Source organism: Rhinoraja longicauda, chromosome 15, assembly GCF_053455715.1.
Source record: "Rhinoraja longicauda isolate Sanriku21f chromosome 15, sRhiLon1.1, whole genome shotgun sequence".
In the NCBI taxonomy this organism is placed as follows: Eukaryota; Metazoa; Chordata; class Chondrichthyes; order Rajiformes; family Arhynchobatidae; genus Rhinoraja; species Rhinoraja longicauda.
The window spans coordinates 38,672,321-38,733,268 of NC_135967.1; the positions used below are offsets into that span (position 1 = coordinate 38,672,321).

At 43.1% G+C, this 60,948-nt stretch overlaps 1 protein-coding gene and 1 long non-coding RNA gene across 2 annotated transcripts in view; one reads left to right on the forward strand and one right to left on the reverse strand.

Annotated features, from left to right (window-relative positions):
* Positions 1 to 7,219, forward strand: part of LOC144600424 (uncharacterized) — a 7,307-nt gene extending 88 nt beyond the window's left edge. The window contains exons 2-4 of the long non-coding RNA XR_013548136.1: positions 897 to 1,017; positions 3,582 to 3,771; positions 6,879 to 7,219. This is a non-coding gene — a long non-coding RNA (uncharacterized LOC144600424). The remainder of the gene's footprint in view (positions 1 to 896; positions 1,018 to 3,581; positions 3,772 to 6,878) is intronic.
* Positions 7,220 to 21,915: 14,696 nt separating this feature from the next.
* On the reverse strand, positions 21,916 to 60,528 carry LOC144600425 (uncharacterized protein C8orf48 homolog). Its single transcript, XM_078412016.1, has 6 exons — positions 60,487 to 60,528; positions 57,558 to 57,846; positions 50,396 to 50,545; positions 34,173 to 34,405; positions 23,296 to 23,448; positions 21,916 to 22,184 (listed from the first exon to the last, which is right to left on the reverse strand). Exons 2-6 carry the CDS (start codon positions 57,808 to 57,810, stop codon positions 22,080 to 22,082), a joined length of 894 nt encoding a protein of 297 aa, XP_078268142.1. The 5' UTR covers positions 57,811 to 57,846; positions 60,487 to 60,528; the 3' UTR covers positions 21,916 to 22,079.
* Between the last annotated feature and the right edge of the window lie 420 nt (positions 60,529 to 60,948).

The window sequence follows — 60,948 nt, forward strand, 5'->3', positions numbered from 1 at the left end:
GCAGTTCCTTCCTGCACATAAAAAACATCATTCTCCTTCCCTGTAGACTTGTGTGCACCTTTGGGGGCTGGGGACTGATAATGTGGAGAGGCGTCCTTTGCATTTCTAGCACCCAGTGTCAACATTAAAGCACTCTGGGCCTGTTGTAATATAGCTTTGAGGTAAATAACTACCGTTTGCATTATGTCCAGCTCTTTATCTCAAAGAGAAGTACCTCTCTTACACTTAATGACGCAACCTCAGAGTAAATTTACTCTCATTGATAAGTCTTATCCCCGACAGCGTGACCACGGCAGCATGGTGGCGCAGCGGTAGAGTTGCTGTCCCGCCTGCAATTGGTCCAAAACGCCGCAGCGAGACTCCTGACGGGTACCCGTAAAAGGGACCACATCACCCCGATTCTGGCCTCTCTCCACTGGCTCCCAGTATGGTACAGAATCAACTTCAAGCTCCTCCTATTCACATACAAAGCCCTAAATGGGCTTGCCCCCCCCCCCCCCCCATATCAAAAATCTTCTAACCCACCACTCTATCTCCAGGTCCCTCAGGTTGGCCGACTTGGGGCTACTCACTATCCCGCGGTCTAGGCTTAAGCTCAGGGGTGACCGCGCTTTTGCGGTTGCAGCTCCTAGACTGTGGAACAGCATCCCTCTCCCCATCAGAACTGCCCCCTCCATCGACTCTAAGTCCAGGCTCAAAACCTATTTCTACTCCCTAGCGTTTGAGGCCCTCTGAGGGGGTGCTGTGAACTGTTTATGTATGTGCTGTTATGTTTGTGTGCCATTGTATGTTCGTTCTTAGTACCTGAACTGATGTACAGCACTTTGGTCAACGTGGGTTGTTTTTAAATGTGCTATACAAATAAAATTGACTTGACTTGACTTGCTGCCTCACAGCGAATGCAGCGCCAGAGACCCCCAGAGTCCCGGGTTCGATCCTGACTGCGGGTGCTGTCTGTACGGAGTTTGTACGATCTCCTCATGACCTGCGTTCCTCCGACACTCCAAAGCCGTACAGGTATGTAGGTTAATTGGCTTGGTAAATGTAAGAATTGTCCCCAGTGGGTGTAGGATAGTGTTAATGTGTGGGGATCGCCGTCGGCGAGAACCCGATGGGCCGTTTCTCGGCTGTATCTCTAAACTAAACTCGACACAACTGTCTGAAGTTAGACAATGTGTAGGGAGGAACTGGAAAATGCTGGTTTACACCAAAATGTTGGAGTAACTCAGCAGAAAGGCAGCATCTCTAGAGAGAAGGAATAGGTGACGTTTCAGGTCCAGACCCTTCTTCAGACTGAGAGTCTGGGGGGGGGGGGGGGAAGAGATACAGAGGTAAGGAAGTGTCAGGTGTGAGAACTAGACATCAAAGGGGGTGGAGATCAAGGAAAATGTAGAATGGATCATTGTTAGCTAGGAGAAGGTCGCAACAAAGCAAACAGATGAAATGTAATCAGCGACAGTCAAGACTGGGAAGGGGAACTGGGAAGGGGGAGGGATGGAGAGAGAGAGGGAAAGCAAGGGTTAGATGCGGTTAGAAAAGTCAATGTTCATACCGCTGGGGTGGGTGTCTGAAGTGTTGCCGTGTGTTAATTAGGATTCTGCCCACATCATCAGCGTGAGAGAAAACGCTCGGCCGTTCCTGCTCTTGGAATGCCACTGGAGGCGGCCACGACCAGTCATCAGGGGTCATGAATCTTTTGCTGATCAATTTAACCGGCCGCTTGTTCAAATTGATCTGGCGAGGCTTTGTTGGCTTTATGCAGGTTCTATTATTAACCCCTGGTTGTTTACAGCGCGGCGCGTTAACGCACACACTGGGCCATTAAAGAACATTTTGTAAAATCAAATCACAGCCAACAGCCACCGATGTGTGGAGAACGGGTACTTTGGGGGGGGGGGGGCAAAACAGCGTTGCACAGAGACTCAGGCAATGCCTCTGGAACTGGGTGCAAACAGAAGGGAGGACGTTAAAAATGTCCTAGAAAGACTCGTGTCCGGACCTGGCATTGTTGGACGGTTTTGTTACAATATTGATTTCTCTAATTTCAAGTATTGAAATTCCCCTTCTCTCTCCGTCCTTCCCAACCACCCAGGTCGCCCTGCTAGTTTCATTGTGTGTGTGTGTGTGTGTGTATGTGTGTGTGTGTGTGTGTGTGTGTGTGTATGTGTGTGTGTGTGTGTGTGTGTGTGTGTGTGTATGTGTGTGTGTGTGTGTGTGTGTGTGTATGTGTGTGTGTGTGTGTGTGTGTGTGTATGTGTGTGTGTGTGTGTGTATGTGTGTGTGTGTGTGTGTGTGTGTAGGAAGAGACTGCAGATGTTGGTTCAAACCGAACATAGACACAACACGCTGGGACAGGCAGCATCTGTGGAGACAAGGAATGAATGGGTCACGTTTCGGGTGGAGACCCTTCTTCAGACTGCTTTTATCCCTTCGTTTTCACCTCCTCCGCAGCCAACAATGGACCATTGTGGGCTCCACCTTTCCTGGGTCATTAGTGCCATTTGTTCGTCACGTCCTCTGGTTTCCCTCTCCCCTCACTCTCAGTCTGAAGAAGGGTCTCGACCCGAAACATCACCTATTCCTTCCCTCCAGAGATGCTGCCTGACCCGCTGAGTTACTCCAGCATCTGGTTTCTATATTTTGTTAGACGGATTCACTTATTCAAAAAGGGTTTCTTATCTTTAAACTGCCATGTCGGGGCTTATATTTTAAAGCTATAAATCAGCGGATGGAGATGGTTCAGATGGAGAACGGTTCTCTGGCACCGCCTCATGTTATCCATATTTGCGATCACATTGAAATACTGGAGATAATCTGTGCATTTCACCAGGGCTTGTCCCAACGCCCTCTGTACCCAACCAGGTCAATCCTCAGTAATCACTTACATCTTTGTAAAAGTATCTTCGTTGCATCTCTCCCGGTCAATGTATCGTTTTAAAATATACGTTGCCCTGAAGTGGGGCTTAATTAAACTGAAACTCCATACTTGTAGGAAGGAAATGCAGATGCTGGTTTAAAGGGAAGATAGGCACAAAAAGCTGGAGTCACTCAGCGGGTCAGACAGCATCTCTGGAGGAAAAGGGTCCAGACCCTTCTTCAGACCCAATATAATTCATGCGTTCTATATCTCTCTACGTGACCGTCTATATCTCCCTGACTTTCAGTCTGAAGAAAGGTCTCGACCCGAAACGTCACATATCCCTTTTCTCCGGAGATGCTGCCTGTCCCGCTGAGTTACTCCAGTTTTTTTGTGTGTGTCTATATTCGGTTTAAAACAGCATTCAAATATAGAGTTTTAAGTTTAATCAAGCCCCACTTCATGGGGGTTGGCTCTTTAATTAAAACCTAACCTCCCCTTTGTCTCATTGTCAGCACCATTTGGTGTGGAGCTTGTGGTGAACAACCTTCTCTGCTTGGTGGAGTCCTCCTCCTCCTGTCTGCCTGTGTGTCCCTTGTCTCCACAACCCCTCCCTCCCCTTCCCCACCCCACCCCCCTCGCTTTCTGAATTGGATCATTTCTTCCCAACATCTGGGTGTTGGACCGTACCATTTCTGTCCACGTGACGTGATTCGGAATAAAGTAAAAGTTAAGTTGGAGAGAGAAGGGAGATACTGGCAGGCTTCGCCGCTGAGCGTTGATGGAACGGAAATAACACAGTGTAATCCCAGCGCCGGCGCCAATACAGTGATACTGCAGCGGGCAAGAGCGCTTACTCCACAGTGGCAATCTATTCAACATTCCTCTATCTGCGGCAGATCTTTCAAACACAGGTAACGGTTTAACCACTACGAGACTATCATATATATATATATGGTTTTTTTTAATGAAATTTGGCATCGATGCTGATTTTACACAGGATTAAGTCGTTTTTTTATTTTTATATGAAATGCAAAACTATGTTTTAAGGCAAGGGAATGTACATTGTGTGTAGATACACACAATACTGTATCGCGATTTACCACAAGCGAACCCCGTGTGGGATTGTAAATTGATAGCTTCCATCTCGTACATGCCGAGCAAATCCTCAAAAATCGCTTACATCTTTTGAAAGCACCTTCGTCGCTACGGGGATTAATCCTCTCTCCCGATCAATATATAGTTTTAAATCATCTTCCTAATATCTAAAATCCAGTCGACCTTCCTTCCGCCAGATTATTTCCTATCATGTATTCATCTCCCGTGCATGTATATTTCCCCATAGCTTTTTGGACGCGATACAGAGCTGTCGTATGTACAAAACGTGTATCGATAAGTTTGTTTCTGTATATACATTTGTGTTAATGTGCTATTTTGCTCTTCATCAATCGTGAATTGGACGTTTTACACGGTTTTACCACGGCCACGTTTTTACATTGGCAATTAAATTCGGTAATTATTGGGTTAATGTGTGACGGACCGAATTAATTCTGTGTGGGGAAAATAGTTTGCAATTTGGCTCACTGGACACTTTTTTTGTTGTTGCAAATCTGCTGAAATGATTGGAGTGTCTTCACAGTTGTTCCCTCTGCTCATCTGTCCCCTTGGCGATGCCAGTGAAACAAGACTGTGACTCTGCAAAACTGCTTTAGATTTTAATCCGTGCAACCCTCTGAGCAAATAAGGTCACCGAGGAATTAGCAGCACAACTATTATGTGAATTTCCATTGTTTTTAAAAAATTTACAATCGAAGAACAAACCTTATGAATTTAAGATGATCAGAGCACCATTTCCCCATTCAATAAATGTTTTAAGGGAAATAGTTGCTTTCCCAGCCTTGTAAAGATGCTTCCTTCCGAAAACGTTACTTGGTCCCTTGACTTCAAATTCTACTTAACTGGGTTTCAAACTTTTCAGTCAGTGCTTTTTTGATACTATTTTTAAAATAATTTAATGCTAGTATTTGTGGTGAAATGATAGTCTGACTTTTGATATTTGTCAACAATGAAACAAAATAAAGTAATACCAACATTCAGAAAATGCAGCATTGGTTGAGACCCCACAATAGCTCAACGTGCCTGTTTTGCTGTTAGTATACCAATAAATGTCATGAATAGTCTTTTAAAAATAGTATTGCTATCTTTTCCTAATTAAGGCACAAGTTCTCTAATTTCTGAGTTCACATTTTCACTAATGCATGAAGTCTATTGGTAAAATTCATCTGTGTATCTGTACAAATGGTTTTGAATGCAATAATCTTGAAAATCTGTGCTCAGTCGTTATAGTGAAGTAAATTTGACTAAATTATTGAAATTTAAGTAAAATATTGAATACATTTCTGGACGTAACTCAGAGTAAGAGATTACTTTTGGAAAAAGGTAACAAAAGAAAATATATTACGTGGAACTCTTTGTTCATGTGCTTTGTCAAAATGTTGTTATTAGAAGAATATTGGCCAACAAAAAATATCTTCTTGTATCGCACTGTGTAGACCCTCTTCCAACCAACCACAGGCCCAAGTGATAACTTACATGCACTGTATTGATTGATTTAAAAATACAGCATGGAAACAGGCCATTCGAGCCACCGAGTCCAAGCTGATGAATGATTTTGGATAGCCTCAATGCATTTTCCAGTATCGTGTTCGCACACTAGTTCTATGTTATCCCATTTTCACATGCACTCACTGCATACCAGGTACAATTCACAGAGGCCAATTAGCCTCCAAATCCGCAAGTCTCTAGGATATGGGAGGACACCAGAATACCCTGAGGAAACCCATGCAGTCATGGCGAGAGCATACAAACCTCACACCGACAGCACCGGAGGTCAGGATCGAACCTGGGTCTCTGGTGCTGTGAGGCAGCAGCTCTACCAGCTGTGCTACTCTGCCACCTTGTTACATTTCTTCCATTTTACATGATGTTTTTCTGCCGTGCAGTAGCTTGTAAATTGTCCTAAAGATGTTAGCACATCAGAACCTACATTTAAATATAAGGATCAGTAACTACATCGAAACCATGAATGTTTTTTTAAAAAGTACATTATGAGAAAGATAAATGTTTACTTTTAAAACAAAAAAATCAATTTTCCAAAAAAACAAATGCCCTAAAATCCTCATAGAGTAAACTAATCATGGCTTTCATGAATACCACAAGAATATTCATTTAGGTTGATCAGCATATAATATTAATAAAAACTATTGTTATTAATGAGTTTAATATATATTATTACATTTTCTTGGAGATGATTAAGCCTATTAGGCCTCTGATACATTGCCATTGCTTGTACACAAGTATTTTTTTCACATCACCACTGTGCCAGTGCCATTTTTCACATTTTCTACCCTCAGGGCTGTACTGATTGTAATGCCAAGACTGACTTCTAGATTGTATTTGTGACTATTGGAAAATACACTGAGGTTATCCAAAATCATTTCCCATGAAGTCAGAACCAAATGCTAGACAACTTGACAATGGTAGAACTCGTTCAGATCTGGACTTTATTAATAGGATGTGTAGGAAAATAACTGCAGATGCTGGTTCAAATTGAAGGTAGACACAAAATGCTGGAGTAACTCAACGGGACAGGCAGCGTCTCTGGAGAGAAGGAATGGGTGACGTTTCGGGTCGAGACCCTTCTTCAGTCTGAAGAAGGGTCTCGACCTGAAACGTCACCCATTCCTTCTTTCCTGAGATGCTGCCTGACCCCGAGTTACTCCAGCATTTTGTGTCTACCTGGACTATATTAATGGTCTTTTTATTTGTATGCAATATGGAGCAATATTCTTGATTTAAATGCCAATAGAATTGTGTAAATAAATTACTCAATTAGCAGCGTTTTTAATGTACTCCACTTGTCAGCTGCACATTGCGTTAAAGAACAAACATTATCGATTTTGTTTGTGTTTGTAAACCAGAAATAAGCCGATGCTTTAAATGGAATTGTTTATTTTCCCAGACTGTCTCCTGCCGCTTCATATTTGAAACTCAGCACTCTTCCCAACAAGGGCATTGAAACTGCGTGTGAACCCAACTCCAAGATCACTTAAAACCAGCTGGAAGATAACTGAAGTCACCAGCACTTTGGCAAAGTTGGTTTTTTGTGACAATAAAAGCCCATGTATGCTGACCATATCATCTCTCACAAACACTTCTTAATTGCTTAATTGTGTCTATGTTCACTCATTTAAACCTCGCACTTTGTTAATGGAGACCCATTTCTGAAATTAACAATCTGCAGTAAATCCCAAACTCATGTTCACGCTTTGCAAACAATTAGTGAATGAGGGATTTTGATCTTTTGGTTACAAAATGAATTTGAAGTTCCATAGAGTTCCAATGCCAACATTACTGTCAAGCAATCAAAATGATGACATTTCAAAATTTAACTCAACAAGCGAAGGGGATCCAAAACGTCTGGAGGAAAGTATCTCTTCATTTGTGGCACTGCTCATCCTGCTGGCTTTAATAATTGCTTTATTATCCACGTCTCTTGCAACCTTTCACTTCCATAAATGGAAACTGAAAAGCAAAAAATTGCAACGAGCCCAGGAGGAATATGAAAGAGACCAAGGGAATTCTAAGCTACACCATTCCACCTGAATGATTCTCCAGCTCGGTCGATGGAAGTCCTGGAAACAATGTCTATTGGCACCAGGAAGAGTTGAAGACAGACTGCCCTGTTTACAATAAAGATATTTAAGATTATAAACTCTTTTGAAAGTAAACCATTTAGTCTTAAGCTTGTCTGCACAGACATAGTATGGGGTAACCTATTTTTACAAATGGAGTACATAAGTACTGATGACTGGTAAGATGAGAAAATATTTATTGCGTCATATTGTTTTGCTGTGCATAATCTGTAACTTTTTGCATGAATGTAAATTTATATTCCTTATTTCTTGATTCTATAATGGACGAGTCATTTGAAAAATCCACAACGGTTGATTGACACTGACATCAATCTACCTTACTGAGTATATCAGTCTATTTTCATGATGCAAACATTTTTCAAGATGGAACTGCATTATACCTGCCATCGCCTACTGAAAATTGTATTTTATATTGTAGGCAATTTTCGGTCCAATATTTTTTGCACCATTAATGACAATTTTCAATAAGAGAAGCTGCAATACAAACATACTTTGTCTCTAACTTTCTATTTCTTTGCTTTAGTGGGTTATTTTACTTATGGTCATGGTAGAAATAGGAAAATTATCGTATATAAATATATATCTATATATATATATAAAAACAACAGTACTTTTGCACACATGGTTTATAAAGAGATACTATTGCTTTTTCGTCAATTACTTTAATAGTACCTAATAACTAATATAGTTTTAAAGAATATATGCCTCTTGCAAATGCAGACTAACAGATATTATCTAATTTGCTACAAGACATAATGTTCTTTCGTTGAAATGTGAATATTTCTCTTATTGGAAGTTTAAGCAATAAGGTGAAATGATAATTTAAGTGAAAATGGATCGTGGTTTCTTATGCCTAGATTTCACAGGAATCTGATTATACAAGGAAATAAAAGGTGTATGGAAAATATGAATGTACTTATCCCTAAAGAAAATTAAATTGATCTTACAATGTCCTCTGTGAGTTCTTGTGAGGTGATGGTAAGTGTTTTAATTCCAGTATTTTTTTCAAAAGTTATATTCAGTATATATCTTTCTGGAGCAACTACATAGCAAACAGTGCAAAGGTGTAGTATTCAATTTAGCTTAAGTGTATTATATTTAAATAAAATGATACCGTTTTTAGCCTTTAGTTTCTTCTCATTACTATTTGTATGCTACATCTATGTTGTACAATGGTTTCCAATGGAAACCAGAACGAATCAAAAATCAAAGACTTGCACAGCAGTTTCTGAAATGGTTACAAAAGAACAAAATGCCAGATTTAGATAGACACAAAATGCTGGAGTAACACAGCGGGCCAGGCAGATGCGAGATGCTACCTGACCCGCTCAGTCACTCCAGCTTTATGTGTCTATCTTCGGTGTAAACCAGCATCTGCAGTTCCTTCCTACATAAAATGCCAGCTTCATGTGTCTTTCCTTCATTACAGATGATAAAATAAGTTCAGACGTTTACTTGACTTAAACATAGCCAAAGAAATTTCATTTTATGTGGCATGTGAAAATTGTTGAGATTTAAGTGCTCCAGAATAAACATTAAAAAGATTCCCAATTGGCTTCATTCTGATTCTGCACAACCCAATCTTCTCCAAGTTACTTTCATCCCACCTTGAAGCAACACTACCCCAGTCTTTTCTCCCTGCTGCCCACAACTTCCTCCACACCCCTCTCCCACTTTGCCTCCCAAGCCACTTTTCCAGGAACATCCATGAGAAACTGCTGCTGATGAGGCAATAGGCTCAAATCCCAGTTCAGTTTATTGTCAAGTGTACTGAGGTACAGTGAAAAAGCTTTTGTTGCATGCTAACCAGCCAGCAGGAAGACAATACATGATTACAATCGAGCCATACACAGTGTACAGATACATGATAATGGAACAATGTTTAGTGCAAGGAAAAGCCAGTAAAGTCCGTCTCAACCAAACTGATCACCCGGTAGCTCAGCACTTCAACTCCCCATCCTATTCCCAATCTGATCTTTCTGTCCTGAGTCTCCTCCATTGTCAGAGTGAGGCCCAGCGCAAATTGGAGGGACAGCAACTCATATTTCGACTGGGCAGTTTACACCCCAGCGGTATGAACATTGACTTCTCCCACTTCAGGTAGTCCCTGCTTCCCCTCTCAATCCCCTCCCCCTTCCCAGTTCTCCCACTCGTCTTCCTGTCTCCGACTGCATCTTATCTTTGTCCCACCCTCTCCCCTGACATCAGTCTGAAGAAGGGTATCGACCCGAAACATCACCCATTCCTTCTCTCCTGAGATGCTGCCTGACCCGCTGAGTTACTCCAGCATTTTGTGTCTACCTTCGATTTAAACCAGCATCTGCAGTTTTTTTTTCCTACTCAAAGCCCGATCAGAGATCGCCCGAGGGCCCCCAATGAGGTAGATAGTAGTTCGGTACTGCTCTCTGGTTGCGGTAGGATGGTTCAGTTGCCTGATAACAGCCGGAAAGAAACTGTCCCTGAAATTTACAGCTGTTTGAGTGGTGAACTATCTGGCATATGTAGCAGCCAACCAGGTTTTGTCAGCCTGGTTTAAAAGTAATATTAAACGTGGCTTTGATCCGCCACCTTCAATACCGAGAGTGCTCCTGTCAGGATAATACCGTCCATTTAAACTTCATAGTTATTGCAAAGATATAAACTATCGTGCCACATGAATATAAGAATATGAAGTAATAGAAGCAGGAGTAGATAATTTCGTTCCTTGTGACTACTCCATCGTTCAATGAGATCATAGCTGATCTTTTATCTTTTTGCCATTTTTGCTCTTTCTTTTACTGCCCTTTTTCTCTAGAACATTATCAATCTCCACCTTGAAAATATACTCAGCCTTCGAGCCTCTGCAGTCCTTCAGGGCATCAGTTGCCAAGCTTCACCACCTGCTGGGTGAAGAAATATTTTCTCAACTCTGTCCTGAATAGTTGATCAATTATTCTGAGACATTGCATCCAGTTTCTAGACACCTGGCCAGAGGAAACAGTAGCTGCACATCTATATTGCGAAATCCCTTAAGAATCTTTGATATTTCAAAGTGATAATACTCTCATGCTTTTGAACTGAAGAAAATACAGTCCCACCTTTCCTTATTTAGTGAAGTCAGAAATCAGATTGGTGAATTTCCGTTGCAATTCTTCAGATTGGTGCAATTTCATTGCAAGTGTATCCTACCTTATGATGGAAGACTAGAACCCTACATACTCTTCTTGGTGCAGTCTTCCCAGGGCTCTGTATAACTACTTTCTCTACTTTGTACTCTCTACTTTGTACTCAGTTACTCTCCAAATTGTTTACAGAACCTGCATGTTAACGTTAGCAAACCATATACAAGGTGTGAAGAAAGGTCTCGACCTGAAACGTCGCCCATTCTTTCTCTCCAGAGATGCTGCCTGCCCCGCTGAGTCACTCCAGCTTTTTGTGTCTATCTTCGGTTTAAACCAGCACCTGCAATTCCTTCCTACACAAGGGCGCCCAGCCCTTTGAACGTCAATACCTTTCAATCTTTCACGATAAAAACATAGTGCTCCTCTTTACCATTTTCTACTAAAGTGGACAACCTCGCATTCTTCCACATTATATTCCATCTGCCAAACCTTTGGCCATTTACCAGGCCCATCACCATACTCCTGAAACTTCTGCATGTTTCTCACAACCCACACTGCCACCTAGCATGTCCCCTGCATCAAGTGGATCGAAAACTGACCCTCGAGGCCTGCTGCTCACGGATGCCGATTACTCCATCCACGCCGGCATTTTGGAAAATCGGACCCCCTAGCCGTGCTCCTTCATTCTGCGTACAGGCAGCGACTGAACAGCTCAGCTCCAGTGGTGAGAATTGTGCAGAGCTGGTCAGAGGAGGCAGAGGAGCGACTTCATGACTGACTGACATCGGTACATTGGATGATGTTTAAGGACTTGGCAACGGGCCCGAACAAATATGCCATGGTTGTTACTGACTTCATTAAGAAACGTGCGTTCCTATCAAGACCATCCAAGTATTCACTAACCAAAAGCTTTGGAGGAACCAGGAGGTCCGCACTGAGGACCAGATCTCAGGCATTCAAGTCTGGCAGTGCAAGGTCACGTAACAAGTCCAGCTGCAATGTGTAGGAATGAACTCCAGATGCTGGTTTACAACGAAGATAGACATAAAATGCTGGATTAACTCGGCGGGACAGGCGGCATTTCTGGATAGAAGGCATGGGTGACGTTTTGGATCGAGACCTTTCTTCAGAATGGTCTGAAGAAGGGTCTCGACCCAAAACATCACCCATTCCTTCTATCCAGAGATGCTGCCTGTCCTGCTGAGTTACTCCAGCATTTTGTGTCTATCTTAAGTCCAGCTACAACCTCAATAAGGTCATCCAAATCCTAGAATCATCCTAGGATTATTTCTATTAATTTCACCAACACAAGTTTGTTACTCCAGAGCTGTAGTCGTGCCACTCCCAGGTTTTCCGAGCACCTTTCCTGTGAAGATACACAAGATATCCAAGTTTATCTTCAAACTCTAGAAATGCAGAGGCACTTTCACTTGTTATTTTCAAACGATTTGTTTTTTAATTACCCATGGGAAAGTCTTTTACTTCTGTTGAAACCCTGGTTTGGGGGACCAGGTAGGAAAAGGAGCTGAGACAAGATCAATGCATGATCCTATCGATGTCCGTAGCAGACTCAGAGTACCATGTGGCCTACTCCTGTTCCCTTAACCTATGTTCTTATGTGGCACACATCATCTTGAGTTGGAAATATATTACTGTGCAGTCATTGTTGCTGGGTCTAAGTTCCAGAATAACCTTCCCAATAGTGTTAGGAGTGAGAGATAGATCAGCCATGATTGAATGGCGAAGTAGAATTGATGGGCCGAATGGGAACTCCCATTCCTTATGCCAATAAGGAACTCCCATTCCTTATGACAATAGATGATGTTTTGGGTCGAGACCATTCTTCACACAAAGAACAAAAATAGACACAAAAATTATGTTGAGTCATGGAGGCAAGTATGTACAATTGCAGTATTTTTAAGGGAACAGGACCAGGACATGAAAGGAAATAAGCTACAAGGCTGTAGATACAAAGCAGCGTGTGGGATTAGCTTGGTTGCTCTTACATAGAGCTAATATGGACTCTCTGGTATGTTTATAGAGTCATAGAGTCAAAGAGACTTACAGCATGGAAACAGGCCCTCCAGCCCAACATGTTCATGCTGACCAAGGTGCCCTATTTAAGGTAGTGCCGTGTGCAAAGATTAGATGTAACCATTCTACATAATTCATCTCTTTATGGAGCCATGGCAAAAAAAATCCGTTCATTTTTCTGCCAAATTGTTGCTACCGTGCCAAAAGTGCTCAAGGCTGGGTTTCTTTCACTCTGCATATCAAGGGCCAATATCCTATTCTAATTAGAGGAGTTGTTGTTGACAAAAAGCATAGCACGATAAGGGCGGCACGGTGGCACAGCGGCAGAGTTGCTGCCTTACAGCACTCACAGCGCCGGAGATCCGGGTTCGATCCCGACTACGGGTGCTGTCTGCATGGAGTTTGTACGTTCTCCCTGTGACCGCGTGGGTTTTCCCTGAGATCTTCGGTTTCCTCCCACACTCCAAAGATGTACAGGATTGTAGGTCAATAGGCTTGTAATAAAGGTAGATTTTCCCCAGTGCGTGTAGGATGGTGTTGATGTGCGGGGATCGCTGCTCCGGTGCGGACTCGGAGGGCCGAAGGGCCTGTTTCCGTGCCGTGTCTCTAAACTAAACTAAGCACAATAAACACTCTGACCTCGTCTGTCTGCACCATAGACCGACCAGCAAGTTTGTCCTTCTTGCATAATTAGGAAGGCAGCATTTGGTAGAGTTTTATGAATAACAATTTAGAACTTGCAACATAATTAAGTTTGACTCGATCATCCTTCAGGAGCTGGCTAAAATGGTGTTTTCAATACACAAGCTTGACAGATTCACTTCGATGTCAAAATTTATGAACCAGCAATTGCCTTGATGAGTGGGATGCAATTTTCTGCATGGCAGTGAGCCAGCATTAAAAGGAGTGACCTGCAAAATATCGGCCCAGAGATTGATTTTTCACTTGCAGCAGGGCTTCTTCCTAAATCTGGCAACAATTCATATTCCAAGATTTCAGTCAATAATCTTAATGCAAAGAGTGATCTTTTGCTTCCATCCTACTGAGAAAGCAATTTTAGGCCGCAGAGGAGATTCTGTTTTGATAAAGATAGTCCTTTGTAAATAAGCCATTCAACATATTCTGCATGTTTCTCCACCGTCCAGCAGAACTGGTCCTCACCCTTAACAACTTCTCTTTCGACTTCCCCCACTTCCTCTGAGTCAGAAGGTGTAGCCATGGGCACTTGCATGGGCCCCAGCTATGCCTGCCTTTTTGTTGGGTACGTTGAACAATCCCTGTTCCAGGCGTACACTGTCCCTAACCCTCAACTCTACCTCCGCTACATTGATGACTACATAGGGGCTACCTCTTGCACTCACGCAGAATTCATGTAAAGACACATTTTTCTTCTGCATATTTGTACTTTTGTGAGTATTCAGGCAGTCAATAAGCAACTCGTCTTGAAAACCTGATTGAACACATATTCCACTTGGGTAGTTTACAATCCAACAGCATGAACCTTGAATTCACCAATTTTAGGTATCTACAAAACCTTCCCCCTCTCCCTACCTCCACTCCAACCCCCCTCTCCCCTATGCCCCAGCCGGAGTCACACCTATTTCTCCCATCCTCATCCCCCTCCACCTGCACTAATTTCTCTAGCTTCACAAGTCTTTCATCCCTCTCAGATGAGGGAGTGACCCTGAGACTGGCCCTTGATTATTCTGGTGGCCTTGCCGAGACAGCATGAAGTGTAGACGGGGTCAGTAGAAAGGAGGCGGGTTTGCGTGAAGGTCTGGGCAACTCTCTGCAATTTCTTGCGGTCGTGGATGGAGCTGTTCCCAAACTAGGATGTGGTGCATCCTGATAAGGTGCTTTCCACGGCTCATCTGTAGAAGTTGGTGAGGGTTTCTAGGTACATGCCGAACTTCCTAAGCCCTCTAAGGAAGTAGAGCTTGTGCCTCTGTCTGACAAATAAACTTGTTCTTCTGTAGGTTATTAAGAATCTTCTGAAATGCAAGGTAAACGTCAAACCCTTTTTATAGAGCAGAAATAATGTGAAGGCATGAGTTGCTATAATTAATAAAAACTTCAATGTATATTCATTCGCAGCAAAAGACACAAGTGTGATCACAGCTCTTGTTTCATTTGGGGAATGGAGCTACCAAAAGGTGATAAATCAATCCACAACTCATCAAGCTTCCAAAAGCTTGCAACATATAAAGTTCCAGAAGATTGCTGAGGCAATGCTCCTTAAGCAAAGCTCATTTCAATGACATTAAAACAAAGTCTCACCAGTTCCAGAGGTGGCTCTGGAGAGAGTGCAGAGGAGGTTTACAAGAATGATCCCAGGAATGAGTAGGTTAACCTAAGATGAGCGTTTGTTGATACTGGGCCTGTACTCGCTGGAGTTGAAGAATGAGGGGAGACCTCATTGAAACGTACAGAATAGCGAAAAGCTTGGATAGAGTGGATATGGAGAGGATGTTTGCACTAGTCGGAGAGTCTAAGACCAGAGGTCATAGCCTCAGAATTAAAGAACGTTCTTTTAGAAAGGAGATGAGGAGACATTTCTTTAGTCGGAGGGTGGTGATCTGTGGAATTCTTTGCCAGAAAAGGCTGTGGAGGCCGTCAGTGGATATTTTTAAGGCAGAGATAGATAGATTCTTGATTAGTACAGGTGTTAGAGGTTATGGGGAGAAAGCAGGAGAATTGGGTTAGGAGGGAAAGATAAATCAGCCATGACTAACTGGCGGAGTAGACTTGATGGGCCGAATGGCCTAATTCTACTCCTATTCCTTATGACCTCATGTATGTATGCAGCGCATCCCAAATCCGAGAACGTCAAGTGATATCCCTTTTATGGGTAATGATTACTAAAACGTGTCCAAGAGCCTTAGCCTGTAATTAGATACTTTACCAATCAGGCTTGTCCACCCTGATCAAACAGATTTGGCACACAATCAGCATTGAGCTTGTATTGGTCCTCTGTAGGCTCAAGCTTGTATTATAGCTGTTCAAGAGAAATGTAATTGGGAAAAAACCCAAAATGTCTCTATATTCCCTAAGTGGATGTAAATACACTAACGTCTGCCAAATCCATTAGCTGGATACAGGTTCTTAATTATTATAAGCTGTCCTTACTCTGCACTATCTAGAAGATATTAAATTAACTTTGACTATTACCAAAGAAGGCAAAACGATGAGCTTCATATTAGGCCTTGGACTCGGAAGATTCTTGGTAGTGGTTCTTCATCATGACTAACTGTGTTAACCTGCCTGACCGAATGTGAAAATTATGATGGTTCATGGTAAAGCCCATCGTGCGGCTTTACCATACAAGATCAAACTTAGCTGGTCTAATTGAACATCAGTGTTTGCAGTTAATTTGCACTTTTCTTGTTTTGTTTTATGATATACATTAGTGTCCTCGAGTCAGAGTCATACCGCGTGGAAACAAGCCCTTCAGCCCAACCTGCCCACGCTGACCAACATGTCCCATCTACACTAGTCCCACCTGCCTGCATTTGGCCCATATCCCTCTAAACCTGTATTATCCATTATCCATGGATATTATCCATCTAAATGTTTCTTAAACGCTGCGATAGTCCCTGCCTCAACTACCCCCTCTGGCAGCTTGTTCCATACACCCACCACCCTTTGTGGAAAAAAGTTACCCCTCAGGTTCCTATTAAATCTTTTCCACCTCACCTTAAACCCATGTCCCCCAATTCTTGATTCCCCTATTCTGGGCAAAAGACTGTGCGATTACCCAATCTATTCTTCTCATGATTTTGTACATCTCTATAAGATCAACCCTTATTCTCCTGCACTCCAAGGAATAAAGCCCTAGCTTGCTCAACCTCTCTCGATAGCTCAGTTCCTCCAGTCCTGGCAACATCCTAGCAAATCTTCTCTGAACTCTTTCAAGCTGGTTCATATTTTGCATACCATTTCAGTTTGTGTTTGTCTTGTTGTAGTTGAATATAACAACTTGCAGAATACGTTTGATTTATTCACAAAATGCTGGAGTAATTCAGCAGGTCAGGCAGCATCTCGGGAGAGAAGGAATGGGTGACGTTTCGGGTCGAGAATACAACTTGCAGAATACATTTGGTTCAGGTTATTACAAAATAGGCGCACATACTCTATACAGCCAAGGTGGAAGAGATACTCTACGCCCCCATGTTGATCATTTGAAAAACAGTGCAGAGGTGTAATTCTGTGTTAAAAATGTCAAACACTCCCACTTTTATAGGGTGTAACAAATTCTTATAATTGTAGGGATTTACGTTTTAATCTCCTCTTGGCTAATATTCCTTCACAGTGTTTCAGCCAAATGTCATCATGTAAGCTGTACACATTAGCTGTAACGGACCGCAGGTAGACCCAAATGCAGCACACGGAACCAAGGAAGTAGTTTTAGAATTAGCTTTATTTCTACCTGCTCGTGGAACAGAAGACTGAGGTGTTCACCAGGGCTACGACGAGGCATGAAGGTCGGGAGCAGGCAGGGTCGGCAACAGGAAATCAATCCAAGAGAGGATGCTGGAGAGTCTTGCATGAGGGCTAAGAACAATCTGGCAAAGAATGTGTGTGCAGGAAGGGTTTATATGCTGGCTTGATTGGTGATCTGGAGCAGGTGAGTGAACAGGTGAGGGGAGTTGGCTTAACGTGGTGGGCGTGGCTGGCAGGTGAGTGAACAAGACAGACTGTGACATTAGCCAATTATTACCATTATTCACGTATAAATATTTTCAGTGGATAATTGGCAATTTTTGTTTTAGCTATAGGGGTTTGGTCTAGTCCAACAATGATATCGAATATCAAAAAAAAACCTGTAGGTGCTGTAAATTCAAAATAAAAACAGAAAATGGGAGAAATACTCAGCAGGTCAGGCCGCATCTGTGAGGAGAGAAAGAGAGTTAACATTTCGGGTTGAAGACGTTTTATCATTGTGCCACTCGTAAAGGTGAAGAACATTTATTCTCCTTCTTAGGCAGTCCCTCGGGTTCTAGGATGTCTTGTTTTTACTGGTGTAGGAAAGAGCTGCAGATGCTGCTTTAAACCGAAGATAGACACAAAAAGCTGGAGTAACACAATGGGTCTGCCAGCATCTCTGGAGAAAAGGAATGTGACGTTTTGGGTCGCGACTCTTCTTATATCTCTCGTTTCCCTTTCCCCTGACTACATGTCTCGTTTCCCTGTAATATCTCTTGTTTCCATTTCCCCTGACTTTATCTCTCATTTCCATTTCCGCTGACTCTCAGTCCGAAGAAGGGTTTCGACCCGAAATGTTACCCATTCCTTATCTCCGGAGATGCAGGTTGACCCGCTGTGTTACTCCAGCCTTTTGTGTCTATCTTTTGTTTTTACTTGGTTTGGTTTGGTTCCGAGGTGCCCTAAATGTTATTCTCTTTCTCGTGTACTTGTACACAGGGGACGGATTAATTGTAATCACGTATAGTCTAGTCCACTGACTGGATAGTACGCAACAAAAAAGCTTTTCACTGTACCTGACAATACGTGACAATACACGAAACGAAACTTAACTAAGTGTCAGAAGAGAAAACATTAGACAATGTGAGTGGGTGGGTCTGTAAGCAGGCCCTGGTGTTGGATACACTAAAAGTGACAACCCACTGACCTTGGTACTTAACCTGAGGATGCCAGGCTGTGTCCGTGCAGATCCCTAGAGAAGCAGGTTAGCGATTTTGATGCAGTAATTGTTCTTTGAGAACAATATTGGGAGTTTAATTCAGTGCACTCAGGCTTCACCACCTTCCTGGATCTCACCTGTTAAACCAAAGTGATAGGAATGGATGAGGGTTGAAGAGTTCAATCCAGCAGAGAATATCACCGCCAATTTCTTGAGTGCCTCTGTGAAAGAATCTGAGTCACAAACTTTGGAGAAAGCCATGTTTTGTGAACTTAGCTCCAACTTTAAAACTGCCCACTTATTAATTAAACTAGTGTAGGAAGGAGCTACAGATGCTGGTTTATACCAAAGATAGACACAAAGTGCTGGAGTAACTCAGCAGATCAGGCAGCATCTCTGGAGACAGGGGATGGGTGATGTTTCGGGTCAGAACCCTCCTTGAGACCCCACGAGGAACCCACACCAGCTGAGGAACTCTAAACCTCTGAAGTTCTTTTGGCTGAGGGTCTGAAGAAGGGTTTTTGACCCGAAACGTCACCCATCCTTTTTCTGATCTGCACTTTGTGTCTATCTATTAATTAAATTTTCTAGGTCTCCACAACCAAACCACATGGATGCCCCTCGTGTTGTGATGATCGATTAGGAGGGCCACATTCAGTAACAGTAAGAAATTTATTAATAGCAGAGGGATAGACATCACAAGCAAGCAGCAACTACTATAGGAGACAATCAGTTGAGAGGTCCTGCCTGGCACAGAGAAATTTCCTTAGCGTTATAATCTTCAGTATCTGTGCAGACTTCATATCCTGTCCATTAGAGTCATAGAGTCATACAGCATAGAAAAAGGCCCTTCGGCCCATCTTGCCCACAGTGACCAACATGTCCCTTCTACACAGGTCCCACCTGCTTACATTTCCATCATATTTTTCTAAACCACACCTACCTGTTTTTGGCATCTGATCTCTCTAAACCTATCCTATCCATGTACCTATCTAAATGTTTTTTAAATATTGCAATAGCACTGCCTCAACTACTGCCTCCATCAGCTCATTCCATACACCTGCCACCCTTTGTATAAAAAAAACTACCCCTCAGGTTCCTATTAAATCTATGCTAATAAAAATACTTGCGTTTGAACCTTGGAGAGCAAGGTGGGCCATCAAGAGCATAAGGGGGCCCGACCCGTGCCACCAAGAGCAAGGAGGGGGACCCAAGCTGCCGAGAGTGAGCAGGGCCGCCGAGAGCTACTCAATGGGGGGGGGGCACCAAGAACGAAGGGGGGAACCTGGTTGGGGGCTGCCCTAGAATGAAGAGGGGACCCAGCGGGGGGGGAGGGGATGGGGGGGGAGGGGAGGGGGCGCCTGGTGCTACATGCGGCGGCAGGCAGAAGATGGGACTGTTCGGTGACTTTGGTAACTTTGGCAGCGACGGGAATATGGCAACTCTTGTGTACTGCCTAGGTGAGGTCTGCTGCATGATTTTACCGGCGTGAATGCAAAACAAAGCATTTCACTGTACCTACGGTACATGTGACAATAAAGTATCACATGAATCATTGAATTTAATAATTGATCTCCCAATTGTGTCACATGTCAAGGGCAACCACTCATCTGGGGCAAGTGTCTTTGGGTGGTAGAGTTGCTGCCTTGCAGCGCCGGAGACCCCTGTTTGATCTCGACTGCGGGTGCCGTCTGTACGGAGTTTGTACGTTCTCCCCGTGACCTGCGTGGGTTTTCTCCGAGATCTCCGGTTTCCTCCCACACTCCAAAGACGTACAGGCATGTAGGTATGTGTAAATTGTCCCTAATGTGTGTAGGACAGTGTTAATGTGCGGGGTTCGCGGGTCGGTGCGGACTCGGTGGGCCGAAGGGCCTGTTTCCACCCTGTATCTCTAAACTAAACTAAACTAAATTTAAAACATTAACCATCACCTTATTATTTCAATACCACTTTTGGCCAACTGAGTAAAAGAATGTTTTAAGATCAACGTCTTAAACCCAACTCAAATCTCCTAGTTACTGGGCCACAGTGATCCTTGCCCTCCTATGTGTTTCTGAGAAGTGGATTACCTACAGAAGGCACCTCAAGATGTCCACCAGATGTCTTTGCAAAATCCTTCAAATAGACTGGAAGGTTAAGCAAAAACCATCATCAGTGTCCTCATTCAGGCCAACAAATCCAACATCGAGTTCCTAAGATAGACATAAAGTGCTTTAGAAATTCAGCAGGTCAACCAGCATCTCTGGAGAAACAGGACAGGTAACATTTCAGGCTGGAACCCATCTTCAGACCCTAATTCTGAGTCCCTAATTATACTTGGCCATCTCCATAGGGCAGATCAATTTTGTTTGAATTCCCAACAGCATATTCCCAAAATAAACATTCCATTCAGGATTACCAAGTGGACAAAATAAATAATTGAAGGATATTTTGAAAACGTCCTGACAAACAGAAACATCATCACTGACTCCTGAGAATCCCTGGTCCATGACTACCCAAAGTGGAGGAGGAGTATAGAAACATAGAAAACAGGTGCAGGAGTAGGCCATTCGGCCCTTCGAGCCGGCACCGCCATTCAATATGATCATGGCTGATCATCCAAAATCAGTACTCTGTTCCTGCTTTTTCCCCATAATCCCTTGATTCTGTTAGCACTAAGAGCAACGGAAGCTAGCTAACCTTCCTTCCACCCTATCAGACATAAGCTCATATGTTCTAGGGGCAGAATTAGGCCATTCAGCCCATCAAGACTAGTTCTCCATTCGATCATGGCTGATCTACGTTTCCCTCTCAATCCCATTCTCCTGCCTTCGCCCCATAACCCCTGACACCATTACTAATCACGAATGTGTCAATCTCCGCCTTAAAAATATATCCATTGACTTGGCCTCAACAGCCATCTGTGACAATGAATGCCACAGTTTCACCACCCCCATCCCTATCTCTGATTCCCACAATGGATTCATCAGCCAAACTGGAAGCAAGTCATCTTCCACCCCATGTGTGTGCCAAAGAAGGAGAAGATGAAGTAAGCATTGAAAAACATTGGTACCTCAAGAGACAGATGGAGGAAAAGCACAGGGTGGAAGGAAAAAGAAATATTGGCAATGTGAACCTGAAGCAATGAGAACTCACACAATAATTACTTCTTGTCAAATGTTTTGAAGTATAAATAGTGTGAAATAGGAGATAAAAGATTCTAATGAAATACCATTTCTCGTGAAGAACCTGGAATTCACTGGTTTATAAATGTGATTTTTCGGCTGTTTCCCACTCAAGAATTTTGGACCCTACCAAAGGAATGTCATTGCTAAACCTGTTTTCATCCAAAACCCATACAGTTATCATGACCAGACTTCAAACATGGGCATAAAGCTCATTATTTGTGTTTACTTTACATCCCATCGAAAGCATTTTAATCGGAAAAGTTGTTATGGCAGCAAAAATGAACAAACACATCATGAACCAGGCATTGAAACGTGGTCCTTCTAATCTTTGTACTCTGTTCTACTTTTAACATCGATCTCATGTGGAAAGTGAAGTTGGCTGATCCAGTACATGTTCAACAACCTTTATTTAATGAAGTATTTTGAAAAGACAACTTTGGTTAGGGGGTTATTAGAGTCTTTGAAGCCAGGGAAGCTGCAAACATGCCGTAACCACTTATTATTATATCCCGTGGCCCAGTTTCTGAAGATCTTCTTGCTTTCAAAGGCCTTTTCATTACATCATTATCTTGGACTTAGTTTAGCAAATAATCTCCTCCACACCAGAGAAGCAGCGTCGGAATACTTTGGAAGGCTATTGTGTATTTCTCCAATCAATGTAAGTGCATCCTGCAAAAGAAAACAAACCAAAGAGCAAATTTGAGGAAAACTTACAAAGGATGAAAGTGTAAACAAGTCCTGTCAGATCAATTTTCAAGGAAGGAGATGATATGACATTTCAGATACACACCTTTCATTTGAACTTAAGGCCAAGACAAAAACAGATATTCATATGAGGATGTAAAAGTAGTTTGTCCGAATAATAATAATTCAAATCTCTCATGATACCGAGGCATATCCAAAGAATGAGGGATGATCTTACGCAAGCATACAACATCGCAAGGGAGATGTTGAAATATTTTCTATAGTGGTAAAGTCATGAACAAGGGGACAACAAAATGTGGTTGTGAGGTGACGCAGCGGTAGAGTTGCAGCCTTACAGCGCCATGACCCGGGTTTGATCCTGACTGACTACAGGTGCTGTCTGTACGGAGTTTGTACGTTCTCCCCGTGACCGTGTGGGTTTTCACCAGGATCTCCGGTTTCCTCCCACCCTCCAAAGAGGTGCAGGTTTGTAGGTTAATCGGCTTGGTATAATTATAAATTGTTCCCAGTATGTGTAGGATAATATTAGCATGCGGGGATCGCTGGTCGGCACGGACTTTTTCAGTTTAGTTTAGTTTAGAGATACAGCGCGGAAACAGGCCCTTCGGCCCACCGAGTCCGCACCGACCAGCGATCCCCGCACATTAACACCAACCTACACAACCTAGGGACAATTTACACATACACCAAGCCAATTAACCTACATACCTGCACCTCTTTAGAGTGTGGGAGGAAACCAAAGATCTCGGAGGAAAAACCACGCGGTCATGGGGAGAAAGTACAAACTCCATACAGAGAGCACCCTTAGTCGGGATCGAACCCGGGTCTCCGGCATTGCAAGCGCTGTAAGGCAGCAACTCTACCGCTGCTGAGTTACTCCAGCACTTTGTGTCTTATTTTTGTAAAACAGCATCAGCAGTTTCTTGTTTCTACTTACCACCTGAGGTATGGGAGGAGGAAAATTGTTCTTAGACGGAAATTAATGTTAATATTGAAAGGAAAACCAGCCAGCAGACTGGACACTGTACACTGCTGTTTTGTGCACAAGAGACATTGCAAAAATAAAGTTGGGTACCTTGGTATAAATGTGTTCCTCTATTTTTTCCTGCATAGAAGCTTCTTCCAATTGTATCTTCTTGATGCGGAGGAAATTGTGTTCCGCAAGTTCACTGATCTTTTTGAAGCAGTCAGCACATCGGGTGGGCTGATGCATGTTTGTCTCAACAACCTAAGATCAAAATAATAGAAAAATGTGGCAGCCAAGCACAAATGCCAAGATCCCCTGTCACTTCTCTCTTTTGGATGTTGTTCTTTGCAGAGTCACTGGCCAAACGTACCGCTGAACTTCCAATTGTACAGACAAGTGCAGCTTAGCATGCAAGGAGTGTCAGTGAACTATTCATCCATCAGAGGCATTACTCACCACTTGTCCACAGACATATCCCATCCAGCAGGTCCCAATGGATAGCTATCAGTAATGAAAATCTTGCTTGATTACCTTTCATCTCACTGCTGCTCCATTGCAGGTTCATTTTTCAATTGGTAAGTCATTTGTGTTATGAGCGTTGACCAAAGAGAAAAAAATGCTTGTAAAGAGGGAGAAATTGTATAGATACACATCCAATATTGTAATCTATATATTATTTGTTCTTGCTATTGAGGGCGTGCAGCGTAGGTTTACTAGGTTAATTCACGGAATGGCAGGACTATCATATGTTGAAAGACTGGAGCGACTAGGCTGGTATACATTGGAATTTAGAAGGATGAGAGGAGATCTTATCGAAACGTATAAGATTATTAAGGGGTTGGACACGTTAGAGGCAGGAAACATGTTCCCAATGTTGGGGGAGTCCAGAACAAGGGGCCACAGATTAAGAATAAGGGGTAGGCCATTTAGAACTGAGATGAGGAAAAACTTTTTCAGTCAGAGAGTTGTGAATCTGTGGAATTCTATGCCTCAGAAGGCAGTGGAGGCCAATTCTCTAAATGCATTCAAGAGAGAGCTGGATAGAGCTCTTAAGGATAGCGGAGTCAGGGGGTATGGGGAGAAGGCAGGAACGGGGTACTGATTGAGAATGATCAGCCATGATCACATTGAATGGCGGTGCTGGCTCGAAGGGCCAAATGGCCTCCTCCTGCACCTATTGTCTATTGTCTATTATGCTGTGTGATAGTGATGCAAAAATTAACTTATTGGTGGGAAATTAATTCTTGGGCATACAGATAAATCATGGTGCATCAGGTCACCTTATATCAGATGGAAGATAATAGATGTTCCATAAAGCCTACAGCACAGAAACAAATCAGCTGGCCCAACAAACTAGCATCTCTGTTCCATATCAGCCCACACGCATTTGTGGGATGATATGTAGAAGGCTATAATATGCTTTGTTGCTATTACACTGACAGTAAAGTGGCTCTGTTGGCATCTTAAATCTGTAGGTTCTTTCCTCTGGGTTCAGATATCTGAGGGAGCACATTGTAATTCAAGAACAAACCCTTTTATCCCTGGTCAGAACTAGATTTACAATCAGATACCAAAGCAGAATATTCAAGATGTTAACCCACTAACCCACCTCTCTGCCATTTTCCATTTAAATAATTTCTCCATTTAGAACTTGCTTTATTTCCCTCCTATTTCTGCCCCCTGTCTCATGCAATCCACATTTTCACTATAAATCTAGCTGATTTGTTAAACACTTTATCATCTACAGAACTGTGGTGTAAATGTAATTGCTTTCACATCAGGAGCTGATACCAAAGTACCGATGATTCATATTGATGACCTTCACATATTCAAATAGAAACTCTGCATTGATATTTTGTGTGTTATGAGTAACAAAATTTACAGAACTGATAAAGACTCAATTTTGAGATGTGGTGGAAGATTGAAGAATCGTGGCAGATTTAAGCAGACAATAATGATGCTGGTTTTCAAGTAGTCTGGGAATCCTATTACACAAAGGATTTTAAAGTTGCAGAGGGCAAACGGAATGAAGCAGGGTCTGTGAAATAATTGATCGTTAAAAGGATGTTGGGATTATTTCCATGAGCACAGAGAAAACTGAACGATGTATTAATATGACATTTTAAATAATAAATTTTCACAAATTGGTAAAATAATATCATAGACCAGAATATATCATAGCTGGGAATAAACAGTGCTTGTCATTCTTTGATGTAGTTCTGCACTGTAGAATGCATTTTATTGGAATGCGTCACAGTTTGGTTTACGAACAGCTCCATCCAAGACTGCAAGAATTTGCAGGAAATATGGATGCAGCCCAGATCATCACACAAACCAACTTCTCTTCCATTGATTCCGTCTACACTTCTCAATGCCTCAGCAAGGCCATCAGCATTATCAAGGACCAGTCACACCCACTCCCTCTTCTCCCCTCTCCCATCAGGCAAGAGGTGCAGAAGTGTGAAAACACATACCTTCAGATTCAGGGACAGTTCTTCCCAGCTGTTATTAGGCAACTGAACCATCCTATCAACAACCAGAGAGTAATCCTGAGCTACGATCTACCTCATTGGAGACCCTCGGAATATCTTTAATCGGACTTTACTGGAATTTATCATGCACTAAACATTATTTCCTTCATCAAGTGTCTGCACACCATGGATGGCTCGATTACAATTATGTATTGTCTTTCCGCTGGCTGGTTAGCACGCAACAAAAGCTTTTCACTGTATCTCGGTACACATGAAAATAAACTTAGCTAAACGAAACTAAATTAATCTAAACTAAACGAAACTAGATATTCCCCAATCAGTTATATTTCCATGAGACTTGATACTGTAAGTTTTATGTAAATTGTAAATGGAAGCAAAGTAGTGACTTTAGCCCTGACCCAAACAATTGTCTGTGCATTCCCTCCCCACTGCTGCCTGACCTGCTGAGTTCCTCCAGAAATTTATGTTTTGCTCAAGATTCCAGTATCTGCAGGTTCTTGTGTCCCGAGGATAATTATGTTGGGGGAACTCGAGATGGAAATACCAGTACCAAGGGTAGAAAATGTAATTTGGAATACTGAAATGAACATTTTTTAAAAAGCAAAATAAGAAAGCAGAGAAATAAGAAAGAGATGATTAAGAGTAGAAATCAAGACAAAGAAATAAAGATAAATAAATAGGATGCTTTGCCACAGAAATCTTAAGAGACTGAAGCAAATTGATAATCCTTTGTCCTTGAGCAGCAAATGTTAAAAAAAAAAAGTCTGCACCATCAATTAAACGTTGAAAGATTGAGTGTGAATCAACACTTTTTTTTAAACATAGTGATTCATTGTTGGTGCCCAAGGGGTTGATTATTAGCAATGAACACATCACAGCATTGAATAAAGTACTTACAGTAATATAGACAAGGCTTGAATCTCAGTGGTGCCTTCAGCCGGCACCTATAATGCAGGAACGTCTATTCTTATTGAGTCGGGAGCCACATATCAATTTGTCATTTTGTGCAGCTTAGTTACAGAGCACTCACCCATCCCACACAACAACATCCACATTTTCCATATTTAACTGCATGTCTGCATCTACCTGAGGCTTTTGTCAAAATGCTGCATAAATAACAGCGAGCATTACTATTCTCTTTATTATTTTGCAGCAAACTCTGAGCAATATTTTTTCCCTGTTGTGGAAGTGCTGCATTTGAAGTAGTGTGCATCAGCTTTGCTCACCCTGCAAAGTAAAGACGGCATTAAGCTGGAACGAGAGCAGAGAAGATTTACGAAATCAACTGAAAATTGGTGTTAACAAGAAACGAGATTTAAAAATAATTATAGAACATTGAAAATATAGAAACAGTACAGCACAGGAACAGGCCCTTTAGTCCACAAAGTTTGTGCTGAACAGCATGCTGAATTGCACTGATCTCATCTGCCTGCGCATGATCCATATCTCAATTTAAAAGCCTCTTAAACACCACTATTGTATCTGCCTCCACCACTACCCCAGGCAATGCATTCCTGGCCCCTACCACCCTCTGTGCAAAAAAAAACTTGCCTCTCCCTGTTGCTGAACCTCTCTAATCCAGGCAGCATTCTGGTCAACCTCCTCTGCACACTCTCCAATGCTTCCACATCTTTCCTGTAATGGGGTGACTAGAAGTGCACACAACACTTGAAGTGTGGCCTAACCAAAGTGCCACAGAGCTGCATAGACCATGGAACACTTTTATGCAGAGAATATAAGAGACAGGACTGAGTTGATCTTTATCTTTAGTCACGGGCACTAAAGGCCAGAGAACCAGTCGGTAGTTGTACCCACCCACCTCCATACTGCTGGAATGACACTGTAAATAAATACAAATGTTTGGGAGAGAAATGCATATTGACACTGACTGCGTGTAAAAGTTGCCCCTTGGATTCTTATTAAATCTTTCTCCACTCACCTTAAATCTATGGCCCTAGTTCTTGTTTCCCATAACCTGGTGAAAAGAAATGTGTGCATTCACCATCTGTGGCCCTCCTGCTTTTATACACTTCTACAAATCACCACTCAGTCTCCTGTGCTCCAAGAAATAAAGTCCTAGTCCATCCAACCTCTCCCTGTAGCTCAGGGCCTCGAGTCCTGGCAACATCCTCATAAACAGTATGGCTGTATGGTAACTCAAATTTCACCGTACCTTCATTGGTATATGTGACAATAAAGTGATCTTGAAATCTTAAATCTTCACTGTACTCTTTCGAGATTAATACCATCTTTCCCAATAGTAGGCTGACCAAAATTGAACATAATACATCAAATGTGGCCTCACCAACATATTGTACAACTGTAACATAATGTCCCAACTTAATTTCCTGACTGATGAAGACCAGCATATCAAAAGCCTTCATCCCCAACCACTCTATGTGTAATGAAATTTCAGGGGACTATTTGTTTGATCCTTTTGCTCTACAACCCTCCGTTGGCCCCTCCCATTCATTCTGAAGGTCCTGCCCTGGTTTGACTTCTCAAAATGCAATACCTCACACTTAACTAAATTAGACTCCATTTTGCCAACCCTAGGATCATTTACCATGCTGCAAATAGACACAAAATTCTGGAGTGACTCAACGGGTCAGGCAGCATCTCTGGAGAGAAGGAATGGGTGACGTTTCGGGTCGAGACCCTTTTTCAGACCTTCTTCTTCTACCATCCTGTAAATCTGGTCATCATCTTCACTGTCTGCAACACCACCGATTTTAGTGTCATTTACAAACTTACTAATCAAGCCTTACACTTTCTCATGGGCGGCACGGTGGCACAGCAGTAGAGTTGCTGCCTTGCAGCGAATGTAGCGCCGGAGACTCAGGTTCGATCCTGACTACGTGCGCCTGTACGGAGTTTGTACGTTCTCCCCGTGACCTGCGTGGGTTTTCTCCGAGATCTTCGGTTTCCTCCCACACTCCAAAGATGTACAGGTATGTAGGTTAATTGGCTTGGTAAATGTAAAAATTGTCCCTAGTGGGTGTAGGATAGTGTTAGTGTGCGGGGATCGCTGGGCGGCACGGACCCGGTGGGCCGAAGGGCCTGTTTCTGCGCTGTATCTCTAAATCTAAATCTAAAATCTCATCCAAATAATTGATACAGATGCAAACAGTGCAAACAATGGGCCCAGCTTCAACTTTCTGAGGCATGTGCCTCCAGTCTGAAAAACAGCCTTCCACCACCACCCTCTGGTTCCTATCATTAAGCCACTTCTATATCCAGTTAGCTAACTCTGCTTGGATCTTGTGTTATCTAACCTTTCAGAGCAGCCTACCTTGTGGAACCTTATCAAAGGCCTCGCTGAAGTCCATATAGATTATATCTATGACCGTGCCCTCATCAACATTCTTGGTTACTTCTTCAAAAACTCAATCAAATTCGTAAGACTTTGGGAAATTATTGTTAATGTTTGTAATTACATAGGAATTCCAGCTAGAAAACACACATGAGATTGTTAAATGAATGAGTTCAAGCTCAGTTGATAATCCTATGCACTGCAGAAGAACTTGCCAATAAGCAAGGGTCGGATTTTAATTTTGTTTTCCTCTTATTAGTATGTGATCTAATGGTGAAAAAATATAGGCATCTATGCCTTCTAAAGGCAAACAGATCTATCAAAGAAAGGTGTGTTCTAATTTAGTTTGGTTTAGAGATATAGTGCAGAAACAGGACCTTCGGCCTACCAAGACCATGCTAACCAGCGATCCCCGCACACTAACACTGTCCTACATACACTAGGGACAATTTACAATTTTACCAAGCTAATTAACCTACAAACCTATACGTGTTTGGAGTGTGGGAGGAAACTGGAACACCCGGAGAAAACCCACGCGGGTCACGGGCAGAATGTACAAACTCCGTACAGACAGCACCCGTGGTCAGGATTAAACCTGGGGCTCTGGCGATGTAAGGGGCCAACTTTACTGCTGCACCACCGTGCCGCCCTTCATTAAGAATGGCTAAAAAGCTCCTGTCACATACAAAAAGATGCTGAAAAGAATGCAAGGAAGAACTTAGTTGAAGGAGGCAATCATTCTTCCCGAACAAAACATTCTCCAAAGTTGTTAGGCAGCAGTAAGAAGAGAAGGTTGAATGTATCCTTGACAGGGGTGTTCCATTCGACAGTTACCAGTACGTAGGATAATGTTTAATTCTCTGGGCAGAACCTTTAAGATGACACTGGGTTCCCAAACATTCCTGCTTCTACTTTCTTTTGCCTTCCTTCATTCAAAGCAGCATACTTCGCTGAAATTCCTCAGCTGCTTCAGCGAGGAACATAGGGCAGGAGAATAGTTATTCAACCACAAGCTTATTCTGCTATCAGGTCAATGCTGATCTCCATCAACCTTCCATTTACTTGTCTGTACTACATAATTAATTAATACTTTGTAATAATCTGCCGGCTTCACGTTTCAAAATCTCCACTCTGGTGTATTCTGTGCCTGGCGCTAATCTCACAATGGTTCGTCCCACTCTCCCACAACTGAGAAGCCATCTACCTCACATCTTCTAACAGCTTCTCAAAATGACTCACCAGGCTACCACTAAAACTCACCCTTCTTTTCTTATAGGAAAATGCTGGATGACAAAGCAGGTTTGGAGTAGCTTAATGTTACAGATGAAGATATGAAACATTTAAGCAACATTTAAGCAACATCGAAGGGCCGAATGGCCTCCTCCTGCACCTATTGTCTATTGTCTATTGTCTAAGACAGATATATGAATTGGACAGGTTTAGAGGGATATGGTCAAAACGCAGGCATGTAGGACTATTGTAGTTGGGGCATGTTGGTCGGTGTGGTCAAGTTGGGCCGAAGGGCCCATTTCCACGCTGTATGACTCTATGACTCTATCGGCCTGTTTCTATGTTGACACAGGACAAAGAACATAGAACAGTACAGCACATGAATAGACTGCCAATGCCAAACATGATGCCAAGTTAGACTAATCTCTTCGCTGCATGTGATCCAAACCCCTCCAATCCCTGCATATTCATATGTCTATCCAAAAGGATCTTAAATGCCACAGTTATATTTGCTTTCACCACTACCCCAGCAGCAGACTCCAAACATCCACCACTTTCTGTGTAAACAAACTTACTCTGCACTTCTCCTTTCAATTTTACCCTTCTCACTTTAAGATTATGCCCTCCACTCTGAGAACAGGGTACTGATTGCCCTCGCTATGCCTCTCATAATTCTTTTTACTTCTATCATGCCATCCTTCACCTCAGACACTGCAGGGAAAACAATCTAACTTTGTCCAATCCTGTCCGATAGCTAACACCCTCCAATCCAGGCACCATTCTGGTCAACCTCTTCTGCACCCATTCCAAAGCCTACACATCCTTCCTGCAACGGGGAAAATGGAAATGCACACAATGCTCCAAATGCAGCCTAACCAACGTTTCATAAAACTGCAGTGTAAAGTGTTGTATAATATCAAGTTAATGATGAAGCTGGGAATATATTGCATAAAGGATATGAAGAAGGGTCTCGACCCGAAATGTCCCCCATTCCTTCTCTCCAGAGATGCTGCCTGTCCCACTGACTTACTCCAGCTTTTTGTGTCTATCTTCGGTTTAAACCAGCATCTGCAGTTCCTTCCTACACAATATATTGCATAAAGTATGTATCATATGCAATATCAGTCCATGCACAAAACATCATGCTTTCAAGGATTGGGTCAGGAGGCTAACTGATCGTTCGTGTTGTAAGAAGGTTGCGGCAAAAGTTCCAGAACCAGAAAGTTGAAAGAAAACAGCAAGGATATCTGCCATCTATTAAGATGTTTTTGTGAATAAAGTATTGCCATTGTGAGTTAAAATTATCAACCGTTTCCAGTATCTTAGAGAGAGAGAAAAGACGAGGGGAGAAATTAGGAAAGGCAATAGTAAGTGACCACACTTCTCGTATAATCTATGCCACGATTTAGAAAATAATACCTGGCAGTTTATTAGGTTTGTCATTCCACACCCGAATGGCTATGACTGCATATTGGGTTTTTTTGCTACCGTTTACATTTCTATTTAATGATAATAAATCTGACAGCAGTTTATCGCTTAAACCACTTGCTCGTAGAATGTTTATTATACTGTTTTTGTGAAGTCGAGAAATACGTGGGAGTACATAGGATGTCCATTGAACCAAAAATGCACTGACAAAGACCTCTATTCAGCCGCTGAATTTGCTAGACCCGCCTGAGGATCAGGCAGGTGAGTGCGTTCTCCCGTTCATGGGGGAGTGAAGGCCTGTTTATTGGAGTGATCGGCACCAATGACACAAGAAAATAATCTTCGAGTAAAGTCCAACTGATCAAAATAAATAGACTAGTTTTACGGGCTTTCTTACAAGCAGTAATTGTCTTCCTCCCTGGCACACATTAAGTTCCAAATTTTCTGTGATACATTGAAGTAGGTTTCTGTGTATCTGATCTCTTTTTTTTAATAAACTGATTTATCATATATCATATCATATCATATCATATATATACAGCGCGGAAACAGGCCTTTTCGGCCCACCAAGTCCGCGCCGCCCAGCGATCCCCGCACATTAACACTATCCTACACACACTAGGGACAATTTTTTACATTTTACCCAGTCAAATTAACCTACATACCCGTACATCTTTGGAGTGTGGGAGGAAACCGAAGATCACAGAGAAAACCTTTAGGTTTGCTTCTTGGGTTTCTGAACATTTCAGATGACAGCGGAGTCTAAAAATAGACCACCACTACGGTGGCTCTTCTCAGCTGCATTGCAAATGTAATTGTTTCATATTCTCATGAGAATGGTTCTGCAACAGTGCCAAGGATGGAAAGTAGGTATGATATGCAGTAATTTTTAATTACACATTACTGAATAATCCCTCAAGAAAAGTACATCGCAGCTGCACAGCCTGCTCTCCAATTCCAATATCCCGTTTATTGCAATGCGCCAGTGCTAATTTAATTGTACCTAATTGCAAGATTGCTAAATAACGTTTCAATTTTCTCTCCGCTGAGATCTCCCGATCGTGGAGGTGCTTTTGATACTCGGCTGCCAGTTGACAAAGTGACAAGGAGGTTTGATTAGGACTGATGATGTAAAATGCATCGTGAAACTAATGAATCAAGACCAATTAGAATCAAGTTGGAAAGTGCCTATCAGCATAATGTCAGTTGCTTCAGGGTGACCTTTAAAGTTTAGCTGCAAAAAAAAAAATCTACTAAGGGGTAGCTTACAGGCTTATCCAGAATCCTAATAAAAAGCCACATACTGGAGGAATTCTCCAAATTTGAGTCATGGCTTATGTAGAATTAATTGATCTTAGCTAAGACAGCAAACGTTGACATCATCTCCTTTAGTAAGGAAATTGGCCTTGCCCTGATTACTAGGTAGTAATTGCGGTTGAAAAATAAGCATAGCTGAATTTAGCGACTTGACTTTGACCCCTCCTAACCCTCCTGGAGGAAATGTATTTTGGGCAAGAGGGCTTTGGTGTTTGGACATCTTAACTTTCCTAAATTTGAGCACAAGAAAGTTGAATGCCCTCATGAGATTGGGACAAACTAAAGTGTAAAAGTTAAGCCACAATGACAGACCATACAGTATAAACCATCTTGCATGTAGTCCCAACCAAGTGTTGTTGTCATGCCCGCTTGCGCACCCAGCTGTGAAACCTGGCAGTAAAAAAGTTCCTGATCTGAAGGAACTGTAGGGAAACACATTCCTGCTGATCCCTAAAAGATATCTTGGCCTTTTGTTAGCTTTGGTTTTGTCTTCTTCTCTCTGTCAAAAACCTTCACAGTTCCTCACCCGACTAAAGGTCTGATTTACTTTGCCTAGAAACATTTTTGTGGGACCCATATGTCAATTTGATCGCACTTTATTAATTTCAACTCCCACTTAGTGATATTGTTGTTACCAACTTTACTTGGAAGTCAAGGAAAGACACAATACATTGGAGTAACTCAGCAGGACAGGCAGCATCCCTGGAAAACATGGATAGGTCACATTTCAAGTCAGGATCCTTCCTCGGGCTGATTGCAGGGGTGGGAGTTCAAATCATTCTGGGCCACCCTCTGAGAAACCAAATGTTTTGATGTCTACCCCCACTGTTGCACTCCCACACTGGGGTTCAGGGAAGGTCGGGAATGAACAAATTATTTGTCTCTTTTCCAGCAAAATAGCTGAAGTAACGCCATTGATTCTTTCTGCCTTAATCTTTCCTCTTGGTGCTAATGCCAAATTAAGCACTTCATTTGCTGCCACAGTTGATGCTAAGTAAAACAAATTGAATGAGATTTTTTGCTAGTTCTGGAGCTCCCCCCAATGCGTCAACAGGAGACGAGAAGATTCAAAGATAACTAAATTAACTTGTTTAATTGTCACTCATTCAGTTTGCTTCTAATTCCAATGTCTTGTATTCTCAATTCACTACAAACAAAACAGCACATGAATAAATAGTGGATTCAATTACTATAAACTCCTGTACCTGTTTGACTGCCTCTGTGATGTATTTGAGCCGCACCTGATTGATCAGGTGCTGGGGTACCACGTAGTTTTCCTGACAAGTCGTTTTTCTCCCCATCGGTTTGTTCAATTGTTGCCTCCCATATTTCTCAGGCTTTGGTTGCTTCTGTTGACGTTGTCGTTGAATTTGATCGATCTTTATACTGCAGTACGTTTGTGCAGGTTCTGATTCTAGTTGGAGTGTCTGTACGGCCTCTGTAGAAGAAGTATTTTAAGGTAAATTCTACGTCAAGGAGGAAAATCACAGACAAAATGTTCACAGAAGCTAAAGCCACAGTGGTGAAGAAGAAACAGTTTTGCTCCACATAAATTTACCTGTTCCTCTCAACGAGAGGCTTTTCTGCAAAGTTAAATTTTGTAAAAATAGTGATAATCTGAATTGAGGTTGACTGGTTGGAAAATGGTTGTCAGTGAATTTTGATCTGCTCATAAACCAGGTATCATTGCTTCCCGCAGAGATCAATGGTAAGAGCTTTGATATTATTTTCATTATTGTTATATAGATATTTGAGGAATAAAACAGGTTTGTGGACAATACCAGTGACATCGATTATTAAAACCAGCCCACGAATCTGAATGCCTTAGTTGGTTTATTGTCTCAACTTATGAATCCTCTAAGAGTAATGTATTATAGAATCCCACTACATTCCATACTATGCCATGTAGAAGGAATTTACATTTATCAACCATCAACTGGATAGATAAACATTTTTTATCCAGTCAACCTCAATTTAGATTATCACTAATTTTACAACATTTTATTTTGCAGGAAAGTCTTTACTTAGTTAGGTGGCCAAATATCCTTTGACTTCTCCAACATGTTCAATCAAACTGGTGATTATTTTTTCCCACAAAACTGTGTTGTATTGACACTGTGTTTCTATGTGGTCATATATGGCACCCCTAATTATATAAGTGGAACATTTTACTTATTACCAAATCAGTTAATGAGTTTTATATATATATTCCTTTATTCGTCCCACACCGGGGAAATTTGCAGTGTTACAGCAGCAAAGTGTATAGCAAGACAAGGATACATTGTCATCAGTTTTCTGTGTGTTCTTAACTGTTGCTGTTGACTCATCTGCTGGGAGCAGTGCTGGTTGTGCAGTCTCACAGCAGCGGGAAGGAAGGACCTCCTATATCTCTCCTTCACGCACTTGGGGTGAAGGAGTCTGTCACTGAAGGAGCTACTCAGTGCAGTGACAGTGTCCTGCATGGGGTGGGAGTCATTGTCCAGCAGTGATGTTAACTTTGCCATCATCCTCCTCTCTCCCACCACCTGCACTGAGTCGAGGGAGCAACCCAGGACAGAGTCTCTTCCCTTCCACCGCTGAGATGCTGCTGCTCCAGCAGACCACTCCATAGAAAATGGTTGATGCAACCACCATGTTGTAGAAGGTCCTTAGGAGTGCCCCCTGCACTCCAAAGGTCCTGAGTCTCCTTAGCGGATAAAGTCTGCTCTGGGCCTTTCTGTATAGCGTATCGGTGTTTTCGGTCCAGTCCAATTTATTATTGAGGTAGACACCCAGGTACTTATAAGAATCCACCCTCTCGATGTCCATTCCCTGGATGTTCACCACTATCGGGGGGACCTGGCTGCGCCTGCGGAAATCTACCACCATCTCCCTAGTTTTCCCCGCGTTTTAGTTACCTAGTTCGACCTTATCCAAGTTTGTAAACATTGAAAGTGTGCTAACATTTTTTCTGTGTACAGGAACCTTAGGAGATGTACGAGTGATAAAAGCAATGTGCCTTGATTTCTTGTGTAGAAAGGAACTGCAGATGCTGGTTTATACCGAAGATAGACACTGCATTAACTCAGCGGGTCAGGCGACATCTCTGGAGAAAAAGGATGGGTGATGTTTTGCGTCGGGGCCCTTCTTCAGACTCCAGAAGAAGACAGAAGAAAGATCCCGACGAGGAAACGTAATCTATCCATGTTCTCCAGAGATGTGGCCTGACCCGCAAAGTTACTCCAGCACTTTGTGCCTGCTTTGATATCTTGATTGGAAGCTATTGTATTGTTCCGTTTTCTATCCAGGACAATATTAGCATCTATATTAATGTTAATAATTGCATTATTATCAACATCAACTAATGTAGTCACATTGAACATCACCTCCCAGGGAGAAGGCCATCACAAAATATTCACAGCAATCATAATGTCATGATTGGGGATTTGGGGATTTATTTCAACTTGCCCTTATGTATCATTCAATCGCCCAGTCTGATTTTTGATGGTCCCTCAATTGTTAGTTGAACAGATCTTCCCATCCTTACTATTGTTCTCCTTGAAATTTCCCAGCTTTTAGCCACATGAATGCAATTATAGTACTGGATTGTAATTCATTCCATGTAAAACGTGGAACATAATATGACAATAGACAATAGACAATAGGTGCAGGAGTAGGCCATTCAGCCCTTCGAGCCAGCACCGCCATTCAATGCGATCATGGCTGATCACTCTCAATCAGTACCCCGTTCCTGCCTTCTCCCCATACCCCCTCACTCCGCTATCCTTAAGAGCTCTATCCAGCTCTCTCTTGAAAGCATCCAACGAACTGGCCTCCACTGCCTTCTGAGGCAGAGAATTCCACACCTTCACCACTCTCTGACTGAAAAAGTTCTTCCTCATCTCCGTTCTAAATGGCCTACCCCTTATTCTTAAACTGTGGCCCCTTGTTCTGGACTCCCCCAAAATTGGGAACATGTTTCCTGCCTCTAATGTGTCCAATCCCCTAATTATCTTATATGTTTCAATAAGATCCCCTCTCATCCTTCTAAATTCCAGTGTATACAAGCCCAATCGCTCCAGCCTTTCAACATACGACAGTCCCGCCATTCCGGGAATTAACCTAGTGAACCTACGCTGCACGCCCTCCATAGCAAGAATATCCTTCCTCAAATTTGGAGACCAAAACTGCACACAGTACTCCAGGTGCGGTCTCACCAGGGCCCGGTACAACTGTAGAAGGACCTCTTTGCTCCTATACTCAACTCCTCTTGTTACGAAGGCCAACATTCCATTGGCTTTCTTCACTGCCTGCTGTACCTGCATGCTTCCTTTCATTGACTGATGCACTAGGACACCCAGATCTCGTTGAACTCCCCCTCCTCCTAACTTGACACCATTCAGATAATAATCTGCCTTTCTATTCTTACTTCCAAAGTGAATAACCTCACACTTATCTACATTAAACTGCATCTGCCATGTATCCGCCCACTCACACAACCTGTCCAAGTCACCCTGCAGGCTTATTGCATCTTCCTCACAATTCACACTACCCCCCAGCTTAGTATCATCTGCAAATTTGCTAATGGTACTTTTAATCTCTTCGTCTAAGTCATTAATGTATATCGTAAATAGCTGGGGTCCCAGCACCGAACCTTGCGGTACCCCACTGGTCACTGCCTCCCATTCCGAAAGGGTCCCATTTATCCCCACTCTTTGCTTTCTGTCTGTCAACCAATTTTCTATCCATGTCAGTACCCTACCCCCAATACCATGTGCCCTAATTTTGCCCACTAGTCTCCTGTGTGGGACCTTGTCGAAGGCTTTCTGAAAGTCGAGGTACACCACATCCACTGACTCTCCCTTGTCAATTTTCCTAGTTACATCCTCAAAAAATTCCAGTAGATTTGTCAAGCATGATTTCCCCTTCGTAAATCCACGCTGACTCGGAATGATCCCGTTACTGCTATCCAAATGCTCAGCAATTTCGTCTTTTATAATTGACTCCAGCATCTTCCCCACCACTGATGTCAGACTAACTGGTCTATAATTACCCGTTTTCTCTCTCCCTCCTTTCTTAAAAAGTGGGGTAACATTTGCTATCCCCCAATCCACCGGAACTGATCCTGAATCTATAGAACATTGAAAAATGATCTCCAATGCTTCCACTATTTCTAGAGCCACCTCCTTAAGTACCCTGGGATGCAGACCATCAGGCCCTGGGGATTTATCAGCCTTCAGTCCCATCAGTCTACCCAAAACCATTTCCTGCCTAATGTGGATTTCCTTCAGTTCCTCCATCACCCTAGGTTCTCCGACCCCTAGAACATTTGGGAGATTGTGTGTATCTTCCTCAGTGAAGACAGATCCAAAGTAACGGTTTAACTCGTCTGCCATTTCTTTGTTCCCCATAATAAATTCCCCTGTTTCTGTCTTCAAGGGACCCACATTTGCCTTGACTATTTTTTTCCTCTTCACGTACCTAAAAAAAACTTTTGCTATCCTCCTTTATATTATTGGCTAGTTTACCCTCGTACCTCATCTTTTCTCCCCGTATTGCCTTTTTAGTTAACTTTTGTTGCTCTTTAAAAGAGTCCCAATCCTCTGTCTTCCCACTCTTCTTTGCCATGTTATACTTCCTCTCCTTAATTTTTATGCTGTCCCTGACTTCCCTTGTCAGCCACAGGTGTCTCTTACTCCCCTTAGAGTCTTTCCGCCTCTTTGGAATAAATTGATCCTGCAACCTCTGCATTATTCCCAGGAATACCTGCCATTGCTGTTCTACCGTCTTCCCTGCTAGGGCCTCCTTCCAGTCAATTTTGGCCAGCTCCTGCCTCATGCCTCCGTAATCCCCTTTGCTATACTGTAATACCGACACTTCCGATTTTCTCTTCTGCCTTTCCATTTGCAGAGTAAAACTTATCATGTTGTGATCACTGCCTCCTAATGGCTCTTTTACCTCTAGTCCCCTTATCAGATCAGGATCATTACACAACACTAAATCCAGAATTGCCTTCTCCCTGGTAGGCTCCAGTACAAGCTGTTCTAAGAATCCATCTCGAAGGCACTCTACAAACTCTCTTTCCTGGGGTCCATTTCCAACCTGATTTTCCCAGTCTACCTGCATGTTGAAATCTCCCATAACCACCGTAGCATTACATTTTTGACACGCCAATTTTATCTCCTGATTCAACTTGCACCCTATGTCGAGGCTACTGTTTGGGGGCCTATAGATAACTCCCATTGGGGTCTTTTTACCCTTACAATTTCTCATTTCTAACTGAGCCTCAAGCTCATCCACTTTATTTTTTATACTACGCGCATTTAAGTACAACACTTTAACTTCTGTATTCACCTCCCCTCTCACATCGATCACAATTGGCCCTGCCCTTAATTTCTTTTCCCCTCTAGAACTTCTGTTCCCATTCTTCCGAGAGTCTTTTGCAATATCTCCTGTATTCCCTTTTTATACCTCATCTTCAATTTGTCAACCCCTCCCCCCCACTACTTAGTTTAAAGCCACAGGTGCTATTGGTAGTATATAAATGCAATTATATGGAACAGTAATTCCCCCCTTATCATTACAATGTGTATGGGTGTCCATCAGTCAGTTTGCAAAACATAACAAAAATCTGCATTCCTGATCAAGTCATTAAATTATTTTAAACTAAGAGGCGGCACAGTGGTGCAGCGATAGAATTGCTGTCTTGCAGCGCTTGCAGCGCCGGAGACCCGAGTTCGATCCTGACATACGGGTGCTGTCTGTATGGAGTTTATACATTCTCCCATGACCACATGGGTTTTTTCCAAGATTTCCGGTTTCCTCCCACACTCCAAAGACGTACATATATGCAGGTTAATTGGCTTGGTGTATGGGTAAATTATCCCTAGTGTGTTTAGGATAGTGTTAATGTGCGGGGATCGCTGGTCGGCGCGGACTCGGCGGGCCGAAGAGCCTGTTTCCACGCTGTATGTCTAAAATTAAAACAAGAGGAGTTGAGTATAGGAGCAAGGAGGACCTTCTGCAGTTGTACAGGGCCCGAGTGAGACCACACCTGGAATATTGTGTGTAGTCTTGGTCTCCGAATTTGAGGAAGGACATTCTTGCTATTGAGGGAGTGCAGCGTAGGTTCACAAGGTTAATTCCCAGTTTGGCGGGACTGTCATATTTTGAAAGAATGGAGCGACTGTGCTTGTATACACTGGAATTTAGAAGGATGAGACGGGATCTTATTGAAACATATAAGCTTACTAAGGGATTGGACATGCTAGAGGCAGGAAATATGTTCCCAATGTTGGGGGAGTCCAGAACCAGTGGGCACAGTTTAAGAATAAGGGGTAGGCCATTTAGAACGGAGATGAGGAAAAACGTTTTCACCCAGATTGTTGGGAATCTGTGGAATTCTCTGCCTCAGAAGGCAGTGGAGACCGATTCTCTGGATGCTTTCAAGAGAGAGTTAGATAGAGCTCTTAAAGATAGCGGAGTCAAGGGATATGGGGAGAAGGCAGGAACGGGGTACTGATTGTGGATGATCAGCCATGATCGCATTGAATGGCGGTGTAGCCTCGAAGGGCGGAATGGCCTCCTCCTGCACCTATTGTCTATTGTCTATAAAACTAAAAACTATGAAAAAACGTGTGTCCATGCAGCACGTTTCGGAATCCAGGATGTCCCAAAATGCTTTGGAGAAAATAAATACTTCTGAACTGTCAGTGTTGTAACTCATGGAAACACAACCACCAATTTATACACAGCAAGGTCTGTCAAACAGTAACGAGGTAAATGGCCGGATAATTACTGTGAGCTGAATTAATTGCATGTTGTATTTTCAATTTTGCAATTAGAATTTGAATCAGCAGGTGCAATGTTTTTTTATGATCTGGAGCAGAATAAAAGTAGTTTATGTTTGGAAATTAAAACATTTCATTTTTGATATGAAGTTATTCGCTGTGTTCTTAAAATTGTTATTTTATTTGAAATATTAATAACACTTGCTTAATAGCTTAATGGTCTTTTATGGATAATTTTACCGGGTTGCATTCTTGATGGGACAACTTCGCCCGAGTAGATGCAGATGTTAAAATGTAATTTTAAGTCATTTTGGTTTGTTAGTCCCCAGCGCAGATCCTGGGCAAATTAACAATTGATGCCAAAGTATACCGGGGAAAATAATCATCTGGGATCAACATCCCAATCTGCAGTGACATCTGGTGGAAAGTTCATGTGTAATCATTGGTCTAGATTTTGTTGGTGTTTGCCAGTTATACAATTCAGAAATGCAGATATTTGCCTCTTCAAATGGCAGAGTCATATGGACACAAGGAGCAGGAGGAAGCCAAATGGCTCCTCAAGCCTGCTCCACCATTCAATTAGATCATGAATGATCCAATCTGAACCTCACCGCCTCCCTCTCCATTGACTCCCTCGTAGAACACATCTCTGCCTTGAATATATCCATTGGCTCTGCCTCCGCTGTTTACTCAGCTAGAAAATTCTAAAGAGTTGTTGTCCTCTCAAGAGAAGAAATCCATCTTCATCTCCTTTCATGGGTCACCCCTTATTCTGAAACTACGCCCCTTAGCTCTAGATTCCCTACAAAGGGAAAGACCCTCTCAGCATCTACGTGATCAAGCCCTCTCACAATATTATCGTTTCAATAGGAACCCCTCTTGTTCTGCTAAACTCAATGGAATGTAGGCCAACCTGCTGATTTTTTCTTCGTACATCAATCACTTCATCGCAGGTATCAACACAGTGAATCTTACCTGCACTGCCTCCCATTCAAGTGTACTATTCCTTAATTATGGAGACAAAAATCAATTGCTGTACTCCAAATGCAGACTTAACAACACTCAGAAAGGTTGCAATGAACCACCCTTACCTTTACACTCGATACCTTTATCAATAAAATACCACATTTCATTCACCTTCCTAATTATTTGATGTACTTGCATATTATTTATTTTATTTCGTGTAGTTGGATCCATGTGCGCAGTTTTGGTCTCCTAATTTGAGGAAGGACATTCTTGTTATTGAGGGAGTGCAGCGCAGGATCACCAGGTTAATTCCCGGGATGACGGGACTGACATATGATGAAAGAATAGATCGATTGGGCTTATATTCACAGGAATTTAGAAGAATTTGAGGGGATCTTACAGAAATATATAACATTCTTAAGGGATTGGATAGGCTAGATGCAGGAAAAATGTTCCCGATGTTGGGGGAGTCCAGAACTAGGGGTCACAGTTTAAGAATAAGGGGTGGGCCATTTAGGACTGAGATGAGGAAAAACACTTTCATCCAGAGAGTTGTGAATCTGTGGAATTCTCTGCCATAGAAGGCAGTGGAGGCCAATTCACTGGATGTTTTCAAGAGAGAGTTAGATATAGCTCTTCGGGCTAATGGAATCAGGGGATATGGGAAGAAAGCAGGAATGGCTACTGATTTAGGATGATAAGCCCTGATCATATTGAATGGCGGTGCTGGCTCGAAGGGCCGAAGGGCCGAATGGCCTACTCCTGCACCTATTTTCTATGTTTCTATGTTTCTATGAGATTCTTTTCTACTGTGAATTTTTGTGATCTCCATTTAAATAAATAATCTGTTTTTTCATTGTGTAGGAAGGAACTGCAGATGTTGGTTTAAACTGAATATAGACACAAAATGCTGGTGTAATTCAACGGGACAGGCAGCATCTGTGGAGAGAAGGAATGGGTGATCTTTCGGGTAGTCTCCCTTATTCCCACATTATACGCTATTTTCCAACTTCTTACACGATCATTTAATCTACCTATATTTTGTTGTTGGCTCTTTGTCATCATCCACAAAACTTGATAACATCTATCTTTGCCTCATCAATCGATTTGCCTGGGCCATAAAGGACATAGCTAAAGCTAAGTCATTGATATAGATTGGAAAAAAATGTGTCCCTGCACTGATATATCTAGTTATTGATTGCCATTCTGAAAATAACCCACTTATCCCAATTTTGTGTTTTTTCTCAATTAGCTGCTCGCTTTTCCATGCCAATAATATTATCCCCCACCTTATGTGCTTTAACATTATGCCGTAATTTATTTTAATGTGTTACCATATTATATGCCTTCTGGAAATCTAAATACGCTACATTTATTTGTTAACCTTCATCAACTCATAATTATTTCCCTTTCATAAAACCATGTTGACTCTAGCTTAAGTTCAGTTTATTGTCACGTGCCACAACTTTTTCCAGGACACGACATAACACCGAGCACTTTGAAAAGCTTCAATATTTTTAAGAGAGTGCAGAGAGGCTCAATTTAACTAGTTAACTCCAAATGTGCAGCACTCCTTCAGAAATGAACAGGAGTATCAGCCTATATTTTAATTTTCAAATCCCTGGAATGAGCCTTCCATAAATGTGTTTTTGTCCCCAAAAAATTTGATCATGCTGCATAGGAACAATTAATGTTTCATATGGACCAACATCAATCCCTGATTGATTGAATACGTTATTGTCACATGATAGGTCGCAGTGAAATTCTTTGTTTGCATACCCAAGGTATGCAAATAGTCGCCCATAAAGGGCGCTTACAAAGTTACAAATCCTCCCCCCCCCACCCCACGCCAGTTCCTCCTTTGTTCTTACCCCCTCCCCCCACCCTCACGGTGGTTCTCCCATGTTGGGTCCTCCATTGTCCATTGTTCTTCCCTCCTCACGGCAGTGATTGATATATAAAAATAAATTTCAAGCACAATCCCCTCTGTCCTAGCCAAAGCAGTGAAAACTGAGTGATGAGGCGTAGTGGTAGGGCTACCGCATTACAGCACCAGAGACCCGGGTCAGATCCTGACTACGGGTGCTTGTTTGTACGGAGTTTGTACCTTTTTCCCCGTGACCTGTGTGGGTTTTCTCCGAGATCTTCGGTTTTCTCCCACACTTCAAAGACGTACAGGTTTGAAGGTTAATTGGCTTGGTATAAATGTTAAATTGTCCCTCGTGTGTGCAGGGTAGTGTTAATGTGCTGGGATTGCTGGTCGTTGGGGACTCGGCGGGCCGAAGGGCCTGTTTTCGCGCTGTATCTCTAAACTAAACTAAATAAAAGAGGCGGTGAGACCCTACCATAAAGTTTTAAATGGCTTAGAAACTAGTCAGCTAGTTCAGTTTAGGGATAGTTTATAGATCTACTGGTCTCTATGCAAGGCTTGTCATAATTATTTGAAGCAAGTCTCACTCATTTTGGCTTAATGATCTAAACCATTTTGATTCCTCTCACGTGCTCTAAACATTAAGAATAGCTCCATATGGACGTCCTTTAGAAATGATAATGAAAGCTCACTTATTTCCATGGTGACTATTATCAAGCAATCAAAATGCATCTGGGTTTCTTCCAGCTGGAAATGTGCCAAATAATAACTATAATGTCACCCAACAGAAGCAAGCCATCAGTACTTTCTCTGATAATCAAACAAGCCGCATAGCTAATTGAGAAGTGTAAACATTAATGAATTTAGTTAGACATGAGGTAAGAGCTCAGAGCTCTGAAAATTTTACAACCAAACACTGCCATGCATTCCACATTCAAATGAATGACTCAGAATGGTTTATTCTCTAAGACTTGCTTACTTTAGTAGATCATAAAACAAGGTAAATTCCAATAAGGAAAAGTAAAATAAAAATCAATCTTTATTAACTTAGAATGACTAGTTTAGTTCAGTTTAGTTTGGAGATGCAGCATAGAAACAGGCTCTTCGGCCCACCGAGTCTGCACCGACCAGCGATCACCCTGTACATTAGCACCATCCTACACACTAGGGACAATTTACAATTTTTACGAAGCCAATTAACCTGCAAACCTGCACGCCTTTGGAGTGTGACAATAGACAATAGACAATAGACAATAGGTGCAGGAGTAGGCCATTCAGCCCTTCGAGCCAGCACCGCCATTCAATGCGATCATGGCTGATCACTCTCAATCAGTACCCCGTTCCTGCCTTCTCCCCATAACCCCTCACTCCGCTATCCTTAAGAGCTCTATCCAGCTCTCTCTTGAAAGCATCCAACGAACTGGCCTCCACTGCCTTTTGAGGCAGAGAATTCCACACCTTCACCACCCTCTGACTGAAAAAGTTCTTCCTCATCTCCGTTCTAAATGGCCTACCCCTTATTCTTAAACTGTGGCCCCTTGTTCTGGACTCCCCCAACATTGGGAACATGTTTCCTGCTTCTAATGTGTCCAATCCCCTAATTATCTTATATGTTTCAATAAGACCCCCCCTCATCCTTCTAAATTCCAGTGTGGGAGGAAACACAAGCAGCCAGAGAAATCCCACACAGCCACGGGGAGAACGTACAAACTCTGTACAGACAGCACCCGTAGTCAGGATTGAACCCGGGTCTCTGGCGCTGTAAGGCAGCAACTCTACCATTGCGCCACCCAACTGCGGCCTTTTATTTTAGGATCCTTCTTTTTTTCACATTATTTCAGATTGTTATCTCTATAGGTCTGCTCACTGGTTCATCATATTATATTTGTAGAACTTTCAAATATGTATCTTCATAAGTTCATAAGTTCTAGGAGAAAAATTAGATCATTTGGCCCATCAAGTCTACTCCGCCAGTCAATCATGGCTGATCTATCTCTCCCTCTCAACCCCATCCCCCTGTCTTCTCCCCATAACCCCTGACAGCCGTACTAATCAAGAATCTGTCAATATCCACCTTAGAAATATCCATTGATGGTCTCCACAGCCATCTGTGGCAATGTATTCCACAGATTCGCCATCCGGTGACTGATGAAATACCTCCTCATTTCATTTCTAAAGTTATGTCCTTTTATTCTGAGGCTATGACCTTATTCTGAGGCCATCTTAAATAGTTTTTTTGCACTTTTCGTAGAATATGGAATATTACATATATCTTCCATTAATAGTTTTTTCCACATTTAAACACGAGCCCTTTTATGTTATCATCACAATTTAATTTGACATTTGTATTTGATACAACTTTTCTATAAAGGTTACACTGCTTTGAATCGGTTCTTGATCACTGACCTGAGAAAAAGGGTTTCTGCCAAATGGCTGCACAAATGGCTGCACTAATTCTTTACTGCCTCTAACGTTATATTAAGCTCTGGCCTTTACTGACGTTCTGCAAAGCTTGATGCTGTCAGGTACAATTTAATGGTATTGCTGCCACCTCATTGCATTTGAGACCCGAGTTTGGTCCTTTCGGGTGCTCCGGTTTCCATCCACATCTCAAGAACTTGCAGACTTGTAGGTTAATTGGCCTCTGTGGAAAAAAAACTTCCCCTAGTGTGCAGGGAGCGTTTGACAAAGTGAGATAACATAAAACTTTAATCAGAGGGAATTGTTGAATTGACTTAGTATCAAGAGATACATCAAAGACCATTGTGCTGGTGAGCAATGTCATGGAGGGAAATGTGAGATGGGGGTGGTTGTGTTGGCAGTATCACAGCTACTCATAGGTCTCTCAGTGCAACGCTGGTACTGGCATAATTCTCTGAGATTGGCAACTTTAACATGTTCACTGGCAGCCAGGTGCAAGTTAATGAAAATATTGTCAAATTAATTCTGCATTGAGGACAGCTACAACTTCAAATGTTTTAAAAAAAATCAATCCACAAGCTCTTGAACAAATTAACCATGTCCTCTGGCTGCTTTTGTTATTTACATTGTCGCTAGTGTACGCACAGGAAGTAAATTAAGTGTAGGTGCGAAGAAAACTATCACATTTTGCATTAGTTAATGCACACCAAATAGTCCCCTATGGATGATAGATCTTTAGTCAGAGGGTAGTTAATCTGTGGAACTCATTGCCACAGAAGGCTGTGAAGGCAAGGTCAGTGGATATTTTTAAGGCAGAGATAGACAAATTCTTGGCTGCGGGTGTCTAGGGTTATGGGGAGAAGGCAGGAAAATAGGATTAGGAGGCAGAGATCAGCCATGATTGAATGGCGGAGTAGATTCGATGGGCCTATTGGCCTGATTCTACTCCTATAGCTTGTGATCGGTCTTTAGGCTGGAGAATGGCAAACAATACCAGAGTCTGGAAACCGAGGAATGGGTTGAAGAAAGGAATGAATGGCAAACATGTCCCACAAGCTATTTCATTGAAAGAAGCATCAAATAACGATAGGTCCACCGCCGATTTTCAGGCAACCAATGGTCTGGCGCCTCCTTGAATTCGGACAAAATCACGAGAGCGCACTTGTCCCCCCGAAAATGTGGAGCCTGGGCCAGGTGAGGTGGCCGATCTCGACCTCATCGGGATTTCCGCGCCGATCGGCGGGTCGAATTTGCCCCCTATGGCCGATGCTCTCGTGCTCCGGAACTCCAGTCTGGCCGGAGCCGGTAGATCCATTCCCATAACCGATCTCCGTGGCTGACTCTGTGGGCCGGTATCAGGGCCTCCCAAGACCGTGACCTCTGTTGGTCCAGCAAAATGAATAGTACGTCAAGGCGCTGGAACCAGGGGTGCCGGAAAATCGGTAGTGGATCTGTAATTATTTGACTTGGAGTTGGCACGAACTGAAGTACAACACAACTTAAACAAGACCATAACCGTTCAAAGTTCAGAAGGAACAGTTAAGATGGCATCGAGCACGCCAACACCATGAAGTAGGAACACACAACGACTGGTATGAGCAACAGGAGGAGCTCACCATCTCACAAACTACCCACCCACCTGGGGTGGGAGCTGCTTTACGTCACCCTGGGTAGTTCTACGGAACTGGCAAAATTTGCAGCAAAGCGTCAACTACGGTTGAAGCACCAATTGCCACTTTTGATTGTTGTAGTTGACACACAAAAGAAAGACCCACCCACCTTCCTGTTGGCCTCCACCTACTCCACCTGTAGAAATGCTTCCAGTTTAAACATTGTGCTCAAGAGCCACCATTTAACCCACAAAACCAGAGTGGAAGTAAGTCAAATTCAATTTCGAAGGACAGCTTAAGAAGAAGAATAAAATACAAACATCAGGGATACATTCACTAGTGTTATGAAAGACACGCCATGCATAGATTTAGCTAGAATAGATCACAGCAGTGGTTTGGGCAACACTCGTTTATCATTATTAATTGACAGTTTAGAATCAGATAGCTTACTGCTCTATCTGTTGGCTATGAGATGACCTTGTGACAAACAATTCAGTTTATTGTATGTTAATGTTCTAGTTGATTTAATTTAGGTTAGTTTTGAGATACCGCATGGAAACAGGCCCTTTGGCCCACAGAGTATGTGCCGTCCAACGATCCCCGTACACTAGCACTACCCTACACACCAGGGACAATTTACAACTTTTACTGAAGCCGTATTAACCTACAAACCTATATGTCTTTGGAATGAGGAAGGAAACCGGAGCACCTGGGAAAACCCACGTGGTCACGGGGAGAAGGTATAAACTCCGTACAGACAGCACCCGTAGTCAGGGTTGAACCCGGGTCTCTGGCGCTGTGAGGCAGCAACTCTACTGCCACCGTGCCACCCCAAATTGATGGTCTCAAATAATTAACTAGCTAAGAACAGAGAAAATAGAACGGTATAGCATAGGAACAAATGTTCGGCCCATAATATACTACCAACCATGATGTCAATCAAAATTAATCCCATCTGTTTGCACTTATTCTATAATCCCTCTGTTCCCAGCCAGTTCACATGCCTGTGTAAAATGCCTCTTAAATGTTGCCATTGCTTCCACTAACTTCCCTGGTAGCACCATCCCGGGAACCTCTGAGTGAGGAAAAAAGTGCTTCTCAATCTCCCTTAAACTTTCCTCCTCTCACCTTAAACCCATACCCTCTGGAATTTGTCGTTTCCACAGAGGGAAAAAGCCTCTGACTATTTGTGTGCAGGAAGGAATTGCAGATGCTGGTTTATACCGAAGATAGACACAAAATGCTAGAGTAACTCAGCGGGTCAGGCAGCATCTCTGGAGAAAAGCAATGGGTGATGTTTAGGGTCGAGACCCTTCTTCAGACTGAGTCAGGGAGGAGGGAAACTAGAGGTATAAATCTAAACGAGTGTTGTCTGATCTTCGGTGTCTATCTCAGACTATCTACCCTAATTATGCCTTCTATAATTGTATATACTTCTATCAGGTTGACCCTCTGAACCTCCAGAAAAAATAATACAAGTTTGGCCAACCTCACTTTATAACTAAAATCTCTGATCCAGCCAACGTCTTAGTGAAGAAAAGATGAAAGGCAGATGCTAGTTTACAAAAAAAAACGACACAAAGTGCTGGAGTAACTCAATGGGTCAGATGGCATCTTATGGAGTCATGGAATCATGCAGCATGTGTTGGCTGCAAAGGCTGGTGGGGTGAAAGGTGAGGACCAGGGGTAGAATAGAACAAGGATAGAACAACTATCCTTGTTCCGTCTCGGTGGGAGTGCTGAACTACGGGATACAGAGGAGATACAGGTGAGGGATCCATCTATAACAGCAGGGGGGAAAACACGTTTATTAAAGAAAGAGGACATATCAGATGTCCTAGCATGGAAAGTATCATCACGTGAGCACAAACAACAGAGGGGCCAGCACTGATGGGGTTAAGAGGGAGAGATAGATCAGCCATGATTGAATGGTGTAGTAGATGTGATGGGCCGAATGGCCTAATTCTACACCTATCACTTATGATCTTATGACCTTATGATCCCTGCAGTGCACCACTGGTGATAGACTGGTCAGAATAACACCCCTCTACAAATTTACTCTGTCTCCAAGAGCGAAGCTAATTTTAAATCTGTGTCTGTTCTGCAAAAAAATGCCAGATACTTTTTTTTTCTAAAATGATAAGTGGTTCCTTTTGTAATAATCACAGCTTTTACCCTCATGTGAACAAAAATCTAATATTTCCGCTAAACACAAAATAAACCTGTGCTTTTCGATTCTGAATACTGCTTCCCAATGAATGGAGACACAAGAGACTGCTGATGCAGTCATGAGTCTGAAGAAGGATTCCAACCCGCAAATTCCTCCGTCCATTTCCCTCCACAGATGCTGCCTGACCTGCTGAGTTCCTCCAACATGGGTCGGCACGGTGGCGCAGCGGTAGAGTTGCTGCCTTACAGCGCTAACAGCACCAGAGACCCGGGTTCGATCCCGACTACGGGTGCTTGCCTGTACAGAGTTTGTACGTTCTCCTGGTGACTGCGTGGGGTTTCTCCGAGATCTTCGGTTTCCCTCCACACTCCAAAGACGTATAGGTTAATTGGCTTGGTATAAATGTATTAAAAAATTGTCCCTGGTGTGCTTAGGATAGTGTTAGTGTGCAGGGATCGCCGGTCGGTGTGGATTCGGTGGGCTGAAGGGCCTGTTTCCGCGCTGTACCTCTAAACTACACTAAACGGTTTGTTTGTTTTTGCCACATAATATGTTGATTAACTTAATATTACCAAAGCAATTTTAAATTATATGTTTGAACACTTTTTCCCAGATATCTTACCTCTGCGGGACACTGTGTGTTTTCCCTTTTGATGACATGGAGTAGAAACAAATCTGTTACAGTTCAGTACCTCAAGGAACTTTTCTATAAGTTTTTCTCTTGCTGGAATGCCTTCAGAGTCCTCACAACATGAAAATTCTTCTTTTTTGTCTAAGGATATTAATCATATCATATCATCATATCATATATATACAGCCGGAAACAGGCCTTTTCGGCCCTCCAAGTCCGTGCCGCTCAGTGATCCCCGTACATTAACACTATCCTACACCCACTATGGACAATTTTTACATTTACATTTACCCAGCCAATTAACCTACATACCTGTACGTCTTTGGAGTGTGGGAGGAAACCGAAGATCTCGGAGAAAACCCACGCAGGTCACGGGGAGAACGTACAAACTCCTTACAGTGCAGCACCCGTAGTCAGGATCGAACCTGAGTCTCCGGCGCTGCATTCGCTGTAAAGCAGCAACTCTACCGCTGCGCTACCGTGCTTAATACATTTTAAATAATTATTTTAAAAGATTTGCAATATAAAATTGACAAACAAAAGTTAATCTTTATCGTGAGGTCTTATTAGATTGCTAGTGTTCCACAGAAACAATCCCAACACTAAATGTTATACCCTGTATCCTGTATCTATACACTGTGGACAGCATGATTGTTATCATTTATAGTCTTTTCACTGACTGGATAGTATGCAACAAAACTAAACAATGTCTACACTGACTGATCTACCTATACTAATTCTATTTACCAACACTTGGTCCATAGTCTATTATGCCATGGCAATTAAAGTGGTCATCCAAATACATTGTAAATGTATTAATAGGATGATATTAGACCAAGTGGACCCGTTGGGCCCAAACCTCTCCTGCATTGGTGCAGCACCCTCTCCTCTCCCCCTCTCCTCTCCCCCTCTCCTCTCCCCCTCTCCTCTACCTATAAGATAATTAGGGGATTGGACACATTAGAGGCAGGAAACATGTTCCCAATGTTGGGGGAGTCCAGAACAAGGGGCCACAGTTTAAGAATAAGGGGTAGGCCATTTAGAACGGAGATGAGGAAGAACTTTTTCAGTCAGAGAGTGGTGAAGGTGTGGAATTCTCTGCCTCAGAAGGCAGTGGAGGCCAGTTCGTTGGATGCTTTCAAGAGAGAGCTGGATAGAGCTCTTAAGGATAGCGGAGTGAGGGGGTATGGGGAGAAGGCAGGAACGGGGTACTGATTGAGAGTGATCAGCCATGATCGCATTGAATGGCGGTGCTGGCTCGAAGGGCTGAATGGCCTACTCCTGCACCTATTGTCTATTGTCTATTGGCTCCCCCTCCCCTCTCCCCCCTCCTCCTTTCCCCTCCCCCTTTCCCCTCCCCCTTCCCCTCCCCCACTCCATCCCCCTCAACCCCCCTATCCTCCCTCCTCCCCACTCCCTCCCCCCCCCCTCCCTCCATGACATCTCAAGGCACAAGAGGTAAGGTGGATTAGTTTAGTTTAGTTTAGAGATACAGCGTGGAAACAGGCCCTTCGGCCCATTGAGTCCACACCGACCAGCGACCCCCACACATTAACACTATCCTGCACATACTAGGGACAATTTACAATTATATCAAGCCAATTAACCTTCTAACCTGTACGTCATTGGAGTGTGGGAGGAAACCGAAGATCTCAGAGAAGTCCAGAACAAGGGGCCACAGTTTAAGAATAAGGGGTAGGCCATTTAGAACGGAGATGAGGAAAAACTTTTTCAGTCAGAGAGTTGTGAATCTGTGGAATTCTCTGCCTCAGAAGGCAGTGGACGACAATTCTCTGAATGCATTCAAGAGAGTTATATAGAGCTCTTAAGGAGAGCGGAGTCAGGGGGTATGGGGAGAAGGCAGGAACAGGATACTGATTAAGAATGATCAGCCATGATCATATTGAATGGCGGTGCTGGCTCGAAGGGCCGAATGGCCTACTCCTGCACCTATTGTCTATTGTCTATTGTCTAAAACCCATGCAGTCACAGGAAGAATGTACAAACTCCATACAGACAAGCGCCCGTAGCCAGGATTGAACCCGGGTCTCTGGCGCAGTAAGCGCTGTAAGGAAGCAACTCTATCGCTGCGCCACCGTGCCGCCCCATGAGAGAGTAATCTCCACTTGCCTGGATGGGTGCAGCACCATCAACTTTTAAGAAAATCAATACTATCTAGGACCCGCAGCATGCTTGACCGGCACCCCATTAACCCCAACAAAAATCATTCCAAATGCATAACCCTGAGAGAGGAACAATTATTCCTTATGAAAAGGCACAAAATGCTGGAGTTACTCAACGGGTCAGGCAGCATTGCTGGAGAACATGGATAGGTGACGTTTCAGGTCGGAACCCTTCTTCAGTCTCTTCCTAAGAGATCATTCCTTATCTCTGTCTTTTGAGGCATTATCCATAAGCCTGTTGTGTGGTCACTGCAAAGAGTTACGGCCCCCTGTACTCTTCACGGCCACATAACTGAGTTAAAAAAACCACATCAGCCACAGAAAACCCCAAGTTTTTGTACTTAATACTATGGGCCCCAATCGTCACAGCACCATAAACATTTCAGCTCAGAATCTGTATTATTGATCCCACTGCCCAGATGCTTGCAGAGAGAACAGTCAGTTCACTATAGAATAGACGTTTACAGACACATCAAAGAGCTCCAAGAGGAGTCCAGGCCTTCGGGTGTACAGGGGAGGAAATTGGATAAAAGAATGAAAGTGGTCATTTTGTTTCTCTTCTCTATGTTTTTGGCTGGCAGTTCGCATGTGTTGCGAACATAAGAATCCAATTTACAAGGATTAATAAGCCTGAGGGAATGGGATGGCGAATTAACATTCGTAGCTCAATCATCCCTGCGTCAATGGCTATTTCAGCTAATGAGAAGCTGCTTCTGGAAGCAGACACTCAGTACCCTGGGAAATGTTCAGAATGAATGAAAATTAAGTAGAAGACCGTGTTTATCATTTGCTGTTTCATCCCTGTTTGTGCCTCTCTTTGCCAAGCTTTAGGGATTCAATGGTACTTTATTGCCACATGCACCCAGGTACACAGCCAAATTCCTTTTTTGCATACAGTTCAGTTAAAAAAATCTTACTATGCGTAGGTACAATCACGGTTCAATGGCATTTTATTTGTCACATGTACCGAGCGAGGTACAGTGAAATTCACTTCTGTATACAGTACAGTACAGACATCACTATACATAAGCACTTAGTATCAACTTAGATAAGCATCTCAAATACAGTGCAAGCGTAGCGACAAGTGTACAGAGTGGCCAGTTTGGAGCCATTTTCGAATCCCAGTTTGTAAATGCAGGGTGTTATTAACAATGTTGTTAACAATATAGAGTCTGATCTTTGATATAAAGGCCCATTGTCCTGGCTGTGGCACAGGGTCGGAGTTCTTGCGTTCCATTTCCATGGTGCCACAACTCCCCAGTTTCACTCAAATCACTCTTAAAGCAGACCTGTTAGCTCCCAGTTAGGTGTTGATAGTAACTCAGGGGGAACAGTTTTTCACTCACGCTAGACTCACCAGACACAGGTTTATAGCTCAGTTCCCGATCCGCATTGAGTGAGATGATTTCAACCATGCAACTGTCAGCAGCAGTACAATTGCCCTCAACATCTGCATAGGCAAATGTAGAAATGATCCAATGTTCATTTGTGAATATGAACCAGACTCAGGAACAGCTACTTTCACTGTTATCCAAGATGGACTGATCAGTCCACTCAGAAACTAAGGTATAGTCCTAATCGTTCAACCTACCTCATTGTGGACACTGGACAAGTAGCTGCATTGCTAAAAAACTATATTCTGCGCTCTGAAAATGGTCTCTTTTTCTACCTGTTGTATTTGTGTATGGCTTGATTATATTCTTGTGTAATATTAACCAATTTAATTGGAAAGCATGCAAACAAAAGTTTTTCACTGCATCTCAGTTCACATGACAATAATAAACTAATTGACTAGACATTTACAGCCTTGGTTTTATTGCAAACTATGGTTGGACCATCATTCCAATGAGATATCTGAAGCTTCTTGACATTTGTGTAATCATGCATTGAATTGGAATTGATATCTTTAGAGAGCAAAAACAAACAAAAAGGAGAAAAAATGTACTTTTGGAAGCGGTTTTATTTGATATCCTGAATTGAAAATAATGTTTTAATTCTTTCCAGAGTTGGCATTGCCAGATTCATAAACAATTTGTGTGTTTCCAGCTTTCAAATGATTTTTGATAGTCTCTGTACTTGCAATACAAAGTTCCATATGCCAGAAGCAAGGATTGTAATTGTAATTGTAATTAACTTATTAGCCAAGTATGTAAAAACATACAAGGAATTTGATTTGTCATACAGTCATACGGAAAAAGCAACAAGACACACGACTACATAACAGTTAACATAAACATCCACCACAGCGCACTGTGATGGAAGGCAAAAAACGTATTACCTTCTCCCCTCCTTTTCTCTGCAGTTCTCTCCAGAACAATGGGCCACAGTTGAAGAATAAGGGGTAGGCCATTTAGAACTGAGATGAGGAAAAACCTTTTCAGTCAGAGAGTTGTGAATCTGTGGAATTCTCTGCCTCAGAACGCAGTGGAGGACAATTCTCTGAATGCATTCAAGAGAGAGCTGGATAGAGCTCAAGGATAGCGGAGTCAGGGGGTATGGGGAGAAGGCAGGAACGGGGTACTGATTGAGAATGATCAGCCATGATCACATTGAATGGTGGAGCTGGCTCGAAGGGCCGAATGGCCTCCTCCTGCACCTATTGTCTATTGTCTATTGTCAAACCATCCGCAGTCGGGGCGATCGAAGCTCCTGCAGCCGGCGATCAAAGCACCCGCGTCGGGGCGATTGTAGCTCCCGCGATCGGGATGGTCGAAGCTCCCGCGGTTGGAGCTCCCGAAGTTAATCCCTAACCAAGGGGCTGCCAGCTCCACGATGTTGTCTGCAGGCTCCCGCGGTTGGAGCTCTCGAAGTCGATCCCTGAGAATGGGTCCGCCAGCTCCACCATGTTAAGTGTAAAGGTTCCCGCTGTTGGAGCTCCCGAAGTCGATCCCTGACAAAGGGTCCGCTAGCTCCACCATGTTAGGCCGCAGTGCGGACGGAGATACGATACGGAAAAAGTCGCATCTCCGTCGATGAAAGAGATTTTAAAAAGTTTCCCCATCCCCCACATAATACAAAACTAGATACACTAAAACATACATTTAACAACAGACTAAAAACAACAAAAGATGAAAAGGATGAGACAGACCGTTGGTGTGGCTGCCATCGTACGGCCCCACCCGGTGGATGAGGAATTCAAAGATGCAAGGAACTGCACGGTGAAGGGAATGAGCTGCCAGAGGAGGCAGTTACTATAACAATATTTAAAATGCATTTGGACAGATACATGGACAGGAAAGGTTCAGAGGGTAATGGGCCAAATAGAGCAGATGGGTCTAGTGTAGATGGGGCATGTTGGTCGGCGTGCTCACGTTGGGCTGAAGGGCCTGTTTCCAATGCTGTATGACTATGATTCTTTGATAAGTAAATGGGAAATTTATTTTTAATATTTGGTCAAAGGTTTCCATGGAAGCATGTAAGATACAGTTATCAGGCAGCACTAAATGTTGCTGTAATCGGCTGCTCGTTCCTTCTGCATCTTCTGTACTTGGAAGTCAGTGACACCATTCTACTGTCAGCTGAATGTCATTTTAAATGAGACACAAGAAGCTTTCTCTGACAGTGGTTAACAATTCCTTCCTCAATCAACTCCATCACAAAAAGCTTCGCTTTCCTCTCACTGGTCACGCCGTGTTAAGGATGGTCGACAGAACAGTCACTATACGAGACACAGGTAGGGGTGCCAACTTTCTCACTCCCAAGTAAGGGACAACAGGTAACGTCACTGCCCCGCGCCCCACGTGACCTCACCCAGCCAGCAGCCAGCAGCCACGTGCTCCCGCTCCACCAATGGTGGTTGCCTGGGCCGGGAGGCGGGTTGCTACGCAACCTCCGCTAGGCAGCACCCGGGCCTCCGGGCCTACACTGTCCAGGCCTACAGCAGCCCCCAGGCCTACAGTGTCCGGGCCTACAGTATCCGGGCCTACAGCGCCCCCCGGGGCCTAATATGGGACATGGGCGTTCCCGTGCTGGACAAACCAATTTAGGCCAATATACGGGATGTCCCGGCTAATACGGAACAGTTGGCCACCCTAGACACAGGTGATGTCTTGCATTGTGTGTAGGAAAGAACGGCAGATACTGGTTTAAATCGAAGGTAGACACAAAATGCTTGAGTACCTCAGCGGGACAGGCAGTGGAGGATAGCATGCAAAATAAAGCTTTTCACTGTACCTCAGACCACATGGCAATAATAACCCTAAACCTAAACAGCAGGGCTAGTATATTATTGAGACTGAAAGATTAAACATGTAGCTGAGAGCTGATTTTCTATCCAGAAAAATGCAAACTCAGACAATAATGTAGAGCAGATCGACCAAGAAAGGTATTGTTCTAGCTGGGCATACATTCACCCGATATCCATACAGTAGTTTTTTCGGAAGTCAATACGATAAAATACAATACGATGGAACTTTATTTGTCCCAGGAGGGAAATTGATCTGCCAACAGTCATAAAGCACGAGATACATGAAACATGAAATTAGATTGATGAGTGGAAAGGATTGGGGATGTGTAAAGATTGGGGAGGGGTGTCAGTCTGTTCCACGACAGAAGTGGGAGGGGTTGTATAGTTTAATAGTCACAGGGAAAAAGAATCTCCTGTGGCTATCAAACAATACTGAGAAAGAGGAACAAAATCGGACAAGAAACATAACAAAAGTTAACAATAAACAGAGGGTTGTGTGATCCATGTGCCTATCTAAAAGCCTCATACTGTATATGCCACCACCTGCCTCCACCACCATTGCCAAGGATGATGCTGGAGGCAGAAATGATAGTGGCATATACAGTGAGAGGCTTCTAGATAGGCACATGGATATGCAGGGAATGAAGGTTATGTATCACATGCAGGCAGAGGGGATTCGTTTATCTTGTCATCATATTTGGCATGGACATTGTGGGCTGATTGGACTGTTTCTGCGCTGTTCTAAAAGAAACATCTTTGTAAATACTAAACCATTCCTTCTCACCTGCTTTGAAATTCTGAGGTGACATAAATTCCAGTTCCGATTTGATTGCAGAGATTTCAGATCCTGTTTCTGGCTCATCGAAAGACTGATAGGATTCAAAAGACTGACTGTAGGATTGACGACTCTTCTTGTTTTCGCCAGTGTAGGTCGCGAATGATTCATCAGAGTACCTCACAGGGCTGCTCCTGGGGCTGCTGAGAACTTCACAGGAATCATCTTCAGGATTCTGGACTCCAATCTGCCCTTCACTCATTATTATTGTGCTTGCAATAGATGAGAAGTGGGCTGCCTAAAATAAAAAGCAAAGAGCTTTCTTGTAAGTTTAGTTTAGTTTAGTTTAAAGGTACAGAGGGGAAACAGGCGCTTCAACCCACCGAGTCCGCGCTGACCGGCGCGGCCTGGAACGTGGCAACTTCAACAGCCTGACCGCGGGAGAAGACGGCAGGGGAAGAGAAAAGACATTGTGGCCTTCCATCACAGTGAGGAGGGGACTGGAGGAGACTCACTGTGATGGATGTTTCTTTTTTTTTGATTTGTGTTGGCTGTGATTGTGTGTGAAATTGTTTATTTTTATTGCTCTATTGCTGGACTGTGGGGGACCTTTCATTTCACTGCACATCTTGTATGTGTATGTGACAAATAAACTTGACTTGACTTGACCAGCGATCCCCATATACTATCACTATCCTACACACTAGGGACAATTTACAATATTTACCGAAGCCAATTAACCTGCAGTCCTTTATGTTTTTTGGAGTGTGGGAGGAAATAGGAGCACCTGGGGGAAACCCACGCGGTCACAGGGAGAACATACAAACTCCGTACCGACAGCGCACGTGCTCAGGATGGAACCCGGGTCTCTGCAGCATGTAAGGCAGCAACTCGATCTTATCGAAACGTAGAAGATTATTAAGGGGTTGGACACGTTAGAGGCAGGAAACATGTTCCCAATGTTGGGGGAGTCCAGAACAAGGGGCCACAGTTTAAGAATAAGGGGTAGGCCATTTAGAACTGAGATGAGGAAAAACTTTTTCAGTCAGAGAGTTGTGAATCTGTGGAATTCTCTGCCTCAGAAGGCAGTGGAGGCCAATTCTCTGAATGCATTCAAGAGAGAGCTAGATAGAGCTCTTAAGGACAGCGGAGTCAGGGGGTATGGGGAGAAGGCATGAACGGGGTACTGATTGAGAATGATCACATTGAATGGCGGTGCTGGCTCGAAGGGCCGAATGGCCTCCTCCTGCACCTATTGTCTATTGTCCATTGTCTATTGTCTATTGCTGCGCCACTGTACTGCCAAGTATATACAATTAAGAGAAGCAGAGATAGGGTGGACAGTCAGAACTTTTTTCCTATGGTAGAAATGTCAGTGACTAGAGGGCATATCTTTAAGGTGAGAAGGGCAAAGTTTAAAGGAAATGTACACAGAAAGTTCCTGGAACATGCTGCCAGAGGTGGTGGTGGAGGCAGGCAAGATGAAGAGGTTTTTAGATAGGCACATGGATATGCATGGAACAGAGGGACATGGTAGGCCTTTGAGATTAGTTTATCTTGGCATCATGTTCAGCACCGACGTTGTGGGCCAAAGGGCCTGTTCCTGTGCTGTACAGTTCTATGTTCTATGTTCCCAAAAGAAGTATGGAACTGTGAGATTAGCCGTAGTGTCACAAAGGAACAGAGAACAGTTAACCATTAAATCTACAGTCAAACAAAAATGAAACCTGATATTATAGGCCTGGAAAAGTATGAACGTAAGTACACTTTGTTTTTAAGCTGGATAATTAGTTTTTTTTCTTCTCTCGCATGCACTCACACACACACACAAATACAGGTGATCGAGATAAATTGTGTAGGAAAGAACTGCAGATGCACCGAAGATAAGACACAAAATGCTGGAGTAACTCACGGGACAGGCAGCATCTCTGGAGAGAAGGAATGGGTGACGTTGCGGGTCGAGACTCTTCTTCAGGCTGAGAGTCAGGGGAGAGCAAAGATACTAGAGGAACAAGATGGACCACTCCCATGAAATCTCCTGTACTGAAGTGTATCACAAAATGCTGGAGTAACTCAGCAGGTCCGGCAGCATCTCTGGAGAGAAGGAATGGGTGACGTTGCGGGTCGAGACCCTTGTTCAGACTGAAGTGTAGTACGCAAAGGAGCCACTTTAGTAGGCAAAACCCACCGTTCGTTTTGCCTCTCACAGTGTAATCAGTGTTTTGGGGGAACCGTATGTGTGATGATACCATTAAAATGCAGAATATATCTCATCTATCAATTCACAGATTTTTTTTCTTTTTAAATGTTTCTGCACTTTTCTGCCTACTAAAATGGCGCCTTGACATACTACGCCGGTTTTTTTAGGGTCGAGTGGTCTATCTTGTTCCTCTAGTATCTTTGGGGGAGCGGGAGTCTAGAGATGCGGAAGGGCAAGGTGCGAAAATGACAGATCAAAGCAGACGCTGATAATGAGATCACTGTTAGCTGAGGGGAAGGCGACAAAGAGGCATACAATCGGTGAAATTAATCAGGAGGACAGTGAAACTAGTCGGAGTAGTAGCGTGGGGGAGGGACGGAGGGAGGGAGAGGGAGAGGGAAAGCAAGGGTTCGAGGAATTGTTGCTGCCTTCATTCCCGTCTCCAAACCTCTGTAGTCTTGCCTGGCAACAGGAACGTTTTATCTCTCCTCACCTCTCCGCTCAGTGAACTGTGACCGAACTGCACAGACGGAGCTGGTTGGCTTCACACTCTGTGGGGGGATTGTGCACCGGGGCCTGCTGTGTGTTTCTACACTCCACTCGGGTTGCAGAAAACATGAAGCTCAGTAACAAATCGCTGGATTTCTCTGAGCCTCCTGCCTTCCTCCCCCAAACAAACCCTCTGCTGGCACTGAGACTAGTTCCTCCAGCAACTGGAGTATTCCATTCCTCACTCACTTCCAAGGGGAGGAAGTCCTGCAGTGTCCCGGCAAGCGTTTGCTTTTACCCTCAGCTCAATACCGGACAGCTTCAAAATCAATGTCCCAATACTACCACGTTTTTTTCCAATTTTAATCTTCCCTACTGCCGACAAAGAAGTGCTTTCCTTCACTGTAGTTTAGCAGTTTAGACCCCCCCCCCCCATGTGACTTTCAATAATGTCAATAAACCCCTCCCACTAATCACTGCGTGAGATACAGATCCAAAATCCTTTCTGCAATTGAGAATAGAATAGCCTTTATTGTCATCCAAAAAAACACGACTTTTGGACGAAATTCCATTACCCACAGTCCAACAATAAGAGCAATAAAAATAAGCAATAACACTCACAATCACAAACCAACACAAAACAAAAAAAAAGAATTCCAAAGAGTTAAGAGTGTTTGATGATAAAAAAAAACCCCACAAAGTTGCTGGAGT

Bases quoted from the DNA above. Each gene is read 5' to 3' on its own strand.
- LOC144600425 (XM_078412016.1), bottom strand. From the start codon at position 57,810: ATGAGTGAAGGGCAGATTGGAGTCCAGAATCCTGAAGATGATTCCTGT. The intron at 34,406-50,395 runs GTAAGATATCTG...CTTCTTCTACAG, and splicing joins ACACACAGTGTCCCGCAGAG to AGGCCGTACAGACACTCCAA. The intron at 23,449-34,172 runs GTACAGGAGTTT...TTTTGATCTTAG, and splicing joins TCACAGAGGCAGTCAAACAG to GTTGTTGAGACAAACATGCA.